The sequence below is a fragment of the Mercurialis annua genome, linkage group LG2 (genome assembly GCF_937616625.2).
Source record: "Mercurialis annua linkage group LG2, ddMerAnnu1.2, whole genome shotgun sequence".
Classification (NCBI taxonomy): Eukaryota; Viridiplantae; Streptophyta; class Magnoliopsida; order Malpighiales; family Euphorbiaceae; genus Mercurialis; species Mercurialis annua.
Window position 1 is genome coordinate 51,544,205 of NC_065571.1, and position 51,304 is coordinate 51,595,508.

The window sequence follows — 51,304 nt, forward strand, 5'->3', positions numbered from 1 at the left end:
GTAAAATTTTATGGGCCAATTTGCAAATTTAACGGATTAAATTTGATCATACCTAAACTCTTAAAATTCCAGAAGCCATTTTTGACACTTTCGGACGCCGGAATAACTTTTTGTATAACATGCACTAATTAATACAAAATTAACTAAGTAATTATCTAATTAAGAGTTTTATGCTTATCCATCAACACACTTTTACACTCCTAATCTCACCATTCCACTCACTTGTAGTTCCTTAACCTAACTCAACCTATAAAAATCTTAGGTCACCACTCATCCCTATTTAAAAACCATTAACTTACCTAAATGAAGGTCGGACTAGTGAAAAAATTTAGCTAATCTTATTCAAGCCATAATCGAAGAAGATGAAGAGTATAAAAGAGTGGCGAGTTAAAAATTCAATAATTATAGTTTTAAGAGCTCCAAAGCTAATCTTATTCAAGCCATGTTAGTGTGGGACCTGATTGTGGAAATTGTTTTTTTTTTTTTTGTGAAAGCTAGAATCATTTGGAAGAATACTTGGAAACTTAAATCTTTACATGAAATTTTCAAATACTGACTGTAAGAAATACCTTTGGGTAAGCCTTTGGTGAGCATCGCTTAAGTTGGGATTGAATGAATTTATCCGCGGAATGTGCTGATGGTTTCAAAAAGGCATAAGACGTTCAGAATCAAAATGCAATGAGAGCATTGCAACCAGGGAAAGGTAAAATCATTTGGAAGAATATTATATTTGTTAACTATTCATCAATGGATTTGCTTATTTAGCATATTTCTGTTTTCTCTAATATTTGCATGTGAAATGAGAGGAATGTATAGAGGTCACTGGATTTTGCTTCTGAAATCAAAGACCAAATTTACAAAATTGCATCTCCCAATCTTTGTTCCATTATTCATAAACTTAAGCTTATCGTCATATTATAAATCTTCAATTTTACATTCTTGTACATTTAAAAAACAACTTTAAAAACCGAAACTGAACCGAACAGACCGAAATTTCAGCAAGAAAAAATTTCGGTGGTTGGTGAAAAATAGAACGATCCGGTCTACCATTTTGACAATTTCGACACCGTCGGTTTCAGACAATTCAAAATCAAACCGAACCAACTGATGCTTACCCATAATGTCGATCTACTGAATCGAAAGTGAACACAACTGATGATGAAAAAAAGAAGCAATTGCGTGAAAGGTGAGCCGAGAGAGAGGGAAGAGAGAAATATTAGCCGAGAGGGGGAGAGAAATTAATGATGAGAAAATATATGAAATTATGAGATTTTTTTTGATATGAGGGGTATTTATAGAATCCGTATAAAATTACAATTTTTACAGTGTACCGTATTTTAGAGAGTTGAAAGTTGGAACAGATTTTTGTAAACCAAGATGAAATTATTTTCAAAAAAAACCCTTAAAAGAGTATTAATATTAGAGATAGTCAATATTTTAAAATAATTTATTACTAACATTAAAATAGATTTTTATTTATTAGTTTGCAAATAAATTTTTTTTATATATGTTTTAATAAATTTATTATTTAAATAAATATTAATTTGATTCCGCATAAATACGCGGGACTTACGACTAGTAAATATAATATTTGACGAGTCACACTACAATCCACGTGTGAAATACGTAAAGTGAGACTCGTGTTAAAAAAAATTAACAAATAAACAACATGTTCATAATAATACACGACAATAACCCTTATAAAATGCCTTCTCCTGTACATTTACACTCAACTCTCCCTTATATTGTCCCTCTCTTGTATACCTCTCAACTAAATCCATTTCGAAAACTATTCGTAAAAAGGAAAAGAAAAATCAATGGTTACCGGAATCCGGCGTTTCAGGTGTCACTTTGCTTTTCAGGCATTTGTACAGTAGGGCTGGTTTGTTTCTTTTCATCCGCATTGATATCCTCTGTTTGTTCAACATCTCCACTAACTCCATTTTCCAACAAAGGCGCTTTACCATTTTCTGTCGCGCTCTTCTCATGGTTATTCACAGGTTTCGGAACTTCTCTCGGGAGAGAGGCTGCCAGTAGACGGCTGACACTGTCGTATGAGCTTTTAGCCTCCATAATAAGAGCAGTCCCACCCGGGTAACACCGACCAAAGCATGTGGCGCAATGTGGGTAAGCTACCTGCAAATAACAGCACAGGCTTGTAAGGATAGTGAGATTTCTAGATGAAAACTATTCCAGTTTACTCAGAAAGGCACCTCTATAAAACATCGACAAAGTGAGAGGAAAAGTCCGGATTCATTTTCTCTGAGCATTCGAGTTGCATTGTATCTTAATAGGGAGTCCGAAACGGCCTTCAAGCCCTTAATTAATTCTTGAGCAAGGACAAATTTCAAACTTAATGGAGCACAAGGTCGAAGTTCATTCATTGCAGCAGATACACCTGCAAAAGCAAAAAAAAAAAAAAAATTGAACATCAAACAAAACATCGGACTGCAGTCTGCTGTAACCTGGTACTACAACAATACTAATTTTGAGTTATGTTGAGTCGCATACTAATTTTCAAGCTATCATGCATCATTTAAAACTTAAATATCCGATTGAGAGCATATAAGATCAGACGAAATCAAATTTAAGATAGATATTAAAGAAATAATCAAATTTCACACACAAGGACAAAGAGGTAAAAAATCATTGACTTACCATTAACAAACACTGCAAGAGGTGGATGTTCCATTAGATAAGATGGCGGAGTTACATCCTCTTGATTTTCTTCATTAAAACTATTGGTTGAAAAGCCAATTGCGGGTAACGGAACCCAACGATGTGAATCCAGAACTAACTGGAAACAAAATATCATAGTTAGACATTACCAATCAATATACAGCTAGCAAGACAGAACTTGACATGCAAAATAACTTCATTTAGAGGACAGGAAAAAACCTCCAGAAAGGAACATGTACCTGAAAATTTTCAACAGCCGTACTCATATTCTTTGAGAACAAATTGAGAATGGCCCTGCAATAAACTAAACTTAACCTACTGGAAATTTAAACCAAAACAAAAGAAAGTAAAAAAAACACAAAAGTTTTATATCTTTACTCTTCAAACAGTGGTGGAAGCAAGCCTCGAAAATCCAGGCCAACCCAACATAGTCCCATAGCACAATACTGTCAAAAACACAAACATAAAATAGCATCATCATAGTGTTCTGCTTGCAACAAAATGCCAAATAGTCTTTAGCTAAATGCAGATTCTCTTCCATTTAGGATGTCTGCAACATGCCAATAATATATTTAATTTGGTGAATGGGACAAGATGAGGAAATATAGCAAGGAGATAAGTTAATTCGCAAAATTTAAGTTGCAGCATATCTCTGCAGCATAAATGCAACAGTAAGAAAAATTATCTGATGAAATAACAAAAGTGGTAATTCTTAGAATTAGAGTGTGAAGTAGCATGATATGAAACTCAAATATTCATCTAGGCTTCAGCTTTCCAAGAACAAAAAGAGGACTTTATATGAGTTATCAAATATGATGCAGTAAATAACGCCCCTCTTTAGAAATCCAAAGTTTATCAGAGAGTAAATGCAAGATCTTCCCATTAAAAGATTAAATAAAAACAAAACAATGGTATATGCAAAATCTAAGGTCAAAATGTAAAATTCTCACCATGCACTGGTCCAGAATATTTGACAGAGACCCACCCTCGGTTATCTTGGGAAGCATGATCTTAAGAGTTTTAAGGTGTGCAGTAATCTGATGCATAGCCCAACTAAAAAGGAGCCCACCATCGTAATTTTCTTCACTGCCGGATGTGTCATCAGCAAATATTGCTCGGTACTGGTTAACAACATCAAAAAGATGCATTCTATGACAGTTTATCATTCCTTTCAAGTATTCATACGCATTTCGCTGATCTAGATCCTCTAGAATACCGGTAAGCCACGCCTCTCGACATCTCAGAAACTGAAAACAATTTTATGCAGTTAATTGCAAGTACATTGCATTTCTACCAAGAAAGCAGATGAGAAACTCATATCTTTAAACAGAACTAAAATTGAAGTTCAATCAGATTACCTACGTATTTAGAATCCAAAACACAAATAATATAGTTGTGCACAAAAAGCATTTGCAGCATTACCTGTAGACGCATTTCATACTCACTAAATACTCCTATCCTCCGCAAATATCCAATAATGCGGAGGCATTCAGGCAACTGCAGAACAGAATACAAATATAAGCACTCATTGAATCCTACTCCATGCTTTTTTACTAAATCAATCAAGCTTAACATAATCATTGTAAACCTGGATGTTAGATCGAAGTTTCTGGAGAAGCTGAGACAAAAGAGATTGGGTGGTCTGCCTAACTTCTGCAGCCAATGCTTGAATGACAGGTAATCTTTGAGAAGGAAAAAGAACAAAGTCTGATTAAGTGGCTTTTACAAAGTTAATTCCAAGGTAACATCAATAGTAAGGAACTGACATGCGCATTACTTACTTAGGGTGCATGGTTGAAAGTTTGCAAACAAATGCTTCTAAATCTAGAGCTTCATCATAATTTCCATTTCTTACACATCTGCAAAATAATAAAGGTCAATGAAGCTTTTTAACTATGTATCATACGACATAATTATAGTTAATTCAACAATTCATGGCAGCACGTACGTGTCCATAAGTTGAGGAATCTCAAGTAAATCAAGTAATGTACTATGGTTTGTTAGCAATATTTGGTTCATCTTTCTCTCGTCTAAAATCTGTTCCGCTGACTCAATGAACTCTGTGCAACCAGATGTCAATTTTGGTATTTCCGTGATCTGCCAATGGGAGAAATGAAACCAGAGATTCTTAAAAGCTTACAAAGAAAATTAAAAAACTTCAGACAAACAAATGTTATAACATTCTTTTGTAGTTTGAATTTGAACAATGTACTTAAACCTTACAAGAAATAGAATAAAAACACGACACACTTGGACCGAACAAAAATTCAAGTAAAAATCGGATTTTCACTTGTTTCTCAGTTAATAGAATGATCAGCTCATCCTCAATTACACCGATATTTGATCATTTATTAGTTCAAACAGCCGGTCCAAAATCTCCAAGTAAACCTTCAAATTACAGTTAAAAATAACTAAAGCAAAAAAGTTACCAGCGATTCAAGATGTTTATCAATAGAAGAGACTTCTTCTCTAATAGCAAGTAAAGCATCCGCAGCTGCGATAAAAGCGCGGTAATTCCCCACCGCTACTTCCTGCATTTGCCTCTGAATTCTCTCCGCGTCAACTCGAAGTAATTCCGGTTCCTTCCAATCAAAACAAAAACACAGAAAACAGTTAGACAAAATTTACCACATGAATCGATTAAAAACTTAAGTAACCGGAAAATGGAAGTGTACTTTGTGGAGGCGATCGAGAGTGAAGGATAGAAGCTCGGAGACGTAAGGTTGTTGGGAGACGGAGGCCATTGCGAGGAGGCTAGTCATCGCCGATGTGTAGTCTCCATTTTCTAATTCCATGTTTGTTAAATTAGGGTTTCGATTGTTACATAAATGTAAAGAGATCTGGACTTAGAACAGTGTTGATTGATTAGTGTAGAGCTGTAGATATGTCAAATTCTATGCGATTGATTAGTGTAGAGCTGTAGATATGTCAAATTCTATGCGATTGTTTTGAGATCTGGAAATATTATAAGAAGACGGTCGCGCGGGTAAATGAATCACCGTTCCGGTTAAGGCTGTGTTGTATTACATTGATCTCGATAATTTTGGCAGCTAGATTCTGTTAATCTTTTTTACTTTGAAACGACGGCGTATAGCTGTTTTTTTTTTTTTTGGCTCTCCAATCTATAAACATTTGCTAGTTTACGTATTTAAAAAACCTACCCATTCCCAAATAATGGCATCTAAATAGCGAGATTAAATTTATTATATGCATTACCAAATTTTAATATAATTTCAAGTCCATTATGTATCAACAATTTTGGTTGTGATTATATGAATCTTGAGAAAACGAATTGAAGCTCGAAATAATTAAATATCATGCAATTGTAAAATTCATAGATAGCCTAAGTTGCATAACATCTAAGTAAATTCATCTTTATTTCATTTGAATTGTGAAAACATCTTACTTCACTTGTAAAACTTCAATATACATATAATGTTTTTATGAATTAGTGATTTTTCTCCTCTAAACTGCTCAATCTAAAAGCGGACGGATAATATGTTTCATTTATTGAACACGATTTTATAATCGGTCTGCAAACTCTGAATACTAAAAGTGTTTTTGAGATATTACATAGTTTTTAGAACGGCTCATTAATTTTCATTTTCTTATTGCATTTCGCTAAAGATTGAAGGAAGATAACCATCAAGTTGTTCGCTTGGGCTAACTTGATATTTTAAAGCTGTTTTTATACTTCTTTCACTAAAATCTCATAGTTCCAACTATTTTTATAATTCTTTTATTAGAATAGAGAAGGAGAATCAAATCTGAAATTCTCATATCAAATTATGACATCCTATATCCTACCACTAAGCTATTCATGCATTTAAACACTTCAACTGTCAAATATCAAAATCTTCCTTATACCTCAAATTAGTTATCTACATAACACATTACATACATATTGCCTTTAGCAACGACTCAACATATACACACGAGAAATTCTTGTACGAACCTAGTTCGCCACTAGGATTATAATCAAAAGAACAAAACATAAAAGAATACAAATAAAAACAAAATAGAACCATGAAGAGACAGAGAATTGACAGAGGAGGCCTTTGAGGCATAGAAATAGTAATAAGGGTAAGGGTACTGTCCTTGTTTAGGTGGGGCTTGTGCATTATTGGGTGTATGGTAATAATACCCTGCAGAAGGAGGTGGTGGAATACCCCATATAGGATACCATCTTGGTGTTTGTGGTGGCTGTGAAGATGAACTTGACCGTGGCGGCAGTGGTGGTGATCGTGGCGGCCGCGGTGGTGGAGAATGGTAGTTATAAGATTGAGGAGGTGGCGCGTGATGAGATGATGAAGGCGGCGGTGGGGGCGAGCATATAGTTGGACAAGTAGAACAATCACTTATGCATAGTAAACCAGCAGCAGCAGCTTGATCATCATCTTCTTCAGAGTTTACTGTTCTAGCAAGGAGGATTGTTAAAATTAACCCTAGCTTGCATAGCAAGTCACAGTATTTTCTTGTTGGAGACATTGTAATACGTAATTTGACATGACTCATTTTTGTATATCGCATGTTCTGACTTCTGAGATGTTATTTTGGATTTATAGACACACAGCCAAATTTTTACAAGAAAAAAGTTAGCTTTAGATGGTTCTCTATAGTGATGTATTACTTTTCCAAATACCTTTCCCCAAACATAATCCAGCCTTGTGGATTCCAATTCTTTATTTTTACTATGCCCCTTTTTTTCTTTATGCTTTTCTTTCATGGGGGACTTCTGAATCTTCTCTCCCACTCCAAGTTCTAGTCACTTTTTGCCTTAATCATCTTGTAAAGACTAAAATTCCGTTTTTTTTTCTATTACAGTAGGGAGAGAAGATTCGAACCTGAAACTCGCAATGGAATCTAATGTCTCAAGCATCAGGGTGTGTATGTTGAGTTTAGCTTAAAGATGAAAACGGAATAGTCCATTTCGTTTTTCTTTTGGTACAAAAGTACATGAGGTGTCCTGAACGGGAGGGCCTAATATCTAACGGCATGAAGTATATAGACTTCATTTCCGTGACAGGAGGACCTAATGTCTATACAATTGAAAGTGCAGGACAATTAAAAATGTAGGGATTCAATGTCAAAAAGTTGACAAATGCAGAGACTCAAATATGTGCATTGCCTTAAATCTACTGAATTTGACATCCACTCATCTGCTAGGAAAAACATAGAGAACAAATTACACTGACAAAGTTCTCTAAAAAAGGCAATCTAAATACAAGAAAACAGAGGAAATTTAAGATTGTACAATGTTATTAACAAAAATTACTATCTGTTGTGCTTGCAGTTGCAGCACAATAATTATGGAAAACTTTTTTCTAGTACAATTTCAGTAGCCATTTTTACAAGAACTGAAAAACAGTCTGAAGATAATTTAGTTCTCGTCTCTCATTGCTTCTGATATACAGCATTTACTAGTTTTTTGTTAATATTAAACTTACAACTCAACTGGCCAGCATTCTTCAACTTCTTCCTTATAAACATCTCTACATTTCTTGTTTGATCAAAAAAACAGCTTTCCACTATTGATTCTGTATAGTATGTATATCAGTTGGTCAATATCAACTTCTACCACTTTCATCTTCTCTTACAATAGGTAACGGTACTCCCTCAGACGTTCTATGCGACATTTCCTAAATTTACGTCGAATTAACACATTATTAGAGTTTAAACGAGTTGATATTCGATATGTGTATTCAAGATTGTAGTATTAGTCACAAACCTGAGTTATGCTTGATATCCTTGGAGGTAAAGCTGGGGAAGAATGTTGTAGAGGGCTGCGGCTGCGAGTCTTACTATTCTGAGCAGGATTTCGATAATGATGATGATGGTGGTGGTGGTGGTGATGGTGGTCGTTATTACTTTGTGAATCGCCATTGTTCTTTCCGAGATCTCTCAACCTGCTGAGCTCTGGGACTATAACTGTGGCAAGATTAGGCCTGTCCTTTTTTCTTAGTTCAGCACATTTTAATGCCAATTTAGCAAAGTTTACTGCCTCTTCAACTGGCCAATCTGTAACTGCAGCATCAAGCATCTCTTCGAATGTTCCTCTTTCGATAGCCTTCCCCACATGGTGAGCAAGGCCCATCGGAGGCTTGGCGGTGATTATTTGGAGCAACATTATTCCCAATGAGTAAATATCGGACCGAGTAGTCAACATCCCGGTTTGTTGATATTCAGGATCTATATAACAAAATGTACCTGCAGCCGAGGTCAAGTGATACTGCGTTACAGTATCGGCTACAGATGGGGGGACTAACCGTGCTAGCCCAACATCACTAATCTTGCTCACATAGTTTCTGTCTATCAGGATGTTAGCTGGTTTGAGATCACGGTGGACTAGGGGCTCTGGCTTTGCTTGGTGTAGAAATAGAAGTGCAGTTGCAATCTCTGAAGCTATCTTGAATCTTTTTCTCCATGAAATCGGAGGCGTGTTGTCCTTTCGAAGCAACCTATCTTCCAAGCTACCATTGTCCATGTATTCATATACCAAGCATCCATATTCTGGACAGGCGCCAAGAAGAAGCACCATATGCGGATGTCTAATGCTGCTCAGAACCTCAACCTACAGTTTTAGACCACATCAAATTATGTTAATTGCTCAGAAAATAATCCTGACAGAACAAGTTATAAGGTGAGTAACTTACCTCCTGTTGGAATTGCTTCTTCCCTTGAGCAGCATCGGGTCTTAAAACCTTGATAGCGACTGCTGTGTGATCGAGTTTGCCTTTGTACACAGGTCCATAGCCACCTTCACCAATCTTATTCTTCATTGCGAATTTTTCAGTAGCTTCTTCTATTTCTTCAATACTGTATTTTCTGTACCGAACATCATTGTGTGCCAAAGCATTTAGTGCACGATGCTTCTCTTCTGCCTCTTGCTTAGCTTTCAACTCCGCAAATTTTCTTTTCTGTGCTTCCATTTCTGCTAATCGCTGCGCTTTCTCAGCTGCTTCCATTGCAGCTTTGCACTTGGCCTTCTCCATTTCTGCAATGGCAAGAGCTGCCTCTTCAGCATGCCTAGCTTCCTCAAATCTTCGCACCTCCTCTATCTTCCATTGATGTAGCTCATTAGCCTGAATACAATGACATTCACAAGTAAAGCTTCTGATTCCAAATAATCAATATGTAAGCAAGGTATAAGACTATATATATACCTTCTTTTTGGCTGACAGTGCTTCTCTGCATGCTGTACTATACATATCTATTGTCTGCCTAAGTTCAAGCTTCAATCTTCTCATCTCGGATTCTATGTCTCGCTGCATTTCATATTAACATCAATTCATTACTAATTCACAACTGCAAAATGGTATATACTATTTCGTATCAATAATTTCTTACTGCAGCTTGTGTGGAAGCAAGATCCTTAGGAGACCCTAGCGCAAAATCCGAATTTTGAGAAGAAATGTCTATGGATCCTAGAGCAAATGGAGATGAAAAATCAGGATCTTCAGATGTAGAATCGCGGCAGCTAGTTGAGTTTCTCGGCGCTGCTGATCCTGGGAAAGAAATGTCAATGCTGTCCATTGAAACATTGGACGGACTTCTGATTCGGTCACGGACTTGCCCTCTATGAGAATCACTGTTTTTCTCACTATATAATCTCTCTGATACTTGATTCCTGTAATATCCTCTCGCGGAACTTCCTCTACTTCAATCCAAAAATATAACATCAGCATCATAATAAGATAACATTCTTGAATCAGTAATATTACTTGTGTAGCAAACTTTCTAACCTCATTCCTTCGTCATAATGATCGAAGTTATCTTGCGGTACTGGAGCTGGAAGGGCTAGTGGAGCAGGAACTTTTGGTGGAATGGGAGGATTATTAGCAGGCCGTTGCGCTGTCCTTACAGACGCAATCTTTCCTTTCGAAATTACGTAAACAGAACAAAAATCCGGAGTCGATTTTATCAAGCTAGTCGGCACATCTTGGTTCTTGAATTTCCTGTGCAAATCAAATATATATAGCTTTTGTCAGAACTCCTGCTTGTTTTCAACTTCCTGTCTGTGATAAAAACAAAAAAAAGAACATTGAAATTTAAAATTTCTTTTGCCTGATAGAATAAAACCTGGTGAGAGCATTTCTTGTCGAAGCACCCACAGCAATACTTCCAATAAAGTTTTTACTGATAAATTCCAAAAGTGCTCGTGCAACATCATTTTCCTCTAGCACAATCTCCTTTAACTGCACCTGAATTTCACAATGGTCCCTAATATCAATCTAACCATCCCACAAAATAAGCAGAATGCTGGCCAGCGCGTATACTAATTAACGAACCAATGGAATTTTAAATATACGAACCCCTTTGCGAGCACAATATCCACGAAAGGGAATGAAAAGTTGTTGAACCTCATCAGAATCATGATCATTCCCATTGCTAGGTTCTACAACGGATCTCAAAACACAAAAAGAAAAAACAAATGAGATCCCATCGATATGTACCAAATAATTATTAGATAATCATAAAACTGCATGCATGAATTCTTTTGATCAACGTAAAAAAAAAAAAGCGAAATGAGGGAAGGTACCTACGATGATGTAGATTGGTTTTATGACGAACATGAATAAGGACGATGATCGGGTTATTCACAATGAGATGATCAATAGCCCAACGAACAGCATGCTGGCTGTTCTTGTCCTTATCAATGGCGACAGCCGTGGTATTCACAAGCGAAAATGAATCTTCAGAAGGAACCAGAGCCATTAAATTCTCAAAGAAAATGAATAAAAGGGTGGGTGTGATGCCAAGAAAATGGCACCGGAAAGACTGCAACAAGAGGCGGCCGGCGAGGAGAAGGAGGAGAGAAATGAAGGTGGAAAGAAGCTAAAGCAATTAGCTTCTCTCTCTTCGTGTACAAGGGGAGGTCGGAATCCATGTAAATTCCATGAAAACTAAGGAAAAGAAAAACCAACTTGAGTTAACAAACTTTAATTTTGTGTTTCTAATACATTTACTTGTTTTAGAAGATTTGACCACCCCCATTCTTCTCTCTTTATATGGTAAATTATTTGTCTGGCTAGAGTTCAACCTTTGACCTTTGCTCTTAACTTAACTATATCTATCTTAATCTAATCAAACTGCCATCTCATTACTATTCCAACTTACTTCCTATTTTCAATATTAATTACTTATTAACTTGTATTTTATGTAACATGTTATAAGTGACAAAATTATTAATTCCTATTCATCATAAGCTTAATGTTTTTCTTTTCAAAATTCAAAGCTATTATTAAACCCCATCAATCGCATTATACTGATAAAAAAATGTATCAAATTATTTGTCGACCTGACATAAAATAAAAATTGTGTGCTAAAAATATATAATATAGTTTGTATAAATTATTTTAGTTAGGTGTTGATGTGCTTGCTATGTTAAATATTTTGTTTTGATAAAGATTTTATTCTTTTGAATGATCACTTGCACGTATTCTTACGTATCCAAGTGTTTTGATGTGGCTTCTTTCATTTAAGTTTTTTTCGAATGATTTAAGCTTGTTTATTGTATTTTTATTGTTTTAGCAACTTTTGTGATGATTTAGGCTAGTCTGTTGTGGAGTTTTGATGGATCAGAAAGTTAATTTTGCTTCAATGCAGTATTTTTCTAAGTCTGTAAGGTGATATGTAATATAGGTGTTTGTATTGTAACATAGGCGTTTTATTTAAATCAAGTCATCAAAAATTTCTCGGAACTAACAATTACAACTGTTATGATCTTAAGCTAATATAAATTTTGATGTTTTAACATATAAAACTTTGCACAATTCACCATTAATTTTTTTCCTTTCATGCGTAGCATATGCCATTGCCACTTGATAACTGCCAAATGTTAGTACACTAATTACCCGACAGATGAAAATAAATGATAAAAAAAGCTAACATCAAACACAAAATATGAAAAATAAAAAGCATATAAAATACTAGTAACTTATAAAAAGAAGACAAAATCATTTTTAAAATAAAATTAAAGCTACAAAAAGCAAGCTATTTTTGTTAATAAAATAATATGCAATTGTCAAATTACAAATTATATGAAAAAATAAAGAAGATGAAAGAAAAAAAAAGATGTTTAAGTTTTTCATAAATTTAAGTAACACTCATTTTGTATATTTATCAAAATAATTTAATGAATACATTGAATTTATAAAACATTAAATATTTAGTATGTTTACTGTTTCTTTAGAAAAATGATGGTCCAATAACCAATACATTTGGCTTAATACATAGTTTGACCCCTGAAATTCTACCCTTTTACCCATCTAACCTATAAACTTAACGTTTCAGCTATCGAACCTCTGAACTTGTTAAATAATCCGATTTAACCCCTAAACTTGATAAATACGTAAATATTGAACCCCTCCGTGCCACCTGTCACTTGAAACATTCTAGAAGAAATTGTGTACGGAGGGGTTCAATATTAATGTTTTTATCAAACAGGGGTCAAATCGGATTATTTGACAAGTTCAGAGGTTCGATAGAGAAGACGTTATGTTTAGGAGTTAGATGGGTAAAAGGGTACAAGTTCAGGGGTCAAACCATGTATTCAGCCCAATACATTTCATTTCCCAGCTATAAGCAGAAGCATATTCAAACGGCAGCGTTTTGCGCCGTCATCATCAACAAAGCTTTTTACTGATACAATATTACAACCAGATTGTGTGCACATGTAACAGTGATAGCATAGCAAAATCAACAAACAATGTCGACGATATACGTATTGGAGCCGCCGACGAAGGGCAAAGTAGTACTAAACACGACGCACGGTCCAATAGACATCGAGCTGTGGCCAAAAGAGGCGCCAAAAGCCGTACGTAATTTCGTTCAGCTATGCCTTGAAGGCTACTACGATAACACCATCTTCCACCGTATTATCAAAGGTTTTCTTGTTCAAACCGGTGATCCCACCGGCACCGGCACCGGTAATTGAATTTAATCATCTTTTTATTGCTATTGTTAGTTTTGGCAAGTTAGGGTTTCTTAGGGTTTTATTTTAGTTTAAGTTTGTATTTGATGTGTAATTTAGTTGATTGCCAGTAAAGTAGTTTAAATTATACAATTTATATGCAACACTTGTTTACAGTTTGGGGATTGTGATTTTATATGTTTAGGTGGTGAGAGTATATATGGAAGTGTGTTTGCTGATGAGTTCCATTCGCGTCTACGGTTCAATCATAGAGGAATTGTTGCGTGTGCAAATGCTGGTACTCCACATTCGAATGGGAGCCAATTCTTTATGTCCTTAGATAAGTGTGATTGGCTCGATAAGAAGAGTACTATTTTCGGGAAGGTAATGGCGGTACTTTAATTTTCAAATTCTTCTTTCTGCAGATTTTTTTTTTCAAATAGAAAGAACTGAAGTTATAGTACGTGGAGTTCAATTCAATGAATTCTTCTATTTTTGGACTTCCCGAAGACTATGTTTAGAGTATTAATTGAATTCGATTTAAATTCCAGGTGACTGGAGATTCAATATATAATCTTTTGGCTCTCGGAGACCTTGAAACTGATAAGAATGATTGGCCATTGGATCCGCCACCAAAAATCAAGTCAGTTGAGGTATGAATTTCTGTTTGCTCTGGAAGTGTACATCTTTTCTTGGCCGCGAGTGCATATTAAATTTGAGGCGGTTGAAGCTTTGATGTCTTAAGAAGTTGAAATAATTGATCCTGCAAATGCATATTTTTCTTCAATGTTTTTGACCGGGACATGCATTTATAGCATATTGACCAGAGAGCTGCACTGTTTGTTTACCTTGGATTTTCATGCATTTGTTACTTTTTTGGATTTCTTGCATCAACGGAAATTATTATAATTTATCTTGGTGATACTATATTCACTAAAATATTAGGGAGCTTATTGCCTGCATTCATCAGTTGAAATCTGTATCTTAGGTACTATGGAATCCTTTTGAAGATATTGTTCCCAGAGTCACTTCCAAGCCTCTGAGCCAATATGCGACAGATATTGCAAATAAAGATTCAAAGAAGAAAGCTGTGAAGTAAGTTCCCCCACCGTGCAATCATGCACCGACTGAATGACACAGTTTAAAAAATGGAAATATTTATTTTGCTTCAGATTTATTGTTTAAGATGTTTTATTAATCTGCATATACCAGAAAATTGAACTTGCTTTCATTTGGAGAAGAAGCTGAAGAAGAGGAGAAGGAATTAGCAATTGTAAAACAAAAAATTAAGAGTAGTCATGATGTGTTGGATGATCCTCGTCTCTTGAAGAACGAAGATCATTTAAGTACAGAATTGGTAATGAATCAATTTCGATGTGAATTTTTAATGTTTATATAGTATGCCGTCCAACTATCAGATTGACATTGTTAAGCATCTTACGTTTTTATGGTTAAAGGACTTATGAAAAAATATAAATCAAGAGTGGGAGCTTACTTTTTTGCTTTGTCAATACATTTTTATTAATTTGTTATTTTATTTTAAGATTGATATATAAATAGATGTTTGCTGGCATAATGCATCACCCAAATGCTAGTTTTTTTTTTCATTTGAATTGCATTTATGAACTACAGGAAATGTCCTTAAGACTACTTATTCAATGCAGGATTCATCTGAAGCTAAAGCAAAAAGGGATCTGCAATTGTCTGTGAGAGAAGCATTAGGCTCAAAGAAGGATGTTATGCAGAAAAATTCAAATGCTGGATTTTCTATTAGTGACGATGATGACGATGATGAGGCCAACTTTGATGCACGAATGCGGCGAAAAATAATCAATAAAAAAATAGAGCATGGAAATACTTCATCTAAGCAACATAAAAATGGTACTGTGTTTAGCTATATAATCTATTCTCTCAATTCCTCTTCTTCTATTGCTGAGTGAGACCTCTCTTTTTCTGATATGAACTTTTGTTCTATTGATATTTGATAATGTCGAACTGGCATGACACTTGCTATGTTTGTTTAGCTCGATAGATTTTGAATTTTTCTTTTAAAAATATAATTGAACAATACTTGGGCAGCTGAGAGTGAGAGATCATTTTTAGTGAATATTGTAGTCCTGATAAATTGATGGATTTTCTTGAAAGTGATTCCTCTTTGTGAGAGTTAAGTGATTTCTTCCTTGAGATAACACGAGAATGCCTGATTGCCACGTATTAGAAATTCTAGATTTGGATGACGCCCTGTAACATGTATACTTGATATTCATGAAATGAGTAATTAAAAAGATATTATTTTAGTTGCTGGACAAAGGCTGTTGTTTAGTTCGAAGGTTATCAGTTATGATCCTTGGAAACTTTTCATTTCACAGATTCCAATTCTGTAGTTCTTTTTATTGTAGATCATGAAAGTGGTATGGCTGTTTGTTTCTTGTTGCAATCCAGAGTAGATCTATATCCCATCATATACATCATTCCCTTCTTAAAAAATGAGGGCTTGGACATTGATTAATGACTATTTTTGATATTAAAATCATAAATTTGTTGGCCAATTGGCATTGGTCTCAATCTTATCTCTCTATTTCATATGCTATGTCATTTTAATAACTACTATTAATCACGATTCCATTAATTAGTTATTAATGTATTTCTGTTTATTCGAATATTGTGCGTGCAGGAAGCAAACCTAAAGATCGACAAATTTCTGAACCAGGGTAAGATCTGCACATGTTATATGATCTTTTTCTTTTCAGGGTGGAATTTGCTTTCTGAAGTGAAATACCGACCTGGGTTATTAAATTATCTCTTGGGCAGGCAGTTTGAGCATAAGATTTAGATTATCCTACCAAACTAAATTCTGTAGTTAACCACTTTATGCTGTCCAGGTCCATTGCAGAAAGTGGCGACGATGACCAGCCAAGGGTGGACAAGTTGTCACTGAAGAAAAGGGGAATAGGATCTGAGGTCAGAGCTGAACGCATGGCTAATGCAGATGTAGACTTGCAGTTATTTAATGACGCTGAGCGAGGAAGACTATTGAAAAAACAGAAGAAGCGCAGACTTCAAGGACGTGAAGATGAGGTATATGTGATTGTGGTTTATAACCTTCTAAATTTTAGAAAGATCTAGAATTGCTGTTTCTCAACTCCATATCATCTTCTGTCTAACCTGTGGTTTCCTGTCTTATCCAGTTTAGGGATATATTTATTTTTAAGTTTAGGTTTAGTTTGCTAAATGCAAAGGTGAATGCTTAACCTGTCTGCTGAGAGAATTAATGAAAGTAAGAGACAGTTGAAATTTAAGACAATTCCCCATACTGTTCATGAATTGTAAACTTTCCAAATTTGGCAAATATCCTTATCCTCTTAACTAGAACATTTCTTAGTTTATTAAGTATTGACAAAGACACAGATGAAATAGCATGGCTATGGATGAATATATCTTTTTGATTGTACTCTATATGCTACAGGTCTCTGAATCTTCTGTTTGTTTTACTGCAGCTTTTATGTACACTATAATAGGTACTTATGACATTTTTTTTTAATTTTGGTTTCTTGGTCACTAGGTTTTAGCAAAAATTCAAAACTTTAAGAAGGTTATTTCTACCAAGGTTACTACTACGAAGGCTGATGCTCTGAGCAGTGAGTCTGGGGGTACTTACAAGGAGGATTTATCTGACTGGGCTTCTGTGCGCCTAACTTTTACACCTGAAACTGGAAAGGTAAGCTCTGTTTCTGTTTACCATGTGAAACATAGATTTTTTCATTTATCCGAAACTAGATGTGTTTTGTTAGTTTACGTAATTCATGAAGCTGCTACTGAAAATTAAGTAATTGGACTTGATTTAAATTTAATTTAATTGTATCGAAAATTGTTCTGATTTCATGGTTATTGAATCATGGCAGGATGGTATGTCTCGCAAAGATGACCCAAATGACTATGTAGTGCATGACCCTCTTTTGGAAAAGGGGAAAGAGAAATTCAACCGGATGCTGGCCAAGCAAAAGAGGCGGGAACGGGAATGGGCTGGCGGATCTCTTACTTAGTCCCATCTCCACTGCTTACATAGAATTCTCTCATCATCTCATGCCTGTTGATACAAATATTGGGCCATCTGTCACTTTTGTCTTTGTTATGTAGTTTGAGTGTTCAAATTGTTGAGAATTTACTTAATGATACAGACCAAACTTCCAAGAAACCGGGGAAGCTGAAGGTGCAATTTTGACCGGCAATACGATCCAATGCTTGGAGCCTATTTGATCCACAAGAGCACATTTGTCAGCAAACAAAGTTACTCTGCAGATGCGAATTCCCGTCTCTTGGTATTATTCTCTCTTACGCTGCTCTTTTTCCTAAACTTATACCTATCTAATTAATTTGTTAGAAATGTACTATTCATTGTAAATACTTTAACTAAGTATGCCATTATTAATTCGGGTGTACAAGTCAACTTGCGTGCCTGAACAATTGCAATTTGAAAATGAATGTGGATGGTTGCCAACCCAACTTCTTTTAATTTTAGAAATTTCAAATATTTTGTATCCTCTACTTGACCTAGGAGAAATATGAGACAGTTCTCTGTACAAATGGTGGGAACATGAATTAGAAGTCTTTCTAGTTTAGACTCTTCATTCATGTATTTGTTTAAGTTGCAAAATTACGTGTAGAATCAACAATATCTTTGTTGACTATTTCTATTTTTAGAAGGAAAAAAAAATATACATGTGTGAACTTTTCATAATATGTTGTTTTCGTATCTAAACTTTTATTGCTTTTAAAATTAGTACTTCAACTTATAAAAGTGTATCAAATGAGTGTTTTTTAGTCATTTTTTGATCACCTAATAAAAAAAAACTTTTGATTTAGACTTAATAACTCAAAAAAAATAACTTTTTGGTGTGTTGTTATTTCTAACCAATTTTTTCAAAAATGCAAATTTTTGCTATTTTTATTTTTAGCTTTCGGTTATAGCCATTTCCCAAAATCGATCGAGTTTTGGCCACTTTTAAGCCTCTTCAAGCAGCAAAAGTTCACGTTATTTTCAGTTGATTTTGAAAAATGACTATTGGAAGCTAACATGTAAAACATGCTAAATCTGCATTTTTTTAAGGCTTGCTTAGAATTGCCCAAATTCCAAAATGTTTAAATTTTTTAAGCATTAGGCCTTAAATGTAATGATAGTGCTATTCTAACTTAATATATACACAATTATTATTACACATGCTATGCAACTGTCATTTTGCTTGCTATGGGTTAAATGAGATTTAATTGTCTTTTTAGTACATTTGTACCCGAAAAACGGGTAAAAGTACTTGTTTGGTATATGTTTAAAAGTTAAAATATTAATTATAAATTGATAAAAATTCAAATATTGAAATGGTAGATATAAAAAAGTTTAGATATTATGATGTAATTTTTTCTTGAGCAAATTACTTGATATTTTTTATTTGAAAATTCTACTTGATGGTTACTCATTTTCAATTCCATAAATTACTAGTGGGTTTCTTTTAATTTTAGTAATATTTTGTTACTCATTTCAAAAATATGACAGGTCACCTTCAATTTTATTAATGATTTGACACCTTACTTTCAAATGTTTCGGTACTTCATTTCAATTCCATTAACGATTCGGTATAAAAAAATTAATTAAAAGCCTCTAATCATTTACATAACCGAAAATGGGACTATTAAATAGGGTTTTCAAATTTAGAGTATCAAACTGTTAATACTCCATATGGGAGAGTAGGAGCAATTTATTCCTTTTCTTTTTTAAAACTCTCTTGACTTTGCGTTGGGTCTTATTGTTTGTTTTTGTTTTGCGGAATTTCCTTTCCTTGGTTTCACACTGCATAGAAACCAGAATTTAAAGCTTTTGTTAATTTGAACAAATTATTTTGACCTTTGTATTTTAAACACAGTAGTCAATGAAAACCTGTTTGTGTGCATTAAAATAAAATTTGTTGGAAGCTTTAAATGTAGTATTTTTATTTATCCTATCATATGAACTTTAGGATTGATGGGGCAATTGCTAGTGTGTATTGGTCCAAAGCAGTGGATATTGTTGAATTTGGTAGCATATACTTTGATTGCGACGACAGGTCTCAAGATATTTCTACGCCAAATGCAAACAATAAAATCCACTAATTATCATTTTGTGATCGCAATATATCAATTTAGATATTTCCTAAGAAATTAATGGTAGAATAACAGATTTTTTATACTCCCCTTTGTTTGTTTTACTTATTCATCTTGTATTTATTTATAATTACTAGTTTCGCATTACGTGCTCTGCACGTGGCTCGTAACGTAACTCGTCAATGAACATATTAGTAAATTTATTATAATTATATCAATTTTTTATTTATAATTAATATTAAATTAGTTAATACTTTTTGTATAAGTAAATATAATATATTCGGTTATTAATTTTTTTCCATACTAAATTTATTCTTTTTTAGGTTTTAAAATAACCATAATTAAATAATTAATTTAATTTTATTAATAATATTTTTAAAAATAATAAGATAGAAATTTAAATAATATTATATTGACCAAATACAATATTTTAATTTTGTAGTTGAATCAAATTAAAAGATAGGTATTCCTACTAATTTGGAGACAGTTTAGTTATTTTTACATACTAAAAACTAAATTGGAGATAATTTAGCTACCTATTCTAATTAGGATTTTAATTACAATAGTGATTAATTAAATAACTAATTAGTTAATGACTATAAAACCTTTATTTAGTAGTAAACTGAAAATGATTATTCAGTAAATTTGTCTGTCCTCCCCCCCATCCGTGCTTTTATATATAGTATAGAAGTATAGATTTATCCATTTAGAGTTTTAAGATGTTTTTAAGTATCATCTTTCAAATTTATCCTTCATAATTTTTTCTTCGTGTAATAAATTAAAGCATTAATTAACTAATAATTTTTTTTTAGGTAAATGATGGATATATTAGCACAATCACAAAGCCGTGATTGGCAAAAACCTTAAAAAGGCAAAGGAGTTAACCAAATTTACAAAAGAAACGTAGGTTACGATACACATCATTCCCTGTATAAACAAATCCTTGGTGATTATCCCTGTAGAATTCAACTGCTTTGCATATCACCATGAACACCAGGCGATCCACTTCAATATGAATAATTAACTAATAATTAATTAATAGGGTTAATATTAGTCTATTTAGAATTTACACCATAATATGTAGTCATTTTATTTTTTTATGTTTATGTCAAATAAATTATTTAATTTATCTATTTATAAGTAAAATGGACTCTAGATTGGAATTGAATTAAATAAAAATTAAATTTAGCTAATTATAATATGAATTGTCATATTGTAGCTGACAATTGTATCACATGGATAGAATGGAATAATTGAACCTTTGGTATTATCAATATAATTTTGTTTTCTTATTCTTTTCAACCAGATTAAGAATAATTTTTTGGAATTTGCAGGATAAAACTCATCGTGAAAGAAGGATCCTTGCTTTTTATAGTGTTTGATTTTGGATTATTAGATGATGTTTGATAATTTAACTCGTTTAAATTAAAATTGTCAATATTATTTCATTAAGTAGTACTATATGATATTTTATTATGCTCAACTTTATTTATTCAGTTTAGTTTATAATCATTCAAAATATTGAATTAAATTTTTTATTTGAAAATATTAAATTACTAATTTCTTTATTATTTTAATTTAATAACAAAATTATTATTCTTTTTTTGACAATCGAATAACCTTTCATTAATAATCGAATAACCTTTCATTATTATTCATAAACTCTATTTTGATCTTTATATCTTTTATTTATATTAATGAATATTTTACCCTTATATATATTTACATTGATATATTACAGGTGAGGTGTAGCTCAGTGGGCTATTCTCACTATCTATCTCCAGAGGGCAGGGGTTCGACCCTCCCTCTAGCAGCTAGTGGGTTGTTTAAAAAGTGAATAATTCCTCTAACCCTCGCTAACTCCGCTAACATTTAACCTAGTGTAATTCTACCTTTGATAAAAAAAATAAAAAAATAAAAGATACAATAGTTTAATTAAAATATTATCATAATTATTAGTAATTATTTTAATTGTATAAATTTTAAGGACTAAAAATTAAAATTTTTATCATTAAAACATGTTTAATGAAAATATTTATATTTTTCAATATTTAAGATATCAAACGGATTCTTAAAATTTAATATTTAAAAGTTTCAATAATTTTTATGTTGATCGCTTAAATTCAATATTTAATTTGCGACATTTAATTTTAGATTATATCAAACACCACTTTTTCGTAGCCTCAGTTTAATGTTTTCGTCATAAATTTCAAAAAATTATTATTTTTCCTCTAATATCATAATTTCTTTAACGGAAAATAAAATTAATAACACTATTTTTTTTAATGAAAATTGCTCAACGCATACAAATGCTAGTTATACCATATTATTAAAAAAAAATTGTCAATAGACTTTAGTCTAAGGCTCCAGACACTATTTATAAAGAACAATAAAAACCTCTATTTAATTGAATATTTGATCAAATAAATAAGAAGTATACATCTTATGAGCTATGTTGTTCGGTCTTTAAATTTCAAAAGAGTAAATAACTAGATCTAAAGTAAAAAGAAATTAAGTTAAATAAAATAACGAAAAAAACTCATCAATCTCGACAAATTCGGACCAATTGTGTGGAGCAAACGGATATCCTGATGGGCCAACAAAATTTGAGCAGGTTTGTTAAAAAGGAAGTTCTAAGGACAACCCGGCCCGGCTAGGGAACTGGTTTCCTATTTTGTGGTTGAGCCGACCAAACCTTATCTGAGAAGTTGTTATCCAAATATTAAATCGAAGAATATAAGGTTACTACGAGTACATGCAAAAGACGACATGAGATGGAATATCCGATATGCAATACAAATAAAATCTTACGTCTCGTCTGAATTTCTTTATATTCACTTCCAGAAGATAAACTTTTACTGTTAGCTACAAACTGAAGTTAGTTAGATGACAAGCATTAGCCATGTCTTGGGGCATTTCCATGCAAGTGCGAAGATCTCAAATCAGAGTCATCCTAAAATCAGAAAGATAAAATTAATATTGTGATCAAGGACAAGTACAAAACATGGCATATACTCGAAGCTCACCTGCAAGCTATAAGTGTAAGTAGTTGGAGGTCGAAAATCAAATTGGCCCTGAGTAAATTAGTACATATCAGGGACGACATCTCATTACAAAACTTCCATTTCTGTCACAAAATAATAAATACCGTACCAGTGTATTTATGCTTTGCTGGGTCTCGAAGAAGCTATCCTGGCCTGGAGCTATCGAATTCAATTGTCCCTGCATAAAACTGCAGACATTAGTAAAAGTGCTTCTTTTATTTATAACATCTAACGGCTAACGCACAACTTACCAGCCCTTGCATGCTCTGTTGATTGACATAGTAACCATCATGAGGTGGCTCCATTAAGTTCAATTGTACCTGCATATTCCAGGAGCTTAAAAAAGTTAGCAATTCAAAACGGAATTTTTAATCTATCTTCGAGTTTATCTTCATGTAAAACTTATACAGATAGTCGGTTGTATTTACCAGTCCTTGCACATTATGTTGTGCACCATAATAACCATCATTGGTAATCCCATCTGTTCCTAGATTTTCCTGCAGGTAGTATAAATGGTTTCAACAGCGCTATACAAATCAAATCATCTGTCCTAAACAGAAAAATGATAGGTCTTTTCAGGCAGAGCAAAGAATAAGCTATAAATAATTAATGAATGATCCAAATCACAAACTATTATAACACTAAGATTACAATTAGGACAAACCATTTGCTGCAGGCTTTCTTGTGGCTCTACAAGCATGAGTTCCGGATCAGATTGCACCTGATAAATAGGACAAAGTGCACATTTTCAATGACAAACAGTATTAGCAGAAAATCTCAAACAAAAAAGGCAGGTCAACTGTCCAACTCTTTTCTAGAACTAACCTTCCTTTTCCTGATTGGATTCTTCTTCTTACTTGATTTAGAAGCAATAAATCCTTGATTTTCGTCTTCTGCTTCCCCATGAGCCAAGGATAAACCACCAGATTCTGCTGCACTGTTGTTACTATTATTCACATTCACACAATTTTTTAGTACTTCTACTAGTGTTCGAAAAGCAATATTGTAACTCGCTTCACATGATGATCCTTCTTCACTCATTTCAATGGCTAGTTTGCATAAAACATTGTATCGCTGCACCCTAGAAAGTACCCTTTCTGTTCCTTCAGCCATTGGCTGCCTGCTCTTTATATCTTTCGTCCATCTCTTCATAATATAATGACTTGGGATGCTCGAAAGACCACAGATTTGGAGAACAATCAATGCATGCCTGCAAAGATAACCTTTGTATTCAAATAATCGGCATAAACAACACACTACTGACTTTATCTGGTCCCACGTCACCAAAAAGTATTCATTCTTTTCACAGTCTTGAACACGAAAGATCACGTTTGTACCATCTTCACTTTCCTTTTTGGGATGGCAGCCAACAACACCCAAAACCTCAACTTGAAATTTCTTAAATATTGCATGCGTATATAGCATTGACAACTGCTTCTCCCAAGGAGACGGAGATTTTAGGGCTGGCTGCTTGTGAGAAGTATCAAAATCGGCTACGGCCTCCTCCTCATACCTATCTTGTAGAATAATTCTGTATTGTTTCATAAACTCTTTCACCGTCATCTTCCTATGTATATATTTATCTAAGAAAGCACTCATACTTTCAGAACGTTGAGTTACGGAAATTCCAGCTAGAAAAGTATCCCCCATATATGTAGGCACCCACTTTTTCCGATCATCATACAATGACTGGATCCATTCATCATGTTGAAGTTCAAACTGAGGGACCATTGTCCACCACCTCATATCAAACTCTTCATCTGTCAATGATTTAAAAACACACCTGTTAAATTCTGGCAAAAAATCATCATGCCTTTTGATTACATGAGAAAGTGTGTCCTGCATCTTTTCCATTATATGCCAAAGAGAAAAACAATGTCGGGCATTAGGGAGGATTTCTTCAATTGCTGACTTCAAAGTCTTGTCCATATCAGTGACTATAACTTTAGGAGCCTTCCCACCCATTGCTCTAAGCCACATTCTCAATATCCAAACGAAGGTCGATGTAGATTCATCAGCAACAAATGCACCTCCAAGCAATATTGGCTGACAGTGATGGTTTACCCCTACAAAAGGAGCATATGGAAGTTTCTCATGGTATTTGACATAGAAGGTATCAAATAAAACTACATCATTGTAGCTGATATAATCGTTCCTACTTTTTGCATCAACCCAGAACAAATTTCTCAAACGCTGCTCTTCATTCAAATCTATTGCATAGAAGAAGTTGGGACTCTCTTTTTTGATATGGTTAAAATACTCTAATAGTAAGTGGGCATCTCCTTCATCAAGAGCCAAGTTTCGTCCTTCCTCAAACTGAGAATTTACGTCACTTTGAAGAAATGAAAGATTTTGACATCGACTAGACTGTCTGGACATCTCAACATACATCTTCCTTGTTCGCTCGCTAACAGCATGCAATATGTCGATATTGTTCTTTTCGGCTAATTTTACATTGCGATGAATTCGAAAATGATATGCTAGGGCAGGTAAAAGCTCATGGTTATGCTCCTTAACGAATTCATGAATTATCCACTTGCCATCTGGTCTTCTTTTCACATGCATACTTGCTTTGCAATCTGTCTTTTTTACACTTGATCGGCGGCTATTAGTAGCATCAGATTCGGGTGTAACTCCATATCTGGAACATGCAAATTTGGCATCTATGAACTCTTTTGATTTCTTGGAACGTCTACTATTTTTGATAGAAGTGGTGAACCCCATGGACTTGGCATATTCTTGATAAAATGAGTATGCTGCCTCGTGTGACTCAAATTCAATACCATTACATGGCTCAAATTCTGTTTCCTCTTCAAACATGGCAGCAGAGCTCTTGGGCAAGTCACCAACCCTAGAATCTCCATTTGGTACAATGTCCATGTTTACACCCACTGCATCTCCAACAGGCACGTCGGTTTGAAGGTTCACCGTATTCTGAACAACATGTTGAGTCATTCTTATCCTGCTCAATATCAACTACTCGACGTTAGTTCATGGTGTTATAAGACTTTGAGCAAAGCATAGCATTCAAAAGGTGATCTTGATTCATTATTTTATAGTATGATATCGAAGAATGCTTAGGAATTTATAACTGAAGTTCGATAGTTGATGTTTCTTTGGCCAACCAACAACAAATTAACAATTACTAACATTGAAATAAACATGCATATCAATTAGAAGCAAATGAATCAAAACTCACTTAAAGCAGGCCTATAAAATTATGGAACTTAATGAAACCCTAATGACATATAAATTTACTAACCCCACGCTTGCATCCAACTGCTCTGTCTTAGTCATGGCCGCTTGAAGATTTCCGGCAGCTCAGATCTGCGTGGTTTTGATCCCGAATCATGTATTTGAAAGCAAAAAAAGCAAATATAAAAACCGAATTGATTACCTTGAGATAGCAAATTTGATGATGCGACTTTAATCCCATCATTTACTTCAATCAGTTCCGTAGTGCACCAGCGCTGCATTTTTCGGTCAGGGGAACCCAAAACGCTACACTTTTGTGTAACAACGATCAAATTTGTTTACAGAAAAGGAAAAAAAATGGTGGTATGCAATTAGGGTTCTTGGGAAGATAGAGCTGCTGGCTACAAAAATGGTTAACAGCCGTTGATAATGTTAACGGATCTGATTTTATATGAATTGTTTCAGGTTCAGGGTGTTTCTGTGCCTTATGGACCTCTTCTGGAACTTTTTTTTGTTTTTTAAATCAACAATGCATATTAATTATAGGAAAATGCTATTTTTTTTTTATATATAAGAAGAAAAGGGGCCAAACGACTAATGACGTCTACTCATACGAGGCAAGGAAACACCGATAACATCATCCTTCAAGCAGTTAATGACTTCGTTGATCACATTGTCGTGAATAGTTAAGCCAATCGGAAAAGAAAAGCCAGCGTTAGCCATACGATCCGCACACCGGTTCCCTTCTCTATGGGTGTAATAAATATGAATGCACCGGTTCCTTTTCAGCAAGTTCTTGACTGCAGCCAGTAGGTTCGTGTTGGCATTCATTGAGATAACATCAGTTCGAAGGGCCTCAACAGCAAGCAAGCTATCCATCTCCAAGACGACATTCCTAAATCCTTTATTCCAAGCGATTTCCAACCCATTAAGAGCCCCCCAACAGTTCCGCTTGAAAGACTGAGCAACACCTAATAAATCTGCTGAAGCCAAACAGCCAATCGCCATTAGTATTCCGAGCAATTCCACCTGACGCAACTTCGTTGGAAGAACTTCGAAATGCACCATCAGTGTTCACCTTAATCCAGCTCGGCCAAGGGGGTATCCAGCTCACTAAATGCTCAGTTTTCGGTCCAATGCCAGGATTGGATAATTTATTAAAGCGATCAGCTTTAATGGTGAAATTAAGAAGACTTCGAATGTTGATCGCAATATCTGTAGAACTCCGCCTATCATTATTGAAGATGAAATTATTGTGATAATTCCAAAGACACCAACAAGTTAAACCAAAGATTATTCTCCACTGGTCTTCATCTTCAGAATGAGGAACCTGCAAATTAGTAAAAAAACCAATTTTGAAAAGGTAAATTGTAAAAGGCAAAAACACGAGAAGGATTGAGCAATTTTTTCCAAACTTCCCTGGCCACAACACACTGCCTAAGGACATGGTCACCGTCCTTAAAAGGATCACCGCAAATGCAGCAAGAGGAGTCTGAAGTAAGATGATGTCTGGATCGTTCAGCGTTAGTCATGAGTTTATTCTTGGAAGCCAGTCAAAGGAAAGCACGCACACGTCGTGCTCCAGGCCACTTCCAAATAAGACTCAAGTTCATATTAATATCAGAGAAGCAGGTGCCATCTTGAAGTTGATAAGCCGACTTGACAGAAAAAAGACCCGAGCTTGACAGTCCCCAATAGGACCGATCAGAATCAGCAGAGTTAGAAGGAATTTTGACAGCGACAAGATGGAGCAGAGCAGTATAAGGGACCAAACCCGAGATATAGTTCCAATCCCAACAACCATTGGCCACAACATCAGACACCTTCAAGCTCAAATCAGACTGTTGCAACGTCGAAGAAGCTAAAAACTGAAGAGGACCCAAGTCAGCAAGCCAATTATCCATCCAAAAACCAATCGTGCTCCCATCTCCAAGGGCCCAGTGAGTACCGGCTAAAATAGTGCTCCAGAGATGACCCAAGTTCCGCCACAATAAGGAGCAGGAGCCAGAAATTTTAATATTTAAACCATTGTCATGCCAACCATACTTGTTTCTAACAACTTGAACCCAAAGCAACTCAGGTTTAGACATAATGGAATAGCCAATTTTCATGAGAAAGGCATTATTCTGCTTTTTAAGATCACGAATGCCACCCCCACCGTTGTTGCACGGCGAACACATCTCTTCCCAACGGACTAGACTGAGCTTAGTGCAACCCTCTTTGCTGCCCCAAATAAATTGCCGCACCAACAAGTCAATTTTATCACAAAGACCCTTCGGTAAAGATGTTGTCTGCATGGTGTAACCGGGAATGGCCATCAACACAGATTTTGCCAAAGTAAGCCTTCCTGCAAAAGAGAGAAAACTAGCATTCCAGCCAGAAAGTTTATTCTTAACCTTATCAAAAATAAACGAATAAGTATCTTTGGAAACACGAGAATGTAAAAGGGGAACACCGAGATACTTCCCCAAATCATGCGTTTTTTGGAAACCCATCAAGCTGTTGATAGAAGACGCCAAACTGCTGATAGGAAAATGCTATTTAACCCACCATTTTGTACCTTCTTCATTGTCCCTCCTTACGTGACAGCATTTAATTCGTTCAATTCCCCTCCAAAAGTGTATATCTAAAAAAAACAACTTTTAATGCATCCAGTAATTTGTTGCCACGTCAGGTGGGTTAAAAAGGAGGGTTATTATACTTAGCAAAGTGACAGAACTACTCTTAATGACTTGTAGTCGAAAGGGTATTTTGTGATGGAATATACGCATCTAATTTGCAAATTGTCTCACAAAAACAAAAGAAACATTATTAAACTACTTTGTTAAATAAGCACAATCATCGACTAGAAACATTATTAAACTACTTTGTTAAATAAGCACAATCACAGGGTCTGACTCTATAACTAAGTGATCCCATCTTTTGAGTCAGCTGAGAGCGTCACGGATACTCATAATCTTCACCATACGAGCTCAAAAATTACTCAACAGGTTCACTTGTCTAACTTAACAATATGACCAGTGTGATCCTGAACCACTATGCTCATCCCAATCTCTTGCTTGCTCTCAAGCACAGCGGCATCAATGCTAACCTTGCATCAGACACTGCCACCGAACAACTCCATCTACCTTCCCCACCTAAACCAATCTCAGCTCCCCCTTTTCAAGGTTAGCTACTTTTCACGCTGCAATCTGATGGCAAGCAGCTGTTACAACTGATTTTGGCAGCCTATTTTTACTGTTCCAGACCATACTATTAAGGTGGAGCTAGATGTTTCAACTGGACATAGCGGCTAGGGTTTTATCCTCCTCTGGCAGTTCAAAAATCCATTAACCAATCCACTATTTGAAACTAAAAGAATCTCTAGTCAGTTTATCCATATTCATCAATCTCCAATAATAAGAGGTAAATTACATTTTTTTTAAAAGGTGACCTATTGAGTTCAAGCTATACTTGATGTAATTTTTTCTCGACCAAGTTACTTTGAATACATTTATCATAGTTTGATATTTTTTATTTGAGAATTCTATTTGATGGTCACTCACTTTCAATTTCATTAACAACTAGCGGCTTTTTTAAATTTTATTAATATTTGATATTCACTTTCAAACGATCTGATACCTCACTTTTCATTTTATTAATGATTTGTCACCTCACTTTCAAACGTTTCAGTAAAAAAATTAACAAAAGCCTCTTATTGTTTATATAACTGAAAGTGTTGAACTATTAAATAGAATTTTCAAGTTTGAAGTATCAAACTGTAAATTATTGTATATGCGGGGAGTTAGATTAATTTGCCTCTTTTTCTTTTTTAAAACTCTCCTGAGTTTGCGTTGGGTCTTTCTTATTCTTTGTTATTGTTTTGCGGCTGATAGCATTAGATTTCTTGGTTTCACACCGCATAGAAAGCAGGATTTTGTTAATTTGAGCAAATTATTTTGATCTTATATTTTAAACCAAGTAGCCAATGAAAACCTGTTTCTGTGCATTAAAATAAAACCTGTTGGAAGCTTTAAATATATTATTTTAATTGTATCATAAGGATTGATGGGGCAATTGCTATGGTCAAAAGTAGTGGATATTGTTGATTTTGGTAGCATATACTTTGATTGCTACGATAGGTCTCAAGATATTTTCTATGTCTTATGCAAACAATAAAAATCATAGACAATAAAGTTATTATTTTCGTCATAACTTAACATCAATTGTGGATTTTCCTAAGAAATTAATGGTGCAAAAAGAGGTTAATTTTATTTGTAGCCTCAGTTTTTCAAAGATTATTACTATTGCTCGTATGAATTTAGGTATTAACTATTGTTTTCTTCACAAATTTTCAAAAAATTATTATTTTCCCTCTAGTATTCTAATTTTTCTAACTGAAATTCCTTAAGATTTCAACTAGAAAATCTAAAAGTTTAGGGATTTTTTTTTAAAATAAAATAAAATTGGAAGAAATAATATTTCAAACTCAGAGAATTATAATAATTATTCAATTTTTTAGTTTATTTCCATGTAAAGCATCAAAGATTCTACTACTTACCCTATTTCTTTTATTTTCTTCTTTACCCGTCATAGAAGTTGCCATTTTTTATGGCTAATCCCCTGAAAAATCCCTCACCTTTCAATTTCCTTTCATTTGCACCCTCACCTTTCAAAATTCCCAATTTTACCCTAATTTTCACCTTTCACTTTCAATTACACCCTTAAATATTAAATTGACCTATTTTTACTGCAAAAAGTTCAAATTAATACTTTATATTTTAACAAATATTATAAATAGTATCTAATTTAATTAATTTTATGGAATTAAAACGGTAAAATTAAATAAAAGTGAATGTGAAATTAGTAATTTTTGAAATATTTTTTAGAAAAGATGCTTTTATTGTTGAAATTTTAACATTTAGTACTATTTAGAAAATGAATAAAAATAAAAAATATTAATTCGAAATTTTTTGAATGAAAAAAGGTCAATTTAATATTTCGATGGTGCAATTGAAAGTGAAAGGTGGTAATTAGGATAAAATTGGGAATTTTAAAAGGTGAGGGGCAAACGAAAGGGGGTTAAAAGGTGAAGGGATTTTTATAGGATTAGCCCTTTTTTTTTTCAACAAAACATCATCATCTCAAAATATTTGAGAATTCATATGAATATCTACCAACGTACGCAACAATAGTCCCCAAAAGTGCCTATCAGAGGAAAAAGAAAAAAATTCCATCTTTTTATAATTAAATTTCCTTCTAATTAATTATTATTGAAAAAATAATCCATGTCAGCATCTAGGTAGAGCAATGGGACCCATATAATCTAAATGGCCCACCAATCAAATTCCTAATTTTTGACAAAATCCAATCATTCAAAATCTCCCAAAACTTTTGCTCTCCATGCTTAGCATGGCAATCGATTGATATGGCAAAGAAATATTTACATAATTTCTATTTATCACGCAATTGTAAATAGAGTTAATATAAAATTACGATAATAAAAATAATATTGTAAAATATAATTAAATTTAAATTTGAGGGGAGCCATTTCCTAATTAAGGGAGTATTTAGTTCAACTTTTTGGTGGAGCTTTTGACTTTTCCTTTTCAAAAATCTCCACCAAAGTGTTTGGTGAGAATTTTTTCAAAACTTTTTGGAGTTTTTTGAACCCCCAACAGCTGCTGTTTGAAAAGCTCCATTTTGGAGCTTTTTGCCAACAACTGATAGCTGTTTCATTATTTAGACAAAATTACCCTTATTAGAATATATCATTTTTTTAATATATAAATTATTTAAATCATTTTTAAATACTCTAATCATTAATAAATTATATAAAATTCTTTTATTTATATTAAAATAATTATAATTTAATAATTTTTTAAAAAATTATCATAAATTTATAAAAAAAAATATTTAAATAAATTTAAACTAGATGTTGTTTTTTATAAAAAATAATTATTAATATTTTTATTAAATAATATATGATATAATATATTTATAATTTAATAAATTAAAAACAAAAATTATGCCATTTACGGTCATTTTATATATAAACAGCTACAACTAATTAAATTTCACCAAACACTTATGGTTTATCAGCTATCAGCTACCAGCCAACAGCTAATAGCTATCAGCAACAGCTAACAGTCACATGAAACAGCTGAACCAAACAGGCCCTAATACTAATAAATTAGAATATTATTGGCTCACGATAGTAGATAAAATCTAGGATTACATGGATAACTATAATAAATTTTATATTTTTCTCATGATCTTGTTTTAAAAATATTATCTCTTTTAATATTTTAATTTCTTTATCTAAAACCTTCCTTATTTGATGTAGTCTTAGGTTTTTTAAAATTTAAAATATAGGTTAAAAAAACTAATTCGGATCTAAAATGAAGAGGATTAAAATTTAAGTATTAACCGATCAACCCAAACTAAAATTTTATTTTGGTTAATTTGGTTCGATTATGGTTAATAATTTTAAATTTTTCAGGTAATTTGGTTCAGTTTTTATATGAAATTTTCAAATTAATAACACCGATCAAACTAACCGAATGATATTACATATATGATGTTATTTTTGTAGTTTTTTTAGAACTTCAAAAATATTTTTATAACTTTTATAGGACTTAGATATTAATTTATCTTCTAAATTTATATATTAATTAAAAATTAATATAATAATTAATATTAATAATTTCAATTAACTTAAATAACTGACCAAACTAGATAATTATTTTATTTAGATTATAGTTCTGTTATATGTAATTCGCTTATAATTATATAAAAAAAATACAAATCTAATTACTGTTAATTCGGTTCAGTTTAATTTGATTTGATTTGATAATCGAGTCGAATCGAGCAATTTACACCCTCGTTACATTACGTAAATAAAAAAATCCAAACCGTGTTGTAAATGTAGTCACCGTCCCACACCTACCGCCTCCACTCCCACCCAAAAACCAAAATCTTTATAATACCATTTCAAAGCCGTGTTCACACTTGTAACATGTCTTTTTCATTTATAATAATCATAATCGCATTAGTTAGTGATATTTAATTTTATATTAAGATCTTTTAATTAAAGATTAAGCCTTTTACTGCCAAAATTGTAGCCCTTCTTTCCATCTATATCATCAATCTAATAAAATTTTCAAATTTCTGCATCAAACCCAGTTGTCATTCACTGTTTTCTCACCAAAATTTGTAAAAATTAGATTTTTTTCCTCCGGGCCAAGATATTGGATTTTACTGCCAACTAATTTAGCCAAATACGGGCCAGGTTCTTCCATTACAGATCACAGGTTCGATCCGCATTTGAGTAGCCAGTTGTTTCGATTGCTTTAAAAAATAATACGTTTAATTTTTTGATACATGTTCATGAAGTTCTTTCAACGAATTTTAACTATAAAATATCACTTTTAATTCTTGCACATTTAAACTAATCTCCAAAAAAAAATATAGGTCCCTTGAGAAAAATAGATTCTAATTTCAAATTTAAAACGACTGCATAAATGTATAGTTCGAACCTGTAACTTCATTTAAGTCAGGAGAGCGTATTATCAACTAACATGCGCCTTGGGATTATTAATACGGATTTAGTGAAATACTAACATCTAATTCTACTAACTCCCGCTAACTAGGCTAATTATATTTCTGATAAAAAAATAAAAACCAGTTTTCAAAGTCAATTTAAAAACCTCTCCTTACTCAAAAACCATTATTGTCAATGCTTATGTTCACATTTAGCTCACACATTCTTTGAAAAAAGCCAAGATTTTTACCCTATTTTTCTTTGTGTTTTTTTGCTTCAAATTTCAAATCTTTTCTTACAATTCTATGAAATTCAATTCTCTTACAAAATCAAGAACGCAACTTTTTAGTTTCATGAACCTTTCTTCAAATCCCCACTTAGCCAAATGAATCAAACCAATACCACAAAAAAAAGGCAAAGAAAAACAAATTTGAGACAAGAAACTGAAGATACAAATTCTTATGAAGAAGACAGCAACAACTCAACCAAGAAGACAAAGGATTTAAAGGGTATTATTACATCATTGGTTTTGTTAGAAGAACAAGAAAAATTTGATGAATTAGAGACTAATCAAGCTTCTTATGAAGAAAAACAATTGCTTGAAGCTAATCATAGTAAAAAAACTGGAACAATGGTTGAATACTATTCTAATCTTCAAGATTACTACTCAGAAGCGGAAGAAACTGATTCTTTTAAGCGAAAGAAATCGCGGGCTGTAGCTAATGCTGCTGTTGCTGTTTCTGCTGCTTCAACTGGTGGTGGTGGTGCAAAACAAGGTGGAGGTGGTGGTGGAGGTGGTGGTGGTCAACAGCAGAGGAGATTATGGGTGAAGGATAGAGATAAAGAATGGTGGGATGAATGTAATAGACCTGATTTTCCTGAGGAGGAGTTCAAGAAAGCTTTTAGAATGAGTAAGTCAACTTTTGATATAATTTGTGAGGAGTTACATTCTTGTATAGCTAAGGAAGATACAACTTTGAGAAATGCTATTCCTGTCAGGCAAAGAGTTGCTGTCTGTATTTGGAGATTAGCTACTGGTGAGCCACTCAGACTTGTCTCAAAAAGGTTTGGTTTAGGTATTTCAACTTGTCATAAACTAGTTCTTGAGGTTTGTTCTGCTATCAGAAATGTTTTAATGCCTAAGTATTTACAATGGCCTGATGAGGATGGTTTGAGTAAGGTTAAGCATGAATTTGAATCAATTTCAGGGATTCCTAATGTTGTTGGTTCTATGTATACTACTCATATACCAATTATAGCTCCTAAGATTAGTGTTGCTGCTTATTTTAATAAGAGACATACCGAAAGGAATCAGAAAACTTCGTATTCAATTACTGTTCAGGGTGTTGTTGATCCAAATGGAGTGTTTACTGATGTTTGTATCGGTTGGCCCGGTTCGATGCCGGACGATCAGGTTTTAGAGAAGTCTGCTTTGTTTCAGAGGGCTAATGGTGGTCTTTTGAAAGATGTTTGGATTGTTGGTAGTTCAGGGTACCCTTTGTTGGATTGGGTTTTGGTGCCTTATACACAGCAACATTTGACATGGACTCAACATGCTTTTAATGAGAAAATTGGTGAGATTCAAAATGTTGGTAAAGAAGCATTCACAAGATTGAAAGGTAGGTGGAGTTGTTTGCAGAAAAGAACAGAAGTGAAACTACAAGATTTGCCTGTTGTTCTTGGTGCTTGTTGTGTTCTGCATAATATTTGCGAGTTGCGTAAAGAGGAAATCGATCCGTCGCTCAAGATCGATGTTTTTGATGACGAAATGGTGCCTGAAGTTGCTTTGAGATCAGTAAGTTCAATGAAAGCTAGAGATAATATTGCTCATAATCTTTTGCACCATTGTCATGCAGGCACTGGTTTTCTATAGTTCAAACTGTAATTTGCTCAACTTGGTATTGAATTTTTTGTCTTTTGATTTGTTTTTTTGGTTACATTTTTAGAATACCACAGTTGTCATTCATCATACACCCCCTAGATAGGCAAATACTAGCCTTTTCAGTTTTAAATTACACACATAGATCATAGTCACACTATGTAACCTAGTTATGAATCTCAATTTCAGAATATATATGAATGAAACTGACATTGTTTGTATCATCTTTATTCTTGCTTTCATTACGTGACGATCCACAAATACGTAGTTTGTTGCTATGGAAACTTGTCGAGTACGTTTCCATTTTCGGAAACGCTTATAAAACTGGAAACTTTATATCTGCAAACCTACTTTTGTAAAAGATATTATTTAGCCTCATTTCAATGTTTTTCCATTTCGGCCTTTCTGTTTATCTGAAAATATTATTTAGCTGAAACTTTGTATCATCTTCATTCTTGAATTGTGCTCTCGTAACCAGTGACGACCCATAAATGCATAATTTGCTCCAACGGAAGCTTGTCGACTATGTTTTCGTGTTTCCTTTCCATTTTTGGAAACGCCTATAAAACAGGACGCTTCCTATATTCTAACCTATTAGTGTAACCATTATTATTTCGCTGTTTCTCATTTCAATTTTTTATCATTTCCGCATTTTTTATTTCCGCGCTTAAGCAAATCTAGTTATCTGCCATGAATGTTGTTGATTCTCAATGGGGACATATATAGTAGGATTAGTCAAGTCCATTGTCCCTACCTTATTATATTCTGCATGCTTCTTGATTTCTTTTTATGTGTTTAGTTTTGAATACCTACTTTTTAAATTTAATATGTTCTTGCATTATTTATGCTACCAAAAGTTGCATTGCATCATTGCTCGTGCAACCTTCAGACAATATAAAATTCCAAAGTCTGAGTTGCATTTGATCTATGATTAGGTTGCAAGGAAATAACAATACCAAATGTTATAAACTTGACCTTGACGGATAAATTTGGATCTCATGTCATACAGTAAGTTTGCGTATCGAAATGATTCTGAAATGCGGAAATAATCTACATGTATGTCAATTGCCATGTTTTTGTTGGTTTAAAACTCGAAATGTATCGATCAAATCTTCAGGATTGCAGGTTCAAGGACGAGTAATGACCTGACTATTATTTGAAAACTAAACTATATATGACTGAAATAGCTATTTGTCGTGAAATTTAAGCGTTAATGCTATTTTTTTGTTCGTTTACGCTGCGAAAATAATGAAAATTATCTATAAATGGTAAATCAACTTATCATATATTTTTTTCTTTTTTTTGAGGAAAAAAAAAAGACATCACATTTCCTATACAAATTAATGGCAGATGCCCTCAGCATACCATGTGTCAAACAATTGAGCCATTTTAAAAATTTAAAAAGTTCAAGAAGGACTTATTCGTACAAACCCTACATATTAGGAACAATTTAGACCCTTTTCTTTATAGTAATGACTACTTTGTTAAATATTAAAACAGATCATAAGTACTCCATTATTAGAATCTAGTAATATGAATTATTATTAAATTATAAAAAATATCGATTGGAAAAAAATTTGGTTGAAATTGCAAAAAAAAAAAACTCAAAATTAAGCTATTATTATATAAGTTAAAAGTTTTGGATAAAACTAAAATGATCCGTAATGATTTGAATTTATTTTACTATGTCAAAACTAAAATATTTAAATTAATAGATTTATTATTGAACAATGGTCAAAACACCTCCTGAACTTATGACACGGTGTCATTTAACTCAATTTATACTTTCTTGATCAATTAATTCAAAATTCTTTATTTTTGGATCAAATAATCCCATAATTTATATTATTATTTTTTCAAAAAATAGATCTAGGATAATTATATCGCACGAATTAGGGAAGTATCGAATTATTATTTTTCATCTCTCACCTCCGATTTGTATTTTACGCGTTTTAAAAATACAATTATGAGGTTATTTCATCCAAAAATGAAGAGTTTTGGGGTTGGTTGGTCGAAAAAGTATAAATTGGATTAGATGACTCCGTGTCACAAGTTTAGGGAGTGCATTGACTTTTGTTCATTTATTATTTTTGATGAAATTAAATTATTTTTATTCTAAACTTTCTAAAATACCCAACTAACATGCATTAGACTAGGGGTGAGCAAAAACCGAACCAAACCATTAATCCGATCCAAACCAACCCTAAATTAATTTTGGTTTGGTTAAAATGGTTAAAATGGATTGGTTTGGTTTTAAATTATAAAAAAGTATGGTTTTTGGTTTTGGTTTGGTTTCAACTAGTGGTTAACCGAACCAACCGAAAAACCAAAGTTTACAATAATATTATTTTTATTAATATTTATATATGTTTAAATAAATATAAAATTTATTTAATGAAATATTTATATAAAAATATAATATGTGTGTATAGATACATATATGAAAATAAAACATATAAACTAATACACACATATAAGTAAAAATTATTACGCATAATTTTAATTATTACGTATAATTATATATAATTTTTATCTAAATCTATATTAACCAAACCGAACCGAACCGAACCGAAACCGATGCTAAAATTTGGTTAACCGAACCGAAATTTTACATAAATATTTGGCGTGGTTTGGTTTTTATATTTTCCCTTAAAATATGGTTTGATTTTGGAGTTTACTAAACCAAACCGAACCGAACCGAACTATGCTCACCCCTACATTAGACTATCAAATTTTTAAAAAAGTACAGAAAATGATTTAGTTTTATCAAATTGTGTATTTATTTGTCCAAGACCACCTATTTAGATATTTTTGATCTTGTGTCTAAGAACGCCGCCACCCACCACTGTGCCTCCGCCTGCTGCCGGCTGCTCCTTCCCTGCTGGTAGGTAATTCTGCTGCAAATTTAAGCTAAATGGACTGTTAACTGTTTGACAAAATGCCTAAATGACAATTCTACACCAAATTAAATATTACTCTTACCAAAATCATGTACGGTTACACCTAACTACTTCTTATAGTTATTACATTTACACTTGCTAATCATAAGAAGCACGGACTTGGATTATTTGTTTGCTTTAATTTGTCTTCAGAGGGCTAAGTAATGGGCGGACCAAGATGGAAAGGAAAGGGATCAAAAGCTAAAGCAGTTGCAGAACCAATGTCAAACATAGTTTCAGAGTTTTGTTCTTCTCTTACACAATCCAATGCTCATGGCTTACTCTCAGGAAGCAGTGTGCTTCTTGCAGTAGAATCACAACAGACAAAGCTTATTACTCGTGCTTGCTTCGGACAGCCCGTGATTACAGCCGATACGGATAAGCAATGGATTCAATTAGGTTTGGAGGAAGCATTTTATCTATGTTTTAATCTTAAATGCATCAACATTGTTGGGGCTAATAACTGCCATAGAACTGATATAGAGTTATGGCAGTATATGGTGTCCCGTAAAGACAATTTCCCTGCTTTTTACAAGGCGTATTTGCATCTTCGGATCAAAAATTGGGTTGTGAGGCCAGGATCACAATATGGTGTAGATTTTGTTGCTTATCGTCATCATCCGTCTTTGGTTCATTCTGAATATGCTGTGCTCGTGTTGTCGGAAGACGATGCGAATGCAAATGGGAGATTACAAGTGTGGTCTGATTTGTACTGCGCTGTCCGGCTTTGTGGAAGTGTTGCTAAAACATTGTTAGTTCTTAGTGTCAATGGAAATTGCCATGGTGCTACCTCGCCGTCGTGCCTGGATAGTTACTCTGTTGAAGAGCGGACAGTTACTAGATGGATTCTCGAGCAAAATCGGGAGGATCAACCAATGATGGAAAAGGGAGACCGGTGAGATTCAAAATGTAGGTAAAGAAGCATTTATGAGATTGAAAGGAAGATAGAGTTGCTTGCAGAAAAGAACAGAAGTAAAACTACACAATTTACTTGTTGTGTTCTACATAATATTTGCAAATTGCGTAAAGAGGAAATCAACCCGATGCTCAATATTGAAGTTTTTGATGACGAAATGTTGCCTGAAGTTGCTTTGAGATCAGTAAATTCACGAAGGCTAGAGATGCTATTGTTGCCCATAACATTTTGCACCATTGTCATGAAGGGTTTGGTTTTCTGTAGTTCAAAGTGAAATTTCCTTAACTTGGTATTGAAATTCTTTTGGATTTAGTTTGTTTAAGTTGTATTTTAGAATACCACAAATTGCCATTCATCATATTTAATTGAAGGGAGGCTATGTAAACACTATGTTTGTCCTGTCCATTCATCATACTAACATCATGTAACCCAGTTTTCAATCTCAATTTTAGAATAATAAATAAATGAACTGACATTGTTTTGTATCATTTCTTGCTTTCGTGACCTGCGAAGTCGTCGTGTCTTATATTTTAATGTTCCGTTTCGATTTTTAGAAATGCTTATGGAACACAATATTTTATATATTCTAACTCCTTGAAAAATATTGTTTCGCTATTTTTCTCGTTTCAGCATTTTCCATTTCCATGTCTCACTTCATATGGCACAATTCAAGTTGTTCATGTTATGATAGGTACTTCCATGAATGTTGTTGATTCTGAATCACAAATGCAACTCATAAAACCAAAAAATTGGCATAGAATTTACCTCCGTTTAACTCATCAAGTAGTCCTATATTACAAGTTTGAAGTATCATATCATATGACACTTCCTATACAAAGTAATGCAGCGTATGCCCCCAGCACACCGATGTGCCAAACAATGTATACTCCGTAGTGCTTCGATTCATGGCAATTGTCTTTACAAGATATGTTTTATCTTTGCATCTTTGTAATATAAGACCAGCTCCTTCATGTTAACATCCATGAATTCGTGATCACCGCGGGATTCCAGCTCGCTGTTCATCGTGATCAAGTGGAGGACGAAAAGGAAATTGGGCAAAGTGGATCCTCAAGATACCAGAGTTGGATTTCTTATCATCAAACTTGTAACCTGCAGAAATCCACATGCAACATCTTAAACAAATACTACTATACTTCCCTAAAGAACTTTTATTGGTTGAGCATTTCATTACTCTTTTGGCTACGGAAACAAAGACATTGAAACGAAAAACAGGCAAAACGACATTTTTACAAAATATATTATAAATATAAAGTTTTGGAGTTCCAAAAATATTCTCAGAAACGGAAGTGAAACACAAAATATAGAACTCGACAAGTTCCCATGCAATATAGCCCTTTGGTAAGATTGTAGCTACTTTATTAAAACATTCCTTTTGCTGTTTTGCAAACATAAAAGAAATGATATAAGGTTGATATAGATGGATAAACCAATCGTAATATAACCAATATAACATTGTCTGGACAGAAATTACATGCTTAAGATAAATACAGAAGTAAATTATGTCAATATTTGCTACAGTGAGTTGATATTTAAGTAAAACAATTCAACATTCTTACATAGTTCTTGCTTTAATTTACCTTGAAGGGCTTCCATAGCAGTAATAGCACATTTTGAATCAACAAACTCCACAAAGCAAAAAACCATGGCCTTATCTCCGCTCTGCAATATTAACACATAGAGAATTTACTAATATTAGGAAGGTAACCCAAAGAAAGGCCGCTCTGGATTTGAAGAAAGTAGCATTAACATATTGAGTCTATAGAGATTGGAAAAAATAATATTGAGTCTATAGAGACATCTTGATTACAATAGAGTTAGGTGTCAACACTTGGGCAAATAAACAAAATGAAGCAGAAAATTGTAAAAGAAACATGTCATCTTAATCTACAATTAGCACGCACTGCATAAAATAAGAGCAACAGAACAAGTTGATTCTAAATCTCAATCAAACAATGGCACAGCCACAATAACCAATACTTTCCACACAAACACCAATGCACTTCTTCCTTCAGCGTTTTGAGTCATGCTTCAAAGAAACAAGGCAGAGTTGGAAATAAGCAAACTTACACGTCTGGGCTCCTTGTGAATAACTTTAATGTCTTTGTAGCCGATAAATGGGCGGAAAAGATCTTTAATTATATGTTAAGGAAAAAGATACATAACCTATAACACAAAACAGCGCCTCCTAAAAATTTATGGAACATACCTGCTTCTTCGACATAACATTAGCAGATACTCTTACTTTTTCAAAGGAAGACAATGCCAAAAGAATAACTGTCGGCAAACAAATTCTAAAGTGCTTTATCAGCACATACACATATCATGTTCAAACAGATAACTGAGCAGAAAAGTGAAAAGGATACGGCCTACTTCTCTTCTAGTGCAATCAGTAGGAAGCCCATCAACATATAGAATGTTAGAATCCCCTCTCGAGCCTGAAGGTCCATCACCATTTCTCAAAGAAGTTGGCCTGTCGTTTATCACGTCAGGAATTGCTGAGGCAGTAATATTAACTGCAGTCTCTCGTCTGTGGCTTATTGAACTAGGATCTTTCAAAGGAGATGGATACCCCATTCCAGTAGCTCCACTAATACCCGGTTCAGAAAGAATACCAACATTCGATATGTTATTTTGCAGTCCATAAGATGACGGCTGCATTGAGGTACTCTGCAAGTACAAAGAAACTACTAAAGGAAGGAAAACACTATGCAACTCAAATTAGCTGCAACATGAATTACTAATTACCTCTCTTCGCAGAAAATCCGAAGAAGCATCTCTCAACCCATTAGTATGATTAGAAGCTAGCGAAGGTGCTTCTGATGGAAAATAGCCAGGAAAACTAGACATGCCTGTAACAACAACAGCAGCAGCAGAATAAATGGCATAAGAATATACCTAGATATCAGGGGAATGGACACGGAAAACGGTGTCATTTTAAAGTTTCCTATGTAAAAAATGAAATTTCGAGTCCAAATTGACAAGTTTCCGAAATGTTCCCGAAACAGGACACGTTAATTGAATGAAGTATCCATGCTACCACCACAAATGCCAAAACAGATAGAGAAACGAACTGGACACAACAGGAACATGCGGTAAGAAGTTTAGACTATATTAGCTAAATATGTGATTATGGAGCATGCTATTGCTTCAATCACTTCAGCTTCTATTGTATAAAACATTTAATTAGTCATAACAACACAAATCAAATTTTTTGAGCAAAATTACAACGATAATCATATTGACTATATCATCAGTTCATCACTAGTTATAATTAACTAAATAACTAAAAATTGTTCCGTAGGATAATTGGCAATATAAAAATGAAAAAACAATAAATTGTCTTGATACTAAATTATTCTTACAAAATTATCATCTGCAACTAAATTACAAAACACGTAAATTAACAGTTCCTCGGCACTTTTCTGGCGTTTTCTCGGTAGCCAAACGGAATGGAAAGTTAAGTTAAGAGTAATCGACAGACACACACACACATAGAGTAGGAGGGAGAGTACCTCTGTCTGCGAGTGCACCGTATCTGTGATAAGGATCCGCCATTGTTGAAGCCAATAAGATTCTACAAGAAACTGAACTATAAAAATTTCCTTTTGCCACAAGAAAAAAATTCCTTGGGCTTAGTTTTGCAGGAGAGAGAAACGACGTCGTTGTAACTGTGTGAAGAGCGGCCCATTTGATATGCTCTACTGATCTAGAAATCCGGCCCATTCTGTACATCTTTTTCCTTTTTCTGAATTATTAGAATAATTCTAAGGTGAATTTTTTTAAAAAATAAAATTTCAAACGGACATGGTAATAATTTAGTAATTCAGGGATATCAATTAATTTCACTTTGAGGGATTACTGTCCATTTTATCATTTTTCATAATTTAATTATACAAAAAGTACTAGTTAACCTAGTTGTTTGGTTTTAGAAATTATTATTACCATTTGAGAATAGGTTAAAATTGTTGTTTTTCTGAAGGTATTAGATAATGGAAATTTTCAATATAGTATTATTGTTTTAGAAACTAAACTAGTGATCGAACCGGCATAGCCATTGATGTACAGTTCAATTAATTTAATCACGTGTCGAATTGTTTAAAAAAATTAAAATAATGAAAATTAAAATTAAAATTAGAGGTATTAAAAAAAGAAAAATAAATAAATTATAATTATAAGTTGCTCTTTTGGTGTTTTACCAAAAAAAAAAGATTAAATATTTTTAACGGTTCAAATAATTTATAATTCATGAATCAAATTTGTATATTTTTTTAAAGCACTATTATTATGTTTTCTCTTAAACCTTAAACACAATTCAACTCTACGTAAATTTCGTCGGATAAAATTATGTATAAAAAAATTAAAATACCGTAAAAGAAATTTCGGTTACCTGAATAAAAAAGAGAATTTTCCTTAACTAAAAACCAAAAACTTGGCCGTCAAGTCTTTTGTCATTGGTAAAAACCCTAATCTCGTAGAAAGCCATTATATAAACTGCCCTACGTTAATTTATGTTTTCTCTGAAACCCTATACTCTAAAAAATTTAAAAAAATGGGCAGAGTAATTCGTGGGCAGCGGAAAGGTGCCGGTTCAGTCTTCAAGTCTCACAGCCACCACCGTAAGGGACGGGCAAGGTTCCGCTCTCTCAACTTCGGAGAGCGTAACGGATACCTAAAAGGCGTGGTTGACGACATAATTTACAGTCCAACCAATTGAACAGCAAATTAAATTCTTAAAATACTGATATTACTCAAGAATTTCTCCTAGTAAATAAGTTTGAGAGCACATATATTTACCTCAAAAACTTGATACTCATCAGATGAACAACAGATTGATAAAGAATATGCTACAAAATCTATCTCTGCCAGTTTAGCCTAGTAGTAGGATTGTTACGTTAAATCATATTCAAATCTCTCTAGTTGTATTGAAGAAGAAAAAATTATCCTACAGAATGATTCTACAACTTAGATCGACATGAATAAATGAGTACAGAAATGAATCAGCAAACCAGCAATTTCCCTCAACAATCTTCTGCATTTTTATGCTTCTTCGACTTCTTAATTGCACGGTTATCGTCAATAGAATATGCAGTCTCATGCCCTTGCATTTCAATTTCTCCATTAGGCTGTGTCCTTTTCTTGTTACCACTATGAAAATGATTGACAAGTTAACATCTCACTAGCTATCAATTTGCAAATGTAAAAACTTTCATCAATTTAGTAGTGAAACCTGTACATTTTAGTATTTCTCTTTTCTTCATCTAACCAACTTTTGCTTCCAGTGTGGGCTGCAATCAGCGATCCAGATATGTGTAGCATGTCCTCATCCAAACTGAAAATTAACAAATGCCAACATGATCAAAATATTCAAATTTTTGTCGAGCAAAATGTTCAAATCAGAAATCACAAGAAAATAAACTGTAACAGCATTAACTGCATATCCAAGAAACTACGAATAATTGCATTTTTTTTATAGCGAAAAACTCCAAATGTATTGACATTTCTGGATATTCATGTTTTGTTAACTATTACTATAAAGTTATTACAGTAATGATATTGAACGAGTTCTCAATCCATGCATAATCAATTCTGAGATTATGCAATATGACCATCTCATCTACAGTTTTGAGTGCAACTATTTACTCCCTTACAACACCAAACAAAGAACAAAGCATCTAATAATTCAAAGTTTCAAATAGATGCCATTATGAATGAAAGTGCACTATTGATAGTAACAAAGTAATGTGTTACCTCTTGACTGTAAAGAGTATCGAAGTCCCAACTTTTATCATGTGTTGCTTGTGATATTTGCTAAAGTATAATCCCTCGCCATGTTTCTATAACAAATAACACATATAAAGTCAGAAATACAACTAAGATTATCAGCTCTTAAGCGTCATTCTTAAAAAGAACAAAATGCAAGATCTTCAAAAAGTTACCTACCCTAATTCTATGTCTAAACTCATCACGGATGTCTTCAGCTGATATAACAGCAGATGAAAAACCAAGAACAATAACATTGATAAATTCTTGGGTAACTTTCACAACCTTCCCTTCTGAGAAATTATAAAAGAAGTTGTTAAGAACATAACATTGAAGCTGCAATACAGACATAATAACCATAGAAAATACACCCAAAAAAGACATCAATCTAAAATTCATTATTTGTACCATCTAAGACTCTCAAAATGTTTCATCACTAAATTATATTAAACATAATATGAAGAAATATAGAAAAATTACCTAAAAGCATATCCGGCTTCGGAGAGAAAAGTAACAGTTCTGCTTTTAGTCTCACACCACAATAAGGGTGAACTCCAGTGATAATTTTTGCTAGTTTATCTTGAAACTTAACTTCATAAGCTAATACAACACCATCAAATATTTCACTGAACCTATAAGAAATCCAAATCAAGCGAAGATGAAAAGAAACAGTTAAATAAAAGAATTACATTACTTAAAGATGATAGAATTGAAGTAGCTAATAAATAATCAAGGTCAATGAGTTCCTACATTAAGCACTTATGAGCTAGAACAAAAGTAGATTGCTTGGCAAGGATAATAAAAACAATTACAACAAGTGAAACTCCAAATTAACAATACATAATAGTAGCTTAAACTTTTATACTCCAAGTTTAAATTTCTTGACATATAAGAATATCTCATTTGTTCTACTATTTTAAATTTAATTTTCTCAACGAACTTTTGAAACCATGAATCTCGGGTCATAAATAAAACAACCTTGTGGAAGCGAAAAAAACAGAAACAAATAAATTACAAACAAAAGAAGGGTAAAGGGAACGCACTTTAATAGCATCGAGCTCAGCTGACGGAGTACAGCTTGATTAATATTCCTACTTTGAGATGGGTGTACATATACTACCAAATCAGCTTCTCCTGTTCGTATCCCCTCCATGACGAACTAAAAAGTAAAAAATTGAAATTAGGGGTTTTCTGTATGGTACAAACCGCAAAATCAACCTCAATTCTGTTAAATTAACAAGAATCCTCACATATCCGAATTTTAAGTTGGGTCAATTGAGCTAGTTCACGAGCTCGGTTCGTTTAGCAGTTAATCGAATGAACACAAACAGAAACAAACGAACACGAAAAAATTTAAAAAAAATAGCCACTAATAATTTTCTCAAACACATACAACAAATGTCAAAGTACAAACGAAAATTCAACCAATGATTATCCAAATTTTCCGCCACACCATTTTCAGCAATATCATCCATAATTGGGCTTGTTTGTGAGTCTTGAATCGACTGAATTCGAATGGCAGTATCATTTAAACTCGACATTACGTTACAAATATCAATCAATTAGGAAAAAAGCTCAATTAGCATAAAACCATAATTATTTAAATGAGACTATATCCCTATTATACCATTTTCATTAACAAATAACCAAAATTAAAACGTTTACCTGAGAAGAGAAGCAGCGACGGAAATGCAGCAACGATGTGAAGCCGCGGCCGCAGAATTCGAAGAGCAGTGGAGAAAGTGGAAGTGCAGCGTCGGGCCGGGAAGTGCAGCGTCGGGCCGGGAAGTGCAGCGTACTGAACGAGCAGAAACAGCGGCAGTAACACTCTTTATCGAGCTAGTTCAGGCGGCGAGGTTGGGCAGCGGGGAGCATACTTTCTAGGTTAGAGGCTTAGAGAGAAATTTTTTTTTTTTTTTTTTGCCAAAGATAACAATATATAAATATATAGTAAGAAAGGCCATCTCATGAAGATGATGAAACCCTCTTGAAATAAAAGAACTAAAAGTGGACTTCGCGGCTACTATTTGAGCCATCCAATTACACATTCATTTAACAAATTAAATACCAATATATGGATAATTTGTTAAACAAACGGTAGCAATTATAAATAATAAACATAAAATAATAAAAAATAAAGAAATTACTTACAGTTGGTAGCGGCTAATGTGCTATAAATATTAGCTTGATTTTGTAGGAAAGCAAAAATTGAAATGTCGAGATCATCCAGAGCAACAATCATCATAATAGAATACCTGATTATTTAAATTATGAACAATAATAAAATTAATTCGATCTTACCTGCCAGTAGCGGTGTCCAATGAGATAACCGAGGAAGGATGTGAGCTAGAGGGGCTATTTGAGAAGCCCCTCTTACATAAGTAAACGTGATAAAGAAAACTCGCCATATGTGATATAAACACCCATAAAGGGCAATAAACACCCAATTGGGGATAGAGAGTTAATACGACAAGACAAAATTCGCATTATTAACTTAGCCAGTTCATTCTAAAGATTAAATTAAACAACAAAAAAAACATCTAAAAACACGCTAATACTTTCAACATCAAGGCTTTGCTTCAAAAGATGTATCTAATATTGAAGATAGAACAAATCAAATAATTTTTTAATAAAATAATAAATAAAAAACAAACTATTTTGACATATATATGAGATTTTATGTGTTGCAAGATATATTGGATCATTTTTTAAATGAACACTAAGTAACCAAACTTGATCATAGCCTTAAATTAAGAAAAGAAAGAGGAAATGCATTTGAAAGAGGAATTCCATTTCTTTTAGAAAATGCATAATCTGACGGGATGACCGATTATTCCATTTGCAAAATACAAGATTTACAAACAAAGGAAATAACCGTCTCAAATTATCTGACTTAAATTTTGAAACTTTTCAACTTTAAGAGTACCCAATTTCTATACCTTCCTCAATCAAAACTCAAAATCTTGATTAATTAAAAAATTTAAATATGCAATTCCAATTTTTTTTTTTAATATCTTTATCAACCCTATGATATTCACATATATGCCAAAAACTAACAATGAAAAAGGAAAACCGTAAAACACACAAAAAGGGAAACATCATGAAAATTATTTTTTAAAGAAAAAATTAATAAAAATAAAAACGTTATTCACTTTATTCGAACAGAAAAAAAGTGTTTGTTTAAGAGATTTTAAATAATTCTCCTTGAAGCACCTATTTTTATGACTCATATAATTAGTTCAGAATAACTTACCAATATAATGCATCAGTATTGTGTTGTGACTCATGCAAGCAGTGCACCCATTATCAGGGAAATTCCTTTCAATAGTATAACTGTCGCCTGCGCCGGAAATGCGGTTGTCGCCTCAAAATGAATTTTGAAACCACTTTTTAAGCCCTTGGATAAATCACAATGGCCGGATGTAACCGTTAATAACCGCTTTCATAGATTCAACCGCTTCCTCCGTCATGAATTATCCGTAATGTTATAGTTCATAGATTAATTGCACGTTGATTAAAGATCAATTACACTGAACAAAGTGAAAGCCCTATATTTTGTTTAAGGAAAATTACAGGAACGCAATTGAAATTAAAACTTTCCAAGCCCCTACTCACTTGAGATCCTCCATTATCCCATAATTTGGAAAAGGTGAAAAAGAGAAACTTACTTGGCAACGGTGGAGATGCTTAATGGAACAGTTAGCTTTGTTGCTTTGGTCAGTTTTTTTTCAGGGACAAAAATTCAATAACAATCTTCAAAATGCATAAACTCTTCTTCATGATATAATTCATAATTAAAAAAAGGATAAAAGTAATACTTATCTCTGTGCTATTTATGACTCAGAAATTAGAGATTGTGAATTGTTGAAACGTCCGGCTTTGATGATTCTGCATTCTCTGTTGTTAATCGACGGCGGCGGAGGGAAGAGCAGCGGCACCAGCGGCGAAAGAGAATGATCAGCATTTACAGCGAAAGAGCAAGCAAAATACAAAGAAGATCAAGTAATGGGGAAGGGCTTAGAGAGAAATTGGAGGAGTCAAAAGGTTACAGGTATTAGTTAATAGTATGATTTTAAAGTTACAAATATCTAATTAATTAGTATATCAAAATTACGCAATTTTGTTTAAATCTACATAGGTTAATGAATTAAAACAATGCTTTACATTTAACTTAGGTATAAATTAGGATAGATTCTTAGGTAGACTGAGTCTATCACGTCATCCGTGGACCAGTCTATCACATTATGACACATCATTAAAATAATGACACTATTGTAATTTTGTTTATTACTTATTTACACTTTTAAATAGTAATATTACGATAATATCATTGTTTTAATGACATGTCATAATATGATAGGTTTAGTCCACGGATGACGTGGTGGACTGGGTCTACCTAAAAATTTCTCATAAATTAATGTGCAAATTCTTGATTAAATTCATATACGAATCAGTTCACAAACTATTTATTGAGCTCGTATATAAGTCAGCTCGTAATTTTTTAATTAGATTTATATACGAACTCATTTACGAACAATTAAACGAGCTCATATACGAGCCGTTCATAAACTACACGAGGTAAGCACCAATATATTCGTATTCAATTTATTTAAATAAATATAAAATTAAATCTGAATTTGGGTCGTTTAAAATTCAAAGGAGCACGAACTGAGTCCTTATTAGCATAACATTGAGTTGTTTATGAACAACTCAGTTCGTTTACATCTCTAGATATTTGTGGTTAAAAGAATACGCTAAATATTTTATACTCCTTTCGTCTCACAAAGATAGGCCATTTAGACAAACACAAGATTTAAAAAAAATATAGTTAAGTTTGTTAAAATTAGGTTTTTTTATTGGACTTTCCAATTTTATCCTTTTATAATATTTAGATATATAAATAATAATTAATGACTAATTTATTTATTGGTGAGTTTTATATTGAGATATGGAGTCATTAATTCATTTGAGGATAACTAGGCAAATTTATTAGGGGTATATAAGACTTTGAGTTTGTAAGTTGCTTACCAAATTTAGAAGGTGGCCTATAATTTGGGACGCCAAAAATAGAAAGGTGGCCTATCTTTGTGGGACGGAGGGAGTAATTGTTTAAAGAGTATTTAAATATTCATAGTGGATTTTAGATAATTAAATCCTTAAGTTTAAAAATGAATCATATAAACTTTTAGGTTTAAAATTATTATTAATTTATAATAAATTAATTATTTTTTATATAAAAAATTAATTTATAGTGAAATACAGATATATTTTCTATATATAAAAAAATAATAATTAATAAATTATATTAGATAAAAATTAACAAAATCTCTCTTTCCAATAAAATTGCTCTCTATTCTCTATAGGAATAACTTTCTTTTCATCTTCATCTTTTGGAGTGCGAGAAGATGATATTTTCGGTTTTAATTGAAAAATCATCTCCTCACCGCTCATAATACTTCCTCTGTTTTTATCTAGTTGTCGCTTTTGGATAAATTGTTAGGATTAAGGAAGTGCTTATTTTGTCTCAAATTATAAATATAAAAACTAGTTAAACCCTATTTATAAACTCAATTATTAAAAAATTTAATTTTAAAATAGTATTATTAACCAGTGTTTTAAAAACCGAATCGGTGTGGCTCCTGGTTCAAGGTTAGACCGGTTTGACCAGTTTAACCGCCGGTCGAACCAGATTAAGCAAAATTTTATTTAAAAAATTTTATTTAATTTATATTTGTCTAAAAATTAAATCTGACCGGATTGAAGATGTATTATATTTATTATTTAATTTGTATAGTTTCATTTAGGTATGTTATTTAATTTATTAATTTATCATTTCAAAATCATAATATGTTTCCTTAAATATAATTTTAAATAGTTGATTCTAATCAACATGGAAGCAAATAAACAACCTATTCATTTGTCAATAATTACAAATATATATTAAAATTGTCAACTTGCTACTATTAGTTAATTAAAATTGCTAAATATAAACATATTTTTAAATGATGCTCAATCTCATATATGATTTGAATATGATTCTAGTTAAATTGAAAATAAACAACTAATTTAATTTATATATTAAAAAATCCTCATTTGCAAGTAATTAAATTATTTATTAAAATTTAATATTGAATACAAAATATTTGGAAATTTTAATTATTAATTCGAATTATTTATTATTTATTAATATTTAATACTAAATACAAAATAAAAAATAAAAAAAAAATAACTTTTAATTAAGCTAATAAAAAGTATAAGTATATTTCCAAAATCACATTAGTCAATCTTAAATATGAATGAAATAT

At 33.0% G+C, this 51,304-nt stretch overlaps 9 protein-coding genes across 22 annotated transcripts; 3 read left to right on the top strand and 6 right to left on the bottom strand.

Annotated features, from left to right (window-relative positions):
• Nucleotides 1-1,623: 1,623 nt before the first annotated feature.
• Nucleotides 1,624-5,711, bottom strand: LOC126669963 (conserved oligomeric Golgi complex subunit 8). The gene is made up of 12 exons (XM_050363612.2): nucleotides 5,355-5,711; nucleotides 5,109-5,261; nucleotides 4,628-4,776; nucleotides 4,461-4,538; nucleotides 4,268-4,361; nucleotides 4,102-4,176; nucleotides 3,630-3,926; nucleotides 3,058-3,125; nucleotides 2,919-2,973; nucleotides 2,659-2,797; nucleotides 2,214-2,398; nucleotides 1,624-2,136 (listed from the first exon to the last, which is right to left on the bottom strand). Exons 1-12 carry the CDS (start codon nucleotides 5,472-5,474, stop codon nucleotides 1,840-1,842), a joined length of 1,710 nt encoding a protein of 569 aa, XP_050219569.1. The 5' UTR covers nucleotides 5,475-5,711; the 3' UTR covers nucleotides 1,624-1,839.
• Nucleotides 5,712-6,488: 777 nt separating this feature from the next.
• On the bottom strand, nucleotides 6,489-7,194 carry LOC126668701 (leucine-rich repeat extensin-like protein 1). Its single transcript, XM_050361883.1, has 3 exons — nucleotides 6,705-7,194; nucleotides 6,581-6,634; nucleotides 6,489-6,493 (listed from the first exon to the last, which is right to left on the bottom strand). The coding sequence occupies exons 1-3, from the start codon at nucleotides 7,192-7,194 to the stop codon at nucleotides 6,489-6,491; spliced, it is 549 nt and encodes a 182-aa protein (XP_050217840.1).
• Nucleotides 7,195-7,901: 707 nt separating this feature from the next.
• LOC126666937 (U-box domain-containing protein 52) lies at nucleotides 7,902-11,594 on the bottom strand. Of its 8 annotated transcripts, none has more exons than XM_050359863.2 (9): nucleotides 11,223-11,594; nucleotides 10,992-11,074; nucleotides 10,759-10,880; nucleotides 10,422-10,634; nucleotides 10,027-10,333; nucleotides 9,843-9,944; nucleotides 9,333-9,761; nucleotides 8,408-9,250; nucleotides 7,902-8,318 (listed from the first exon to the last, which is right to left on the bottom strand). In XM_050359863.2, exons 1-9 carry the CDS (start codon nucleotides 11,392-11,394, stop codon nucleotides 8,247-8,249), a joined length of 2,343 nt encoding a protein of 780 aa, XP_050215820.1. In that variant the 5' UTR covers nucleotides 11,395-11,594; the 3' UTR covers nucleotides 7,902-8,246. The 8 variants fall into 8 exon arrangements, with proteins under 8 accessions (XP_050215820.1, XP_050215819.1, XP_050215818.1 ...); XM_050359862.2 differs by having other exon boundaries at nucleotides 10,027-10,336; XM_050359861.2 differs by having other exon boundaries at nucleotides 10,744-10,880.
• Nucleotides 11,595-13,242: 1,648 nt separating this feature from the next.
• Nucleotides 13,243-18,104, top strand: LOC126670111 (peptidyl-prolyl cis-trans isomerase CYP57). The gene is made up of 10 exons (XM_050363771.2): nucleotides 13,243-13,607; nucleotides 13,797-13,975; nucleotides 14,143-14,244; nucleotides 14,580-14,686; nucleotides 14,804-14,948; nucleotides 15,256-15,472; nucleotides 16,266-16,302; nucleotides 16,474-16,669; nucleotides 17,154-17,309; nucleotides 17,494-18,104. Exons 1-10 carry the CDS (start codon nucleotides 13,388-13,390, stop codon nucleotides 17,632-17,634), a joined length of 1,500 nt encoding a protein of 499 aa, XP_050219728.1. The 5' UTR covers nucleotides 13,243-13,387; the 3' UTR covers nucleotides 17,635-18,104.
• A 4,389-nt stretch (nucleotides 18,105-22,493) lies between these two features.
• LOC126668052 (protein FAR-RED IMPAIRED RESPONSE 1) lies at nucleotides 22,494-26,462 on the bottom strand. Of its 3 annotated transcripts, XM_050361267.2 has the most exons (9): nucleotides 26,165-26,461; nucleotides 26,030-26,094; nucleotides 23,593-25,729; nucleotides 23,432-23,488; nucleotides 23,196-23,264; nucleotides 23,019-23,087; nucleotides 22,877-22,945; nucleotides 22,750-22,797; nucleotides 22,494-22,676 (listed from the first exon to the last, which is right to left on the bottom strand). In XM_050361267.2, exons 2-9 carry the CDS (start codon nucleotides 26,062-26,064, stop codon nucleotides 22,620-22,622), a joined length of 2,541 nt encoding a protein of 846 aa, XP_050217224.1. In that variant the 5' UTR covers nucleotides 26,065-26,094; nucleotides 26,165-26,461; the 3' UTR covers nucleotides 22,494-22,619. The 3 variants fall into 3 exon arrangements, with proteins under 3 accessions (XP_050217224.1, XP_055960437.1, XP_050217225.1); XM_056104462.1 differs by lacking the exon at nucleotides 22,750-22,797 and having other exon boundaries at nucleotides 26,165-26,462; XM_050361268.1 differs by lacking the exon at nucleotides 26,165-26,461 and having other exon boundaries at nucleotides 23,593-25,743.
• Nucleotides 26,463-33,593: 7,131 nt separating this feature from the next.
• LOC126670563 (protein ALP1-like) lies at nucleotides 33,594-35,587 on the top strand. The gene has a single exon (XM_050364318.2). It carries the CDS (start codon nucleotides 33,870-33,872, stop codon nucleotides 35,355-35,357), a length of 1,488 nt encoding a protein of 495 aa, XP_050220275.1. The 5' UTR covers nucleotides 33,594-33,869; the 3' UTR covers nucleotides 35,358-35,587.
• A 2,499-nt stretch (nucleotides 35,588-38,086) lies between these two features.
• On the top strand, nucleotides 38,087-39,706 carry LOC126666674 (tRNA-splicing endonuclease subunit Sen2-1-like). 3 transcript variants are annotated; one of them, XM_050359510.1, is made up of 2 exons: nucleotides 38,087-38,354; nucleotides 38,456-39,706. In XM_050359510.1, the coding sequence occupies exon 2, from the start codon at nucleotides 38,467-38,469 to the stop codon at nucleotides 39,199-39,201; it is 735 nt and encodes a 244-aa protein (XP_050215467.1). In that variant the 5' UTR covers nucleotides 38,087-38,354; nucleotides 38,456-38,466; the 3' UTR covers nucleotides 39,202-39,706. The 3 variants fall into 3 exon arrangements, with proteins under 3 accessions (XP_050215467.1, XP_050215470.1, XP_050215468.1); XM_050359513.1 differs by having other exon boundaries at nucleotides 38,087-38,251; XM_050359511.1 differs by having other exon boundaries at nucleotides 38,087-38,247.
• Nucleotides 39,707-39,951: 245 nt separating this feature from the next.
• LOC126666739 (nuclear speckle RNA-binding protein A-like) lies at nucleotides 39,952-42,977 on the bottom strand. Its single transcript, XM_050359598.1, has 6 exons — nucleotides 42,752-42,977; nucleotides 41,985-42,088; nucleotides 41,603-41,906; nucleotides 41,307-41,368; nucleotides 40,817-40,898; nucleotides 39,952-40,328 (listed from the first exon to the last, which is right to left on the bottom strand). The coding sequence occupies exons 1-6, from the start codon at nucleotides 42,969-42,971 to the stop codon at nucleotides 40,213-40,215; spliced, it is 888 nt and encodes a 295-aa protein (XP_050215555.1). The 5' UTR covers nucleotides 42,972-42,977; the 3' UTR covers nucleotides 39,952-40,212.
• A 1,027-nt stretch (nucleotides 42,978-44,004) lies between these two features.
• LOC126670722 (uncharacterized) lies at nucleotides 44,005-46,899 on the bottom strand. 3 transcript variants are annotated; one of them, XM_050364538.1, is made up of 7 exons: nucleotides 46,665-46,899; nucleotides 46,043-46,158; nucleotides 45,480-45,631; nucleotides 45,180-45,292; nucleotides 44,988-45,073; nucleotides 44,473-44,568; nucleotides 44,005-44,384 (listed from the first exon to the last, which is right to left on the bottom strand). In XM_050364538.1, exons 2-7 carry the CDS (start codon nucleotides 46,150-46,152, stop codon nucleotides 44,258-44,260), a joined length of 684 nt encoding a protein of 227 aa, XP_050220495.1. In that variant the 5' UTR covers nucleotides 46,153-46,158; nucleotides 46,665-46,899; the 3' UTR covers nucleotides 44,005-44,257. The 3 variants fall into 3 exon arrangements, with proteins under 3 accessions (XP_050220495.1, XP_050220493.1, XP_050220494.1); XM_050364536.1 differs by having other exon boundaries at nucleotides 44,467-44,568; XM_050364537.2 differs by lacking the exon at nucleotides 46,665-46,899 and having other exon boundaries at nucleotides 44,467-44,568; nucleotides 46,043-46,651.
• Between the last annotated feature and the right edge of the window lie 4,405 nt (nucleotides 46,900-51,304).

Excerpts from the sequence above, each read along its gene's own strand:
- LOC126669963 (XM_050363612.2), bottom strand. The coding sequence starts at position 5,474 with ATGGAATTAGAAAATGGAGACTACACATCGGCGATGACTAGCCTCCTC. Across the intron at positions 2,974-3,057 it reads CTTCCACCACTGTTTGAAGA|GGCCATTCTCAATTTGTTCT; the intron begins GTAAAGATATAA and ends AGTTTATTGCAG. Across the intron at positions 2,798-2,918 it reads CGGCTGTTGAAAATTTTCAG|TTAGTTCTGGATTCACATCG; the intron begins GTACATGTTCCT and ends TTTTGTTTCCAG.
- LOC126668701 (XM_050361883.1), bottom strand. The coding sequence starts at position 7,194 with ATGAGTCATGTCAAATTACGTATTACAATGTCTCCAACAAGAAAATAC. Across the intron at positions 6,635-6,704 it reads CAATTCTCTGTCTCTTCATG|GTTCGTACAAGAATTTCTCG; the intron begins GTTCTATTTTGT and ends GTGGCGAACTAG.
- LOC126666937 (XM_050359856.2), bottom strand. The coding sequence starts at position 11,394 with ATGGCTCTGGTTCCTTCTGAAGATTCATTTTCGCTTGTGAATACCACG. Across the intron at positions 10,337-10,421 it reads CATTATGACGAAGGAATGAG|TAGAGGAAGTTCCGCGAGAG; the intron begins GTTAGAAAGTTT and ends TTTGGATTGAAG. Across the intron at positions 8,319-8,407 it reads GGATATCAAGCATAACTCAG|GAAATGTCGCATAGAACGTC; the intron begins GTTTGTGACTAA and ends ACGTAAATTTAG.
- LOC126670111 (XM_050363771.2), top strand. The coding sequence starts at position 13,388 with ATGTCGACGATATACGTATTGGAGCCGCCGACGAAGGGCAAAGTAGTA. Across the intron at positions 13,976-14,142 it reads AGAGTACTATTTTCGGGAAG|GTGACTGGAGATTCAATATA; the intron begins GTAATGGCGGTA and ends TTTAAATTCCAG. Across the intron at positions 14,949-15,255 it reads ATCATTTAAGTACAGAATTG|GATTCATCTGAAGCTAAAGC; the intron begins GTAATGAATCAA and ends TATTCAATGCAG.
- LOC126668052 (XM_050361267.2), bottom strand. The coding sequence starts at position 26,064 with ATGACTAAGACAGAGCAGTTGGATGCAAGCGTGGG. Across the intron at positions 22,946-23,018 it reads AACAGAGCATGCAAGGGCTG|GGACAATTGAATTCGATAGC; the intron begins GTAAGTTGTGCG and ends AGTTTTATGCAG. Across the intron at positions 22,677-22,749 it reads CTTACACTTATAGCTTGCAG|GATGACTCTGATTTGAGATC; the intron begins GTGAGCTTCGAG and ends TTCTGATTTTAG.
- LOC126670563 (XM_050364318.2), top strand. The coding sequence starts at position 33,870 with ATGAATCAAACCAATACCACAAAAAAAAGGCAAAGAAAAACAAATTTG.
- LOC126666674 (XM_050359510.1), top strand. The coding sequence starts at position 38,467 with ATGGGCGGACCAAGATGGAAAGGAAAGGGATCAAAAGCTAAAGCAGTT.
- LOC126666739 (XM_050359598.1), bottom strand. The coding sequence starts at position 42,971 with ATGTACAGAATGGGCCGGATTTCTAGATCAGTAGAGCATATCAAATGG. Across the intron at positions 41,907-41,984 it reads CGGATTTTCTGCGAAGAGAG|AGTACCTCAATGCAGCCGTC; the intron begins GTAATTAGTAAT and ends TTGTACTTGCAG. Across the intron at positions 40,329-40,816 it reads TGCTATGGAAGCCCTTCAAG|GTTACAAGTTTGATGATAAG; the intron begins GTAAATTAAAGC and ends GGATTTCTGCAG.
- LOC126670722 (XM_050364536.1), bottom strand. The coding sequence starts at position 46,152 with ATGGAGGGGATACGAACAGGAGAAGCTGATTTGGTAGTATATGTACAC. Across the intron at positions 45,293-45,479 it reads GAAGCCGGATATGCTTTTAG|AAGGGAAGGTTGTGAAAGTT; the intron begins GTAATTTTTCTA and ends ATAATTTCTCAG. Across the intron at positions 44,569-44,987 it reads ATACTCTTTACAGTCAAGAG|TTTGGATGAGGACATGCTAC; the intron begins GTAACACATTAC and ends GTTAATTTTCAG.